Below are 61,358 nucleotides of genomic sequence, written 5' to 3'. Positions count from 1 at the left end.
AAAAAAAATGAATAAATTTGTCAGAAATGCAAAAAGAAAAAAAACTATTAAAAACTGTTGTTTTACTTATCGAATATATTTTTTACGCGGGCTTTACGTGGGCTTTGAGTGAATAATATACTACAAATAGTTAATTACTTGAATTATATAAATAAGTAAACAAGGGAATAGGTTTCTAGGATTATTCATCTCACTGGTATATAAGAACAGTACACAACTTCTCTTCTCCAGTTTCCTTGCGAATTTAAAGTGAAGTAAACAGAAAAGTTGAATTGTTTCTATTCAAAATGCAATTTACGGGCTCCTCGGCCATTGGGGCTGTGATACTGTGTAGTAAGTCATAAACTAAACGAATGATATAATATAATAAGAACTCAACACAATTATTAATTAAAGTAAAGTAAAGTATAAATATAATAAGAAATATCAGAAAAAGCCTATTGAAAATGAGTATGGGACGAAATATCAGAAGAACAGAAGCTACAACTGAAGCTATATAAATATATAAACATATAGCCTTATCAATCAGACACATATATTCTTAAACAGCATAAGGAGGTAATCCGATGTAACTATGCGTGTTTGTTTGCTAATACATATGTCCGTATATCTGTATGCCTGTATAACTGTCCCTCAGTCTCCCTCTCTGTCTGCCTGCCTATCAAAAGCAAGGGGAGAAGAAATACAGAAGATCATTTAAGTTCTTTATATGTATGCAGCAGTAGAGAGAGCAGAGAGTGCTCCCATTGGTCACTTAAGCTCGACTGCAACGAGCTCTACCTGTCGTCGGGCTCAACATTTGAGAGCGACTTCGGCTTTGAGTGAAAGTGGCCCTATATAAAGGGCAACAGCTGCAGCATTTGATCAGTCGTCCAGGCTCGGTGGGGGTCAATCGTACAGTGAAGTGAAGTGTGGGAATCGTTCAGCTAAGCATTAAAGACTTGGAAGAAAGACTTTCAGGAAATTCTTGCAGCAAAAACTCCAAAGGACTAAAAACAAATACTTTGAAGAATTACACGAAAAAATTACTGAGAGGCAATACTTAAGGGAAATGCCTAGAAACAATGCCTAGGAGTAACACTTCGAAGAGAAAATACTTAGATGAAATAGACAGACGAACAGTGCTAAATTGACTCAGCTCGTCGCCCTGATTAAGATAATACTTTAAGCGGTAACAGAACCATTACACCCTTATATCCCATTTTCAATAGGTTTAAGCTTCTGAATAGTTTTATTTCCTTTATTTTTCTTTTTAACAATAAACTAATCCATATTTTGCTTCATTTATCAATTTTAAATGAAATTTATATCTTGATAATATTTCCATTACAAATTCTAGGCGTTCTTGTATCCTCCACGATTATTGAGGAACTAGGTGAAGGCAACTGCAATTGGCACACAACAAGCTGGTGCAACAATTTGAGGTAAGAAACAAAACAATTTGAAGAACATGAATATAGAAAAGATTAGTAGAATATATTAGAATTTATTGATAGCTTCAGTAGTCGATTTTTGAAATCTATTTCCATAAGTCAGAGTAGGGCTACGATTAGCAATATGAAGGTTTATAGAAATTCGTATTCATATAAAATACAATAAAAAAGAAAAAAAAAAACATGGAGACATGCAACAGCCTGAACAGCCTATCGGAGGCTGCTTCAACATCATCGCCAACTACTTGCCGAGATCTATGGGCTGGCCAAGCAGTATCTGAGGTCCAATGAGATTTGCCGTGCTATTGACATTTGTCCGGGTACTGCACCTGAACCGGAGCCAGCGCTATCGAGCGCAGTCTGGAGCGAGCTGACTGAGCGCACAAAGTGCAAGGAAGTGATGCAACATGTGCGCGCTTCTATACTGAAAGGCTCAACAGAGGCTCAGTTCAGGGAGAAACTAAATGGCCTATGCATTGGATGGCACGTCGAGCAGGCTGAGTGCAAGCTGCTCGTTGACGAGTACTCTCACACTCTCTATAGTTTATTGAATAGTTCAATGAATGACGAAAGCATATGTCGAATGGTGGGATTGTGCAGCAAGAACAAACAGTTGACACCAGTTAAACTGGAAATTAAACTCTTAGATGACAATCACGGCGAGGAACTGCAGTCAGGTGCTGCCCAGTCTGTCGACTGTGAACTCTGTGAAATAGTGATCCTGAAGATGCGTGAACTTATGAAACACCATAGTGATATCAAAATCGCATTGGGTCATGTCTGTTATCTGCTAGAGACGAACAACCTGGGAAACCAATGTAGAAAGATGTTGAGGCAGCACTCCGATTCGATTAAGAAACTAGTTTTGTCGAATGAGGCGAATCATCAGATTTGCAGAGAACTAAACATGTGCCTATTGTACGAGGCTCAGGATGGTAAGTACCTTAACTACATCTGCACTCATTATCCTTTATCAACGACAAACTTTATATATTTCTCAGCTGTGAATGTTGATGAGACTCTTCACTCGCTGCCCGAGCAGCGTATAAAATATATAATGCTAATATATTACCTAATATTTACCGCTCATTCGCAGTCGATGTAGCTGAGCTGCAGACTGATCAGACGTCGGGCGGTTGCATGCTTTGCAAGCTGCTCCTAATAGAAATGAAGACGTTCATCAATACTAAAGTGAAACGGGATCATTTCATTTACAATATCAGACATATGTGCCACTACTTTGTGTCCCCCCAACTCCGTAATATCTGTAGGACGGTGCTCAATAGATATGGTATATTAGCTATGGATTTGATAGTAAGAGCTTCGCCAAGGAGAATTTGTCAACTGGTACAACTTTGCACCCCTAAGGAGGAATATATTGATTCCCTCGATAGCTTGCAAATGCAATTGAAATCGGAGCTCGAAAAGTTTGAGGCATTAATGTTGGCTGTACCCGAGGATGGCTCTATACGCAAAATGTACGAATTTGTACTATCGCAAATTGAGGGCTTCGTGAATACCAAAGAAAAGCGACAAATCATATTACACACCATGCGATTCACCTGTGATCTTCTACCGGACGTAATTCGTAATCCTTGTTACTTTTTCGTAAACACCTTTGGCCCCGTTTTCCTGAGTCTAATGAGCAACATTCAGCCCGACGCAGACTGTCGCTTCATTCCGATTTACCCGGGAGAAATGGGCTCAGAGACCTATGAAAATATTAGACAGTAATCTGGCTAAAATGTGTATAACAACATGGGATTTAAATTACATATATAGGAAGTCATATTTAGACACTAATACCTAATCCATATTTTGAATTATATTCTATTTTTAACGTTATTCTATTATATTTAAAGTCTCAACTAAGAAAATTAAAATTAGCTACGCAATAACAAAATGTTTCCAATTTTATTCTATATAAAATATTTCCTATTCTATGCAAGATACGGTATATCGAAGTTTTAATGCTTTGAGCATTCTCATCCGGGATCATAAGATATTCCACACAAAAACTCGCTAATGGTAAATGTTTAAATGTTTTGCTTAGACTATTTTAATAACAAAACTCAGTCAATTAAATTTTTCTTTACGCTTAACAATTTATTTTAACATAGGTTATATTATTTTATACAATTTTTTCGTATTACAAAAAATGACTTAATTTATTAATTAAACACTAATTTAGCTAGGCGATGATTTAAAGTTCGAACTTTTTAGATTTTCAACTGCCATTTTAAAATATATATATATAAATTCTATTATATAATTGGATGAAATTGTGTTTCGTACGCTGACAAATTGTATTTTCAATTGTATTTCTTAAAATCTTATACATGTATGTATAATCTGTATGTATATGTCTACATATGCATGTATGTATTTATGTATATCAGTGACTTCTACTAAGGATAATTAGGTAGTGTATAATCATAATGTTGCGTGCACGGATAGGAAACCGAACAACAAACGTATTTTACAAAACAAATGTATCGAATGAAAAAAAAAATAATAATAATAGTGATAGATATATATATATATAATCATGTTGATAAGCCGCAAGTCTCTATTGAATCTCAATTCACAAAATAAACGTTAAAATTTTAACGATTAGTATTAGGCATAAGCAGACATATGACAAAAATCATATTCAATTGAATCATCTGATATCAGAATGCAATATTAGCACGCTCTTTTTAAAAGTCCGTTGCCGCTGCTCCCACTGCTGCTTCAGTACTCAACGGCACTGCCACCGTTTTGTTGCATGCGCACCGACCGGCGTCGCGTCAGGATGCGTGCTGGTGCCGCTTCATTGGCGCCCTCCGCATTGAGCGGTACTGCGGATTCTGAGACATTGGCTGCCGTCGTTGATGCTGCGGACTCTTCGCTGGCCATGCCAGCTACTGCATTGTCCAGCACTACGGACGTCGACGTCGGCGTCGGCGTCATCATGCCCAGACTTTGCTCCTCATCCAGCTGTGAGCTCCGTCGCGTGGCTATGCCACGCAGTTTTGACTTCTTCGGTGGCAGCGTGCGTGGTGCACTAACCTCACGCATCGATGGAACCAACGGGCTGCTCTCCTGTATGCATGGCAATGTGGCGCTCTCCTCTTCATAGTTACGTTTGCGCGCCAATCGCGGCGCAGCTGCACTTTTGCTGCCATTGCTATTGGAGCCGTCGTCGGGGGGCATGATTAGCTCTGAGGCCGCAGTCTGTTGTTCGTTGTTGCCATTATAATAATCAGCAGTATGTGTCGTCGTTGTTGTTGGATTTGTGTCCAGGCAGGCATTCTCCTCAATGGTTTCCAATTTGCTGCCGTTGCCACTGCCGCTGCCGGTGGATTGTTGGAACTGGCTGCTGCTATTGCTGCTTTGGCCATTTGTCGCGGTGGCCGACGCATTGTCAATAACTTCCTTTGGACAGTTGCCGCCGCTCATTTGTCGAAGTTGCGCATTTTCCTTTTCCAGCGTCTGTATGCGATCGCGCGTTGTCTTTAATTCCTGTTGCAAAAATAATATTGTGCTCTGCATGCCCTCCACATCCTCGTCGAGTTCTTGTAGAAAATCGTCCAGCTCTATGCAGAAAACAGGAAAATTTATTATATAATAATAATATTTTTATGCGCTGCAGATCCTACCTGACTGCGATTTCTTGACCTCCTCGCTGAAGTTCTTTTGCATAGCCAACTCTGTCTCTAGCTTCGCCAGCCGCCCGTTGGATGTCATCTTGCCGAGCTCTTCGTTTTCCTGATACAACAATCGACACTTGGCCATGAGGCGTTTTCCGGTATTCGAGTCTGGCGTAAATTTCCACGCGGAAAGCTCATTCTGTGTCTCCTCAAGCTTGGCCTTGGTGGCCTTCAGCTCCTTCTTGAGACGCTCAAACAACAAATTTACAGCCGGATCAAGCAGAGCTGTGCGCAAAGCCAAAGCCGTAGGCGCCTGCTGTGCCTTGTATTCCGCAATTTGGCTCTATTATAGCGAAAATATTTACGTTAATACGCATAGTTCTCGATCTCAAGCTCTTATTGTGTATAAAATTACCACATAATCCTGAAACTCTTGCTCCTTGTTAGCCAGACGCCGCATGAGGATCTTTTCGCGTCGCTGTGCGTCGGCATATTGCAGTCCCATACGAGCCTGCTCCAGCTTGAGGGTCTCGATTTCATCTGTGGGTAGATCCGTAGATTGGGGGTGAGACAAAACAAAGACAGTATTAATAAACGCTGCAGCTAACTGCAGACGGTTCTATGGGCAACAAGAGATCGGAATAAAGTAAAAAGCAGCAAACAGCAAACGCAATGGTCAGCGGACGACAGTGTAGACAGCAGCGAGTGCTTCTCCACTGAGTCCTAATCTATAATAATATACATGTTCTTTAAGGGCAATATAAATATATATAGAGTTATTGCACAACTTTGATGACATATTGTGGATATTGGCTATAGTTGTTCATTGTAGGAGAATACATTGATTTTTTTGTTTTTTACAGAATTTACATAATTTGATATTTGTTTTTGTTGTAATTGAACTTAATACGAAATCATACCAATGCGTTGCAATCATTCGTGTAAGTTCGTGACATTGTTGTAGTTGTTACGCTCTCGTTGTTGCTGTTGTTGTTGTCGTGGTTGCTGCTGCTACTGCTACTGGTACCGCTGTTGTCGGATTTGGTTGATTTCGTTGATGCCACGAACGTTGCACTCGCCCACGTGTTATTTCTTGCACTCATTTTCGCTTCTTGAAATTGGCCTCAATATATATATGAACACACTGGCTTGCACTTTTATATTGCTTGCTTAATTTTATATCTTCGCATTTGCGTTTGCATTTGACTTTGCTTATGCATTTGCATTTGCATTTGCTTTTGCTTTTGCTTTTTTCTTGCTTTATAGAGTAGGAACACTGTGGAAACAACAAACGATTTGAAATTTGAAATTTGAAATTTCGTTGCAAAACTGTAAAATATTTAGAAAAACACTTGCAAAAAACTCGACGACGCGCGCACTTTGATTTTCAGAAAGCTCATACAAACATCAATATCAACATGATTTTCTGGTATTTTCGAACACTCTTTTTTCTCTTGTAAGCTCCAAAAAGCTTTCATAAACAAAGTTCAATGACTTTTATTTCATTAATTTACATTTTTCTTTTCTTTTTCGTGCAAACACATCAATAATCATTTATATATGCATTTTTATTTTTTTATTTCATACTAAATATATTTATTTATAGGGCAATCATTTTTGCTTTCTTTATATTTACTTCTCCAATCGAGCGCCGTTTTAACTCGCGTGTGCGTGCGTTTATTTGTGCGTTGCTTTTGTTTTTCTGTTAATTGACAAACACAAACAACAAGACTGTGGCCTATATCCTAATCAGGGCTGAAGGCTCATTTAAATGAATGTTATGTAACTTTTAACCACAATTGCAAATAACATAAGCACATATGTACATATTTTACAACTCGACAAGAAAAATATACTAGATGACCTCTAACAGTCATTGTACAATTCGTTACTTGAATTATCTAATCTTGTTTTTACTATCAATTATTTGCAAATTATTCCAAATGATTATCCAGCCCTGGTATATAGCAATTAAATTGAAATTGAGCAATCAATTAGACAGACGTAGGCGGCCGTCTGCGCCAATGATTTTTAATGCTTTCTTTGCACTGTAATAAATTCTACATGGCCACCATTTCAAATAATATAAATAAGTGTATATTTGTATTATCTTATCTTGTTGCTAAACAACAAATCAACACACAGACACTTGACACACACATGCGATTATTTTGCGCGCGTTTTGTTAAAATATTTGTATTTATTTACTATTTTTGTATTATGTATATGCATTTGTAAAGTTTATTTTGTGCCATGATTGGCATTCTATACTCAGCACTGGCAAAGTTTTTGGTTTAATAACACAAAAGAATTATAATTTAATATTTGAATAAACCAATATATATTGCATATATGCCGTATTTATTGCACTCTTTTTCATTTTATATTATTTATTTCTTGTATTTAAATACTTTATGGCTTTTGTTGCGTGGCGCTTGTGTAAACAGTGTTGGGGAGCGTAACAAAAGAGAATGCGTGGGGGATAGACAAACTAAGGCCAGAGAGAGGCAAATAGAGAGTGAGAAAGACAATTGGAGGTAGAAAGGAGCGGAGATAGTGTAAGACAAGAAGGGAGCGCGCGCGCAGGGGCAAGACGTTGACGAAAAAACGGCAACGTGAGCAGCGTTGGCAACGCAATTGGCCAAAAAACGAAAAACTGTACGTAAAACACGACGAAAACGAAGGCGAAGACGATGGCGATGGCGAAGACGCAGATGTAGATGAAGTATAGAAATTTGATCAACTTTTGGCATTTGTTTGCACTTGTTACACACATTTCGCATAAATAATGTTTATTTGCTTATACATGCCATTTAGCATATGCATGTATGTATATTTGACTAGCAGAATTAACTGTTCTTTGCACACACAACACTTTCCAGCACTTTATTTCATTGATTGCTTTGCTGCTTTATTTTTGAATATTATTTAGTTCGTTTTGCACACACTGGAGTTAAGCACTTGCTATTGATTTTTGTTTATAGTTATAAGAAAAAAATTACTTATTTACTAATATTAAGAACGCTGAATGTCTCTAAAGAGTGTTCGCTTCAATTATCAAGTTCGATTTTGTATAAACCAAAAAACAAGGCACACGACGTGGAGTTCTTTCTTTTCATTTCGATTCGGTTTTTTGTTTTTCTGTTTTTGTAGTGTTTTTCATCATATTTTAAACAAATTTTTGCACAAAATGTCAAATGCTTTACAATAATGCTTGCAATGGCAAAGGTGCGCGAAATAATTAAGTATTTTTATTAGCAAATATTTCAATTATTAAACGCACCTCGTACAGAATTTGAGTTTAAGGAAAAAAAAAAGATAAACTAAACAAATTATACAAGTTACACAAATGTACACTGTTTGTTGTTGTTTGTTTGTTTTTCTTGTTGTTTACATACGAAATATATATAAATATATATTATATGGCATATATATGTTTACAATTTGCTTTGCATAGCTATGCATAAATAATAATTTAATACCTTCGAGCAAACGTCGCTGTTCGGCTGCGGCGGCAGCTTCGGCAACAGCGGCATCATGTTGTTGTTGCTGCTGTTGCTGTTGTTGTTGCTGTTGTTCTTGTTGTTGGTGATGGTGGTGTCGATGCTGTTGTTGCTGCTCCGCTGTTTGTTGCGCTTGCGTTGATGTCGAATGATGATGATGATGATGGTGATGATGATGATGCGACTGCGACTGCTGCTGCGACTGCGACTGTGGCTGCTCTTCAAAGCCAGACGGCGTTGGCGAAGCCGGGCCAGATGGGCCACTACTGATAACAGCGCCAATAGCAGCGCCACCCCCACCCCCACCAACACCACCACCACCAGCGGCCCCGCTGCCGGCGCCGCTGTTGCTATTGCCGCTAATGCTGCTGCTGCTGCTGTTGTTGATCATGTGCAAATTTTGATCATATTTTGTAGACATTTTATCGTAACTGTTCATCAAAGGTCTCTGATCGTCCATAGTCATTGCAGCGACACTCATAACTCAATACAACGCTCTAGTTGGTCCTTTGCTTACGTCGATATTCATATGGCATGTACACACTGGAACAAACACACAAAACTCGCTCGCTGCTCACCGCTCACTGCCAGCGGAGCACCTATTTCGCTCTCACACACGCACACGTTCTATTCGTGTGTGTGCCTACTCACTAATACCAATGCTTAACTATGCTGTGGACGACGCGAGGCAAGCGAAAATTTTTTTGTAATTTTCGTTGCTACTTTTCAATTGAAATTTTTTCGTACTTTAGGCGTATATTCAACGTTGAATTATTATTTAATCGCTATATTGTTCATTTATATACACTTTAATTATATTTTTATATGGATTTAAACACTTTAATTACGTTTAATTAATAATTTTTCTGAGAGCCGTCGGTATCGGGTAGTTAGCTAAAAACGTATGGTAAGCGTTGCCATATGGTGGGCCAGCCAAATTCAATATGGTGGACAGGCGTACGCGATATAATACAAATATGACGTATGGTCACCCCAATCCAAGACTGTCTTTCGATTACCACCTATCGTAGTGCATATTGTTTACGTTTCTCCAAGAAGAAGAGTGTTTTTGTGTCAGCCCTGGTTTATTTTGCAAATTACATAAAAGTCAGCTACCAACGACAAAATGTTGCGACAAATTGCTGGACCGACGTTTGCTAAGTTGCTGCGCGCAACAAGCAGCCCCGCGAATGCATCAACCGTAAATGCCGCATTCGGCGGCTCATTTGGCACCGTCTTGGCACGCCAACAGCAGACCATGCCCGTTGTCGAGTCCGGCACTACTCTACCTAAGAAAGGCTACTCGCCTTTTGGAACCAAGCAGTCTAGCATGGCGGAATGGTCGTTGGCGCGTCTAGATGATCTACTCAATTGGGGACGCAAGGGCTCCATCTGGCCGCTCACCTTCGGCCTGGCCTGCTGCGCCGTGGAAATGATGCACATTGCAGCTCCACGGTATGAAAAGAGTCCATTGAATTCACAAATACAGCTAACAAAAACCATTACAGATATGACATGGATCGATACGGTGTTGTGTTCCGTGCATCCCCACGTCAAGCTGACGTTATCATCGTAGCTGGCACGTTGACAAACAAAATGGCACCAGCTCTGCGCAAGGTCTACGACCAAATGCCCGAGCCTCGATGGGTCATCTCAATGGGCAGCTGTGCCAACGGCGGTGGCTACTACCACTACTCGTACTCAGTTGTGCGAGGCTGCGATCGCATCATACCTGTTGATATCTATGTGCCTGGCTGCCCACCCACTGCGGAGGCGCTCATGTACGGTGTCCTCCAGCTGCAGAAGAAGGTGAAGCGCATGAAGACGCTGCAGATGTGGTACAGAAAGTAGAGAGATAGTCCACGATTAAATAAGCGAAAAGTGTTAAATGAATATTGTATGCAAATATAGTCAATAGCAACAACGATGGTATATCGATAAATGTTTAGTTTAATTCTGATTTGAAAATCAGGTCGGGTCTCATTTAAGAAAAGGGATTGATTAGAATGAATCGAATTTGTGACGTCAGAGAGTACGGATGCTACCTGTACAAGAAGTATGTAAAAAATACTGCCTATCTAGGGCTGCCAGATCGATTTATACCCAAATAAATAAATACAGCTGTGCGATGGCCGATCTGCCCGAAAATCTACAAGTTATTAAACTAGAGCCTCCTGGCACACCTGAAAAGGCCAATATTAAGGAGCGCTTGAATTTGCACGTCAAACGGCGCCTGCAGCAGGATCTACCCGTTTCCAGTCCAGAAACTCCACCTGGGGACACAGCCGCAGCTACGAGCAGCAAACGCAACAAGACAACTTCAGGACAGTCGAAAGAAGCGCAAAAACAACGCAAACCCTATCAAAAGCGAGTTGATAAGGTCAAATCCGATTCCAGTAAATGCAAAAAAGGTGAGTTAAGCACTAAATTATTTGCCCCTATGCTATAAACAGTAATTGCAGCACAAACGGCAAGCCCGGCAGCTGATTTGGAGGCATACGACGAGCACGGCGATCACGAAGCATCGCCAGAAAGATCAGACACCAAAAATATAAGCCGCGAGCGCTATAAAAATGCTGATATACTCAGCCTGGTTTTAAGTACAAAGAAGCGAGCGTTAATGCAAAATCCAGAAGTACAAACGTTTTGGTCCAATATTATGTCAGCCCTGAAAAACTGAACTACACGGATCTGGCAGCACTAAATACATTTGTGGCGCGCATTTCCAGCAAATTTAAATATTCAGAATAGTAATCGCTGTCAGGCTCTAGTCTAGCAGTACTCTATTGTAAGTTTTAAATATATACAATTAGTTAGTCATATTTGTGTAATTAACACAAGTGTATTACTGACTGCGCATGCTCTCTCACGACTTACCGGTCGCTGCTGCCGCCGACGGTTGACAGCTGCAAAATTTTGCAGAGCCGCTCAGAAGGAAATTTGTCGTTTTTGGGGTTGCAACGTTTTGCGTCGCGTAATCGCAGTGATTTAGCGTCTCTGAATCGCAAAGAAATACAACAATTTGATTACCAATTCCAAGTGTTACACCAAGCAAAGGTAGTTCAATTGTGACAGTAAAACCAATGTATACTGCGTGTCATATTAAAAATTCGCATGGCACTTCAAGAGGAAATGCAATTGGACCGTATTAGATAATCCGGAATGAGTTTCTGTGTGGCGCGTTTGCTATCGATTTAACTAGTTTTTTTTTTTCTTTGCTTTGCTTCACCCGTGTCCTTTTAGGGCGCGCAATCTCTCGCTCACACCGTCTGCCGCTTTGATTTTTTTTTTTTTTTTTTTTGCTTTGCTTTTTTGCCACCCTTACCCGATTCTCTGGCTCTCTCACTCTCTTGCCTTACGTTTTGACTTTGTGCTTCGTCCTTGCCTTGCCCACAAATTTGCGCTCAAAGCGAGCACCCAACCACCCAATCCATCCCTCCCACTGAGTCCACTGAGCCCTTTTCGGCTGCTTTTCGCTTTCGTTCGCTTTCATTTCCATTTGGCAGCAGCTTCAGTAGTCATTACCCGAGGTACGCTCGCCCATTCAACGGTTCCACAAGAAATTTGCAACGGCGCCAACTTGGCAATAGTAATCAAATAAATTTTCCAATGTGCTCTCGCTTCTTACGTAAATAAACCAAGCACAATTTCTACACAAAAGAAATCCATTCAGTTGATATAAAGCCCGAGAGAACTTGCGTTTAAATGGAATAGAACTTGCATTATATAAGTTTTGTGTCCTGTGAGAGTAAAAGTGTTGCGAAAACAAAAGTGCAAAAAGTGATTATAAAACAGTTTGCAAAATTTTCCAACCTCAAGATGAAATGTTTTTAAATCAATAAATTATAAAGAAATATGCTAAATAATCATATAATAAAATGGAAAACAATGAATTAAATAAAAAAAAACTATAATAATTTTCATTTAAAATAAAATATATATAAACTATTCTTATTTGTTTAATAATTGTATTTAATTATTTAAAAAGAATTTCCTAGTTTCCAGGAATTTCATTACTTTTATGATTTCGTAAAACTTTTTTGCATTATACAACAATCCAGCTTAACTGGACACTAGCTACCGCCCCCTCTACAACAACAACAACAACAAGTACACGAACAAGAACAACTATTGTGACTATTATCTGCCCCCTCCCACTGTTTGCATGGCTTTGGCCATGCGCCTTTTTTTATAATGGTTTAATCAATATTCAAAGAGCAAAAGAAGAAGAAGAAAATAGTAAGGTAAACTAGCACTGAAACGTTTCGCTTGTGCCCTTTTCTATTTTTTGCTTTTGCTAATTGTATGGGTAATGGTATTACATAAGCCAAGGCATAGGATGAAAAGCAGCCGAAAAGCCATTAGCTCGCCCGGAATCGACACAAGAGTCTGAGATCTGAAAGAACAGGGAGACACATGGCAGGCCAGAAGATAGGATGACTACCGAGCTGAACTAGGTCAGTTATTGAATTTTCCCAGGCGCCGCCCACCGCCCACGCACAGTGTTGCATGCAGCTGACAGACAGCTATGTGCAACGCTCCACAAATGCGCAACGTAACATAAATATATATATATATATACATATATAAAAATATATATATGTATATATGTATTTGTTCTTATGGTAAATAATCAGTGGCTGACAACGGAACATGTCAATTTCGTCTATTCTGATTGACGCGTGTCGCTGGGCCATAAAGGCGATTGAAACTGAAACAGCAACAGAAACAGCAAGTCAAACAGAAGGCAGGAAGGAATGCGGCAGTTGGCTGCTTGGGGCATGACAACGGTCCCTTTGCTTACCTTATTGATTGCCAACACCCTACAGTTGGCGAATTCGCCTCCTTCTGCTGAGCCTTCTGTGCCAGAGACCCAAATTTTAAGTGAGCCGCGCATGAGGCGTATGCGTAATATATGCCTTTTGTCATGCTCCGATGATATCTGCCTGCTAAGTGTCTCTCTTAATGTATGTGTGTGTGTGTGGCAAGTAAGTGCAGGCTGTGCACCTCCTATGGCTTCCTTTAGTGCATTGCACTTTCTTGATTACGTATACGAACCATGGTCGGGTAGGTTACATGCTGGCCCAGTCAAAGACTCTCATCTGGGGTCTGGCTGCCGCAGCTGGAAGCCACACACTTCAAGCTGTGTTGCAATCATTCTGTGGGCAATTATGTGATTACATCCGAGTCCTTTTGACATTTATTAGCCAAGCAGACTGAACCACTTTTATGAAATGGCTTAAATTCCCTTCAACTACACAATGAAATGTTGTATAATAAAGGCAGTCTTTACTGAAAACTAGTTTAGCCATTCATCTACAGCTCTATTGGCTATTAAATTTGATTAACACTTGGCTTAACTGCATAACAGTTAGCTAAACTGTCCTTTATTATACGATGTAATAAAAACCCTATCGCATGGCATTATCATAATCCACAACAAGTCATTTGGCTAACCTGAGAGACCCATCAAACTGCAAACTACGATTACCGCCCTCTGCCCGTCCGGCCCATTTGGCCCCTGCCTCACCTGGCCTAGTTGAGGGCACGTTACCTAGCTACCCTAGCTACACTGGCAACTGGCAACAGCCAGCCCATGCCGCATAGCTGTATACCCCAAAGGCCTGTTATATATATGTACATACATAGATGCGAGTGCTAGTTGGCAGCAACTGCACACGGGGAAAATCAATTTCAAGCAATTGGCTGCCTATGTTGGGTGGATGACACACAGGAAACATAAAAGCACCAACAACAGCAGAAACAACAACAACAGCAACTGCAGCAATCATTGCAATCCAATTAAATGGCCGCTTGACTGCTGTATGTCACCGACTCGAACCGAGCATTGAGTGCGAATTCTCACTCAGTTTTATGTTCCATAAACTTATATTCCAATAAGTGGATCATATGTCTTGAGCCACAGCGCGTCATCATAGCTGCAGCGTTTGGCTCTCACTCAGCTTCGTCGTGTACACGCTTGCTCTCTTTTTCCTTCCTCTCTCTCTAACACACACACACTCGCAGTACTGCACGGGATTGCGCCTCTGCGCTCAGCAATGCCCTGCAATGCAAATACTCCTGCTCCTACTCTGTCACACTCGTTTTGCCTATTTTCGAAAATAAAATGAGTGAAAAAAAACATGTGTTTCACTCTGCATTTGCTGTTTTTCTTTTCCGAAGCTCTATTTATTTTTGTCAACACAATTTTATTTGGCCGATAAGTTGGTAAACAAATTGAAGTACTACAAAAACTAAAACTTGTGAAAAATAATTATAAATAAATAAAATTAATTAACAAAACATATATATATAACTTTTTAAATAAGAAAAATAATTAATTTAATAATCTCTTTACGGGACGACACTTGCTCTAATTTAAATCAAATGAAATAAAACAAGAAAATAATCGTTGAGCTTATTTCGTCACAACTGATAACGGAACTAATTCAAATAAACCAAAATTTGTTAATCAAGTGCCCAACTACAAAAAGCAACAAGAACAGCAGCACAGCAATCATTGCAATCCAATTAAATGTTCGCCTGCTGAGCATTGAGTGCGAATTATCTGTTTTACACTCACAATTTCGTTCCACAAACTTATGTTCCACAGCGCGTCATCACAGCTGCAGCGTCTTCGCAGCTCACTTTTACTCTCCAGATGAGCAACTGCCTTGTGCGCACTCTGTCACTCTCGCTCTCTGTGCTGCGCTGCATTGCGCCGCTGCGCTCAGTATTGTCCTGCAATTCAACCTCCCCGCACCACCGCGCTCGTTATGCTATCTTAATTTTGCCTATTTTCGACAACAAAAATGCGGCCCACTTTGCGTTTGCTGTTTTTCTTTCCCTCACGCAGTTCTATTTATTTTTGTCAAACGATTTTCGTTGAGCTAAATGGTTCACAATTAAGTTCATTCGCTTTAAAGTGTTGAGCAGACTTCCAGTCTTCAATACGAATATAACAAGTAAAACAAGTGCAGAAAATGATTACAAATAAGAAATTATAATAAAACTCGCAGATTATATAAATTAACTAAATGTAAAAGTGTGAAAAAAAAAAACAACTTTACTTATTTAATCTTCTTGTATTTCAGCTAACATGATAATTTAACTCGAGTTAAATAAGAATAAAGACATTTACCGCATTTCATAGACAGCTGAATAGAAAATACAAGTTTTCTAAGCAAGTGCAAAGTACATAAAAGAACATTAACAACAAAAACAACTACAGCTGCTGAAATGTCACCATTTATGGAAAAAACGTTGCTGTTGTTAGGCGTGCTGTGCTGCATACAAGGTAAGCGCTCAGGTTTATGCAATACAAATATAATGCCAAAGTGACACCCACTCCACCCCTGAGAGCCCCATGCAGCCATATCGTTGGCTTTTCAAATGGCTCGCATTGTTAGACAACGCAGCCCTGGCATTTACGAGTGGCATTGCACACATACACACACACAGACACAGAGGCATTCACATATACATAATGCAATTTGATATGATTATGGATGGATTTGTATTAAAGTCTCTTTCTCTCTTCTTCTACACTTGCCCTTTACAGTTTCAACGGCACTTATGTGCTATGACTGCAACAGCGAGTACGATCCACGTTGCGGTGATCCCTTTCAGCCTTACTCCATCGGCGAGGTGAACTGCAGCAAACAGGAGCCTCTGGAGCACCTGAAGGACAAATACAAGCCCATACTGTGCCGCAAGACTGTTCAGAAGAGTAAGTTTGATTGCAATCGGGTGAATAATTAGAGAACTGAATTGTTGAGCAAGTATATCTGTTTGCTCTTCGAAATACTCTTATCTATTGGGCTGACATAAACTCTAATTTACAGTTTATGGCAAGACTCGCATTGTGCGCGGCTGTGGCTATATACCCGATGAGCGCACCGACAAGGAGTGCATAAGGCGTTCGGGCACCCACGATGTCTCCGCCACCTACTGCGCCTGCACCCAGGAGTTGTGCAATGGTGCCACTGCCATTGGTTCATCGCAGATGCCTTTGTTGTTCGCCCTGGCCACTGGGTTCGCGATCCTCATGACCAGTGTTAGCATAAGAGTCGAGAGATCATAAATATTCCCCGAATCTAAATTCGTCTTATTCTAGTTTGAGTTCACATGGGCATTTTTCGTTTAATAAATGGCAATCTACCTCGATGGCCAGTTAATTAAGTTGCATAGTTTAATTTAATTTAATTAATTATACATGTGTTCGTAAGCGTAAAGTGGAAAAAAACATTTACCAAAGAAAATTTAACAAACAAAAATCTCTCTGTACTTTGTTGGGCTCATTTCTAAAAACATGCATATAAAGAGTACCTCTAATGATGTAAATGTAAAATTAACACAAATAAACAAAATATGTGGGCGGTCAAAATTAATTCAATTGTTTTATTTTATAAGCTCATTTTAAATTTATGCTAATTTTTTATGAACGTATATCCAAAAAAAAAGAAATAATTAAACAAAAAACTGCCAGTAAATGTCTCCGCCTAAAAAAAAATTAAAAAAAAAAGACAAATTTCATGCCCAACTTTAAATGAAAACCGAAAAAGCTTAACTAAATAAATTGTAGTTTCTCGAGTAAATATTCAAATAATATATATATCATATATATATTACTTCAAGATTTAAAACAGTTTCGAAAATCTTCTTCAATTGTTTCTGTTCTTCAAAAATTTCAAAAGTGAATAAAAATAAAACAAAATAAAAATGAAAAGTGCAACTATAAAGACGCGATATTTACATGCAACACACAAGAGCCCTAAACGGTAAATTTTAAACCAAACCAAACTCTTCATATGATATCTAACAGAACTTAATTCAATGAGTACATTAATAGAGTATAGTATTTCAAAGTAACTAGGAATCAAGATCATCTCAAGAATAAACAAATTATGATTCATTGCAGTAAAAACAAAAGGAAACAAATAGAATAATATGAAAATTTCAACTAAAAGCAGATAATATAGCGAAAAAGAAAAACTATTTACAAAAACAAAAACAAAATATAAGAAATTATAATAAAAATCATATTTTGTCCATTTTAAGCTTCATACAAAAACAAAAGTAAATAAAAATAGACAAATAACTAAATATAAAAAATCTTCCTAAAAATACAAAATAAAAGAGCATTAACAAATTTTTTCGTGTAGTTTAATTTTTGTAAACTTATTTTTTTTTATTATTATTATTATTTATTTCCTTTATAGCCATAAAGTCTAATTATAAAATAATTTTATTTTTAATTTTTAATTTATTTATTTATTTTTTTTTAAATTGTTAGGCACAAATTTAAAAAAATATATATATTATTATTATTAAAATACTGACACGGCCAATAGGCAAAGTACAGTCAACATAAAACAGTGCAAACCCAACAAAAACAACAACAAACACTAGCCAACACACAACACAAAACCAAAATATAAATGACATTGGAAATTTTATTAAATATATTTACATACATACATTAATTTATTTCATACATAAATATACTTATATACATTAACAAATATATATATAAATCTATATATATATAGAGATATAAAATTATATTTATTAGTTAAATATTATTAAGAATTATATGAACAAAAATAACAACATTGTGAGCATATGTAGATAAACTTAACTAATTTTAATTTATGAACGAAATAATAATAAAAAAAAAAGAGTAAATGTGCATTAAATAACAGCAACAAAATTACACTAGCCGTTGTTATAAACAAATTGAAAACACACATTTTGTGCATATTTGAGAAAGCAATGAAAAAAATATTATATTTAGTTTAAAAAGAAAAACAAAACATCACATTTTAAAAATATAAAAAAAAAAAAAATTAAAAAAACAGTAACAAAAAAATTAATTTCAAAGAAACCATTTATTATTTTATAGTTCATAAAAATATACGCATACCAAACACATACTTCACACAAATACACACGCAAAAATAAAAACAAAAGCAAATGTGCAAACAAAATAAAAAATAAAATATATAGCGTGAATCATATCATTGAGCTTTGCTTTACGAGTGACGAGATTCTAAAGTAAATTAATAATAGAGAAATCATATACATGTATATATATATATGTGTATAATAACAAAATGCTAACCATAAAACAAAACTCAGAATGAAATAATATATTATATTATTTAATATTTAAAGATATATAAAATTAAAAAAAAAAAAAATGGAGGATTAACAGCAAATTTGGATTCATCATGAGGTAAACCGATCTATAATAAATACACACATATTAATGATAAAAACCAAATAAATGTTTCGAACACAGATTTGAGTAAAGATACTATAAACCTTGAAAAAGAACACACACAGTTGCATATATTATAACAATAATAATACAAAATAATAAAAAAATGTATGTGTTTTGTCTGCGCTGGCTGAGTCGTGAAATTTATGATTTTGAAATTTATATTTGGTTTATGAGTTTCTAAGCAAACCCAAAGACAAAATTATATATGCAAAAATTACAACAAAACAAAAGACAACATGAAAGAAGAAAACAAAAAAACAGAAAACAACAACAATTTACAAAAACAAATTATGTGAACTTGTTAATTTTTAGCGTTTAAGTCTGTAAAGCTCCGCTTGTAGATGAAAAATCAATAAATAAACTAAATACAAAAATTGAATAAAACAAAACAAAAAAGTTACAAACTTTCACAAAACAACAAAACAAAACAAAATTAATAATTTTATCGATCATCGAACAATATGAATGCATAACAAACTGTTATACGGTAATTAGTTAAATAATATAAGTGATGACAGCGTATAGAAAACAATGAAGTCTTATGGAAATCTAAATCGAGTTTAATTTGTTAACGTGTTAAATAGTTGTTTTATGAATACGTTAATAGGCTGCTAAGGTCAATATCATAGGCCAACAACTTGGGATTTAATTGAGAGTTCTCTAGTCGAGACTGCTCGACTACGAGGTCCCCTGTATGCTTCTAACTTTTTCTTGTAGATGGGCTAACCTAATCAAACTTTCAGAATGTGATAATGACAATTATATGTATATTATATATGTATATTCGTAAAACCTCAAGTTAGACATACGGACGGACAGACACGCCGACTGACGACTTAGCTCGACGCCCTGATCAAGAATATTCCCTTTTTTCCCAATTTTAACGGCCTCAGGGAATAAAATAACTTTTGAATAATCTCAAAAAGGGATTTTGGTATAGGAAAGTGTTAGTAGTGGGAATATTCCCAACATATGCTTGAGCTTTAACTTTATGTGTGATTCTTGGCAACGAAATCCATAAATAATTCCGTTGCTTTTAAATGTGATTACAAATATGCTAAAAAGACATTATTTTTTTCCACAGCCTATTAAATACAACTTCATTAAATTTTATAGTTGAATATGCAAGTCATTAAGAGCTCATTAAGTATTATACCTATTTTCGCTCTCTTTCTATTTCTCTGGCTGGCTGTCTCCCTTACTCTTTGCCTTTTTATCATTTTATCTACCTCTGTCTGCCTCTCTCCTTGAGTCTATTCCAACAATAAATATGAACATTGAATTTGATTATTTAAAAACAAATAAATATATTGTGACATTTGCAAGACAAAAGGGTTTGGGCTAGAAATATAAATCAAGAGTAATAAACTAATTTTAAAACAGATCAGAGCAACCGAGATTTGCGCAATCATAAAAAAATTTCAAGTAAAATTTACATAAAGAGTAAAAATATATTTATACATGTTAGAATAATTTAGTCGACAAACCAATCGAATCTACTTTATCGCTCTTGAAATATTAATTATGGCTTGGGATTGCATTTAAAGCTACCTTAAACTTCAGGCATATAAAAACTGAAGAAGTCTATACTAATGTTTTTTTTTTTTTTTTTTTTTTTTTTTAGAAATCAAGTTGGCTCAACTGCTATCAGAGAGAGCAGTAAAAGAAACTTTAGTAGATTCTGAAAACATTTGTGGATGAGTTGTTACTAAGGATAAAATAAAGTTCAGTTCAGACTGCAGCAAGTAGAGCGACTTGGATATCGATGCTGATTATTATTAAGACATAAACAACTTTTATAGCAGAAAAGCTATAGAAAAACACACAAAAGCCTGTTAACGATATTTGTATATTTAAATATATAGAGGGAAATTTGATAAGCTCATGCTAGATGAGACAGACAAATGTATATAAATTTGTTTTTTAAATACTTTCAAGTATTCCGAATATAATTATGGTGTGATTGTGGTAGATGGGGCAGCTGTTGTTGTTGTGGTTGTTGTTGAGCTAGATGAGGTAGACGGAGTGGATGAGGACGGGGGTGTAGATGAGGGAGCAGTTGTAGAGGGTGTAGTCGGTGTCGAAGGCGTAGTCGGTGTCGAAGGCGTAGTCGCAATCGCACCCAAGCTGTTGGGGAAAATGGCTCGCTTGGCAAGGGGTTGGGCAGCGCTGCGTACGATTCGGATGAAGCCATTTTCGCCCCAAGTGTTGCCGAAGGAATTGAGGCATCGCCAGTAGTCTAGATTGCTCGCCGCATCGTGTCCATAGCCAACGACCACCAGGAACTGGGAGCTGCTGGCCTGAGCCCGCATCGGAGGCACGTAGACACCGCTGCTGTAGTGCATGAATCCAAAGGTCGCCGGATTGTACTCCACAATCACGGGCACTTCGCTGGCTACGTAGCGCATGAGCAGATCATCGTCGCCGTCGGGAATGGTGCCGTAGGTCTCCAGTTTGATTGGACTCGCCGCCATCTGGGGCAGGCACATGCCCTGCTGGTTTTGCGTTTTGTTTGGGGGATATTCCGCCTCGTTTACCAAGAAGACTCCGGCCTGGCGCAGATAGTCAAAGGCGATTTGGGGCACCTGCGTGGTGCAGCCATTGCCCATGCCGGCGCAATCGATCAGCGCCTGGGCGGAGTTGTTCAGGGGCACATCCTGTCCAACCTGGATTGCATTCAGTATTTGAATGGAACGAGCCACCGCATAGGCCCAGCTGCTGCTGCACACGGTGCCTTGATCCGGGGCAAACACCTCTACGCCCCACTGCTTCAGCAGGTCAAACTCAGCTGGCGCTACATCGTTCGGGGTGACGGGCGTTGTACTGCCTGAAGTCGCGGGATAAACAGCCTGCGGCAAGCGCGCTGCAAACGTTATCAATCTAATATCCGAGAACTGATTCTCGTTCACTCGATAGCTGCTCGCTCCGCGATCTGCCAGCGCATTTTGCTGAGCTATCTGGTTCTTGTGATAGTTGTAGTAGTACTGAGCAGCATTTTGCTCCGCTGCGGTGGCATAGGTTTTACCAAATCTAGCCTGAAATGAGAAAATTGTAGGTATTATAATTTAGTATTTAGGGGAAATAAAAGTTCTTTATTGTAGAATGTCTGTTGAAATCCGCAATGATTAGCCTATATTAATTGATGTGATAAATTTAAGGGGTCATTTTTGAAGGATAATATGAAATATAATTCCAGGATTTTGCTTATTTAAAGAATATTTTTTGGTATTTTATTGTTAATTAATATTTTTAGATGTTCCTAAATTCATTAATTTATAATTTTTAAATAGAAAAAATTCTATATATAATATATTATATGTATATTATATATATATTATATATATTTTGTTATAGATGTCGCTTATCAGATTCAGCTAGATATTATATACGATTATACATATGTATACCACGCTCTAGCTCTGGATGGACAGATGGAAATGCTTTTGCATATTCACACACTTTCTTGTTAACCATTTATAATAGCAATTTTCAACACTGAGCAACAAAAGCGATATATATTTAATGGAAACACTGCTTGGCTTATTTATTTATTTATTTTTTCAATATTTTAGTCAAACTTAAAGACTCACCATATATGCAGCAAAATCGGCAGCCTGGGTACCATGATTGATGGCATAGGCGCCAGAGAGCACGACGAGACAGCAGAGCAAAGGCTTGAACATTTCGAATATATTGCAGAGACTAGTTAAGAATTGAGCATTGAACGTTGCTTTATATAGTCGCGCCCATCCATGCACTTTCTTTACGATTAGACAAGCAAATAATAGATAAACGGGGCTCCATAGCGCAAGAAATGTGCAAATAGATTTCTACATAGGCGGCATTCAAATCATGACTATCATTCTTAGCTGTCTGCAAATGCCTAATTCGCACTTGTATAATTACGGTATACATACACATCTACATATACATATGAGTACCTGGTTGACGAGGCGTGGTCTGTTTACATGTCCCACTGCCATCGTAGGTTCTCATATCTCTGTTAATTTGAAATTTCCACTGGCCTAGTTCAATCTCAATTCCAAAATTCTCTCTCTTTCTCTATCGCTCTCTCTCTCTTTCTTTCTCTCTCACTGTCAATTATTGACGGAGATCGTAAATGTTGTAAGAGCTGACAATTTCTAAGGCAGTTAAGCCCAGACATAGATCAAAGCCCGCAGTGCCTTTTTATTTTTGTCAGTAAAATGATTTAAGATTGCCAAATATTCTTAGAAATAAATCCGTATTGACGCATATTGCTACATTTGGGTATCTTGCTTCTTCCTACTCAAGCTGATAATTATAAGACCAAGACTTTTACAACCTGATGCTAATTTCCTATGTACATCCCCTTTTATTTCTTGATTATGTATTCATTATATTGATATTCTATTCGCTTTTTAAGTTAATTAATTTTGAATAAATTTAAATCAATTTTTGTTTTTTATTTCTATCAGATTTATCATTTATACTTGTAACTTGAAATTGGTAAATTCATTTATACCTGTTTGACCTGTTTATCGACATGAAATGTAAAAGTAAAGTTATATCTCACTGAAGCTACATATGGGAGAAATAGAAACATTTCTTCCATCAATATTTTTAGTATTTGATAATTAAGGTGCAACAATAAATTAAATTTATGTATCGTCTGGACTGTACGCCTACCAAACTGGTTCCATTTATTAACTCTTTTCGCTAGAAATGGAAATTGTTTGCTCTTACAGGGAGTATTGTAACTGCGTAAGCTTAAGAGTAAAAATAAATATGAAATTAATATTAATAACAATTAATAAATCATAAAAAATGAGTAACTTGATACAAATAAATATTAATGTATTATTGCAATAAATAAAAAAAAAAAAATAACTAGAACTGTAAAAATTATATAATAAATTAATTATTTATGTTTTTATAATTCCTTTGAACATTTTTTTAGCCAAAATATTAAACTTAATTTATAGTTAAGCTTCAAATCATAATCCTATTTTATCATAGTAATCATATGTATCATAAATTAAGCCAATCTCATATTTTATATATCTCTGTATCAGTGAGAGTATTAAGACCTCGTTGCTTCACCGTGAACCGCCTCATAGTTGTGTTTATTTATTTATGCTGAAGCATTTATGAAAAACACAATGTCTATGTTAATCGTAAAAATAAAATTGATTTTAAACAATTATGATGTTCATAATTTAATTAACAAGTAAACTGACATTTCCGAGCTTACATAAATTTTACGAAAATTATGTTTGATTTTTCTACACGTGCTAAAGGCAATTTAATCTGCTGCTAAAAACCAGTTACAGCTAATATGCTAGATGGGAAAAATTAAGCTGTTCAAATTAGTAATTTGAAGCGACACGGAAAATTGTACAAGAAATTTTATTATGAACCTTGGGCTTCTGCTAACAAAGTATTTTTTTTTTTTTTTTTTTTTTTTTTTTTTTTTTTTTGTTTAAGCTTTTGGATCGCTGGCCAAAACAGGGCCTATAAAACCGAAGAGCCTTTTGCCCATGCGACTTTTAATGTGCCCACGCATTTTAGGAATTTTGGTAATCCGTCTTAAAACTGAACTGATTTGCAAGAACATGCTAAGGCCGAAACATCTATAAACGAAGCATGTGTATGTTTATCGTCAAGAACTATTCAAAATAATTTATTCATTTTTCTCAGATTATACCAAAAATTCCACATCTGGCCAAGAGCTCACATAATTTAATACAAATTATGCTTGGAGTGTCTACGTCATTTATAAGTTTTTTTTTTTTGCTTAGTTACTAGAAACAGTTTACGCTTTATACGCTTAGTAGGTGACCAGTTCCAGTGAATAAATTTAGTGTGAGGTGTGTTTCTCACACAGAGTATAGGAAATTGGAAGATGATGCTTGGACTTATGCTGAGCAGGTTTTTGAATTTTGTCTTTGGATTTATGGTCAAAGCCAGGGCCTATAAAATGGAAACGCCTATCGCCACCGCGCGCTAATAGGTGTGCAGCGGTCGAGGCAGCAGCATCTCTCTATAAGATCTTCATACTAAAAGAGGTGCACAGCCAAAAGCCAACAATAGTGGATATAAAATATAATTACAACAAAAGGTGATTAGTGTGCAGCTTGTTCATATGGATAAATGGATATAAGAGTGTGTGTGTGCTTGCAATAATTAGTTATTAAGATCCCCATGTTCTCAGATGCGATGACTCAGCGCCTTTCACCCGCATCAAAATCCTATGAAATGTGATAATTTGAATTATCGAAAGTGAAATTAATATTCATGACAAACAGTTGTATTTGTTTTTGTTTTCAACGTAATTTCCCCGCCAAGGGCAGAAAAAAGAGATACGAATCGAACGCGAATCATCATTTAATTTTGTGCATATATTCAAATAAAATAAATCGAATCTCATCAATCTAAGCAAGCAGTCGAAACCTAATGAAACCCTTTAAAATTAAACTTCAACATTGCACGCGAAGATAAAAAATGAAGCAAGATCAAGTCAAACTGTGTATGGTGTAACCAAAAACTCCAGTGTATTAAATTAGAAAAAAAAAAAAAAAAAAATAACAATAATGTTCCACTCGATAAAAAAAAACTTTGGATATAAAACTTATCTCAACTAATTGTCTGCTATCAAGTGTCGAAATGTTTATTATTGCTTATCTATTCTTAGAATTCACGCGATACAAATTTGAGAATGTATTTAAAAGACTTCCCACAGTTGTTTTGACTGTAATAAACATGATGGCTTTGCATAGAGTACATCAATTTGCTAGAGTAATTTCTAGATGGATACACCTGCCCATCCATAACTGTTATCTAATCGTTTTCACTTTTACATCATCGAACTCTCGATCATCTCTCGCCATTTCGCCGTTTAGATGAGGATGTGCAAAGTGCGGATGCTGCAGCTGCTGTTGCTGTTCGCCTGCTTAAGTGCTGTCTCATTGCAAACGCTGCAATTATTTCCCAAGCTCACGAAAGTCAGCAACTTCGATGACTTTCTACGGCAAACGGGAAAGATCTACTTAGACGAAAATGAGCTCGAGTTCCGCAAGAGCATATTTATCAAAACGAAGACAGTTGTGGATCTATCCAACATTTATGTCACCAGCTATACTCTCACCATCAACGTGTTCTCCGATATGACAACGAAGGAAACAAACCCACTGCTTGGCTCTAAGCGCACAGCTATTGGCGAGTATGATATCATAGATGCCATTCATAGATACATAGATACATAGATACATAGATGCATAGATACATAGATACATAGATACATAGATACATAGATGCATAGATACATAGATACATAGATACATAGATACATAGATGCATAGATACATAGATGCATAGATACATAGATACATAGATACATAGATACATAGATACATAGATACATAGATACATAGATACATAGATACATAGATACATAGATACATAGATACATAGATACATAGATAAATAGATAAATAGATATATAGATACATAGATACATAGATACATAGATACATAGATACATAGATACATAGATACATAGATACATAGATACATAGATAAATAGATACATAGATACATAGATAAATAGATACATAGATACATAGATACATAGATACATAGATACATAGATACATAGATATATAGATATATAGATATATAGATATATAGATATATAGATATATAGATATATAGATATATATATATATAGATACATAGATACATAGATACATAGATATATAGATATATAGATATATAGATATATAGATATATAGATATATAGATACATAGATATATAGATACATAGATAAATTTGTAGATTCATTTGTAGATTCATTTGTAGATTCATTTGTAGATACATTTCTAGATACATTTCTAGATACATTTCTAGATACATTTCTAGATACATTTCTAGATACATTTCTAGATACATTTCTAGATACATTTCTAGATACATTTCTAGATACATTTCTAGATACATTTCTAGATACATTTCTAGATACATTTCTAGATACATTTGTAGATACATTTGTAGATACATTCCTAGATACATTCCTAGATACATTCCTAGATACATTCCTAGATACATTCCTAGATACATTTGTAGATACATTTGTAGATACATTTGTAGATACATTTGTAGATACATTTGTAGATACATAGATACATATGTAGATACGTAGATATATGTATATACGTGCATTCACTATTTCGCTTCTCCTCTTTATTTCAGAGAATTAATTTCGACCCACATTAGCTTCTTGCCCGCCCGAAAGCCACTGGAGTCTCTGCCGGAATCTTTTGATTGGCGTGAGAAGGGAGGCGTTACTCCGCCCGGCTCACAGGGGCCGTGCGGTTCGTGCTGGGCGTTTGCGACGATAAGTGCACTCGAGGGTCACCTGTTCCGGCGAACGGGTGTGCTCGTGCCGCTGTCGCAGCAGAATCTGGTGGATTGCGCCGACGCCTATGGTACTGAAGGCTGCGACGGCGGCTTTCAGGAGTACGGCTTCGAGTATATACGAGATCACGGAGTTACGCTGGCCAATAAGTATCCGTACGAGCAGTCCGAAAATATGGTTTGCCGGCAGAATCAGACGGCTGGTGCACCTCCACGTGACAGCATTGTCAAGGTGCGCGACTATGCAAGCATCCCGCCAGGCGATCAGGATTTAATGAAGCAAATTATTGCCACGCTGGGTCCACTGGCCTGTTCCATGAACGGATCTCCCGTATCCTTCCAGCAATACAAGTCCGGCATTTACGATGACCCGGAGTGCAACAATGAGGAGGTCAATCACTCCGTCACTGTTGTTGGCTACGGCAGCGAAAACGGACGTGACTATTGGATTGTCAAGAACTCATATTCGCAGAACTGGGGCGAGGCTGGATTCTTCCGACTAGCGCGCACTCCCAGCAATTTCTGTGGCATTGCCAGCGAGTGCAGCTACCCCATACTGTAGATACATATACATATATACATACATCCCAGCTCCCCTTCTCGCTCTCCTAGCTTCACCATTTTTTAAGTATTTGCCTTTCATTTGTCTATTGTTTATTTTTTGTTACCATAGTTTGTAGAAAAAATTATATGAATGATAATAAAAGATAATGACAAATTTGAAAACATATTTGCGTTAAGTTTACTAAACATATTTATGTAGTCATAGAAATGGAAAGGTAGTTATATAGGCCTTGATCTTGAGATAATAGTGAAATAATGAGATAATAACTTATAGAGAATGATAAACTTGAAACTTAAATTAGTAAATCCTCATAAAAACAACTGATAATTTTTCAGACTAACTTAAATTTTATGCACTGTCAACTGGGGCCTTTGGCTTAACAAAATCATAGTTCTAAGGGATCTAAATTTAAGAGTGGTTGCGGACCCAATAAATTCATAGTGCTGGATTCAGCTCGGCTCAATAGGTTCGAATGTGGGCGTAGTTTGCGATATTTCCTTCAAATTAATATTCGTCAAATGAATGCTCAATTCAATTTAAAATCGTATAATGATGCCTCTGTAAAGACGTCATCATGATGGCCAAATTTACAAACAGCAAGTTTGCTAAACTCTTTAATATTATTCCAACACGCTCCACAGAAATTAAATTATTTTTGAATAAATGGCAAATCGGATTAAACGTTCCGAATGGCATTGATGACTTATATAAAAGCTGAAATGTAGTTATCAAAAATTGAAACATCCTCTCCACCAATTTCGCGATATAAAATTAGCAGAGAAACCGTTATCGGAACAAAATAGACGTTGATTGAGTTAGGATAGTAACTCCAGCTGATAAATCATTCAGCTCCCATTATAGTGAATCCCAATTGCTTAAACTTATGTTAATTGGTTTTTAAAAATATGTGTCATAATTTATTGAATGGTTTCATTTTGCTTTCCATTGGTTTTAGTTGGGATTGGTTTTATTACATTATTGTTCGCTGATTTTCAAACAAGTACATTTATAATTTTGCCTCGTTTTGTACCGATTACACATAATATGGCATTATTTATAGTATTTTCTGTCAACCTGTGTCTGAATGCATAAATTTGTTTTAATTATTTAACGTTCACGATTTCTACATGATTAATTTATATAAATTTTTACTGCGAATTAGTGTCTTGGTTTTTTTTTTTTTCCTTTTTTGGCTGTTAATAGAGTTTTACATGAACTGCTTTTGGTTATTTTCCTTTCTTGTTTATATTTTATATTAGTTTTGCTTTAGCCTTTTGCACATACAACATACATATACATACAGCTGGCTTACACAAGTTACATATACAATACATAAATATATAATATATATATTTTGTTTTGTTTAACAAATTCTCTCATAGTGTATCATAATTAGATGCTGCTCTAAACAAACATTTATGTTTAATTATTGAAATATGTTTACATTCATTGATATTGATTAATTTCCAATTGTATAGCGTGAATATATATATGTATATATTTGTTTCCATTGCACTATACAATTCTTATGTGGGTTAACAATTCTCTGGGGTCCAAATGCGCTCTCAATTCATATTTACTTTTTCAAAAATTTGTCTAATAAATAATTACAGTTATAATAATATATGAAGTTAGTATATTTGATGCAAAACCCGAAATGAATTACATATTCTTGTTTTTGTTTTTGTTAATAATAATACTAAATTATTTGAGATTGTTTCTAATTGTGTTTATTGTTAATTTCATTTTTTGTTAAATACTGATATTTAAGAGCTTGTTGCCTACTGAATATTAGTTGGGTGAGTTATTTTTTGGGGCTCACTTCTCACACTAATACTATTTGAAAAACTCGACAAACAGATTTGTAAAATTTGTAAATATTTGCAATACCCCATGGAGCCGTTCTAGAATTTTTCATTTAACAAATTTTAGCTGAAATTCAATTTTAGAATTTTTTACATTTTGGCGTTGTGTTTTATTGTTTTCTCATATATATTAATAAATATTTTTATATTTATATTCGCTAAGGTTCAAGCAACCCTGGCCACAGGTCCTACACCTGCTCCTGCTCCTGAGCTTTCAATAGAACTAGAGCTGAAGAAAGAGTTGATTGTGTAAAAATGCGCATGCATGCTTCTCCGGGTTGGGCTTGGTTGTAAAATGGATATGTTTTGAGCAGTTCTTGTGATGTCTGCTAGTTAACTAGTGTGTGGGTTCAATTACTATATCGTTTAACTGCTGGCGTGTGTAAATTTGTCTAAAAAACATTTTCGCATACGCTTATGAAGCCAAATCCAAAGCTGACCGGGACTCAGGTGGCCAGGGTCTTGCACAAGAAATGTTAATACTAAATAACTAACAACGTTTAAAGCATAAGTATTTGTATATATGTATATATATATATAGATATACATACATACAGTATTTAGCATAATATTATATGTATATAGTCGTATATATACGTATATATATATTGCAACAAATTTTCACTACAAAAACTGCACACACACAACTTAGGGGCTAGCTTATAAATTATTATCATTAATATTATTCTGTATAAGGATAGGGCGATTAACTGAGCAGTTGGGCTAGCTGCTTACGCTTATTCCCTGCTAAAGCAATTGGTGTTGCTGCTGCTGCTGTTGTTTGTTGTTGTTGTTGTTGTTGTTGTTGTGGTTGTTGTTATTCGTATATGCTTGACATCGGTGTAATAAGTTAAGCCAACTTTGTGTACTAGATATATAGTTGCAGTTGGTGTAAAAATTGTATTTGCCATTAGCACTACCAAAAAATGTGTGTGTCGACAACGGAGACGTGGCACAACTAGCTAAGAGATACGCTTAGTAGGTGGGTTGCTGATACTCCATGCCCGACTGCTGCTCCATGCCTGCAAGAGAAGCTATGGGATTAATAATATTCAATAATAATCAATGTATAGAATATAGCTTACCCTGCTGTGGCTGTCCGAATGGTGAGGCGCTATACTGCTCATTGTCGTTGTCCATGGAGTAGCTGTAGGCCTGCTGGTGCACCACATTGGCCGGGTCTGTCTCAAAGGCCGAGGTGAACTCGTCGCCGGCGCCAATCAGAAAACGTTTGTAGGCCATAAATGCGCACAGAGCCTGCAGGAGTTGAGACATGAGACTAGTTCAAGCAACTGGTTAAGTGACCCCTCAACTCACCCAGCTAAAGATGTTGAAGAAACAAAATACAATGGCCGTCTTCATGCTGCCGGCGCCAATGCCTTGCGGAGGCATGGGTGCTGCGCTCCACTGGGACCACAAGTAGAAGAATGCAATGAAATACAAGAAGGCCCAAGCAGCTGCACAAGGAGACATATACATGTAAGCAAAGGAACTAAAAAATCTTAAAGAGATTTGTGAGTCTCACCTGAGAATGCCATGTCGCCCATGACATAACGCTTTCTGCTCTTCACCGAGGACATGCGCTCGAACATGAACTCGCCGCCAATGAAGTACATGGAGGCGAGAAATCCGAAGATGCCAATGGTATTGCCATATTTGCAGGCCATGCCATCGTTATTGTACAAGCACATGTCCTTGCCATCCTTCTCGACCCAGCCCTCGGAGGATATGCAGCCAAAGACCACAATGGAGAACAGCTGACCAGAGTTAACACAAAAAGCCACATTTTTATTATTGAATAATGATAAAGTAAATAAATTTAACAAGTATACTAAAGATTGTAATACGATCTGATACACACAGTGCGTAATGAAATATATGTATGTATAAATACATATATATGTATAGGTATTGATTTTAAAGAGCAGGTGCAATAAACCAGAAGTTCAAGTACACTCACAAACACACGTAAAGAGATAGAGAGAGAGAGAGAGGGAGAAAGACGTATTTAGGTTTGTGACCCAATTTTAAGTGAAGGCCAAGTTTAGCGAGCATAAGCAGCGCCTGGGGATAGGCAATGCTAACTGCAATAACAAAGCAGGTCCTTGGCTAAACTTGGCCAACTGACAGAAACCCCCCACCGCCCGTCACCAACTTTCTTGTATTATGTTATTCTTGTATAAATATAGCTTACAAGTGTGTGTGTGTGTGTGTTTGTGTTTGTGTGAGCCTCTCTCAGCACAAATTGCTATTAAATGTAAACGAAAGCAAACCATGCTTCTAAATGACTATTAACTGTTTTCTATCCTCAGTTGCCAATGGCCGCTATGACGCACTAGCTGGCCATTACACATGGCAATTGTTGTTGTTGGCCATTGATGGCCTTTATTTCAAATTTTCATAGTCGTGCGACTTTTAGTGCCAGCTGCACAGCTGTGTCTCTCGTCATTGTTAATTGTTTCAATTCTATTAACTTGCAAACAAAATCAAATTTTAATCAATTCACATGAGAAATAAATATCTCTTATATATGTACAATTTATGTGTGTGTATGCATATAAATTTAAATTGATCGCATTTTTAAAAAGGAACTGCAAATGAAAAATATCTTTGCATTTATTGGTAGTTAAAATTCTATGCCATTTGGGATTTCCTGCATAACTTCACAAGGCAACCTCGCTTATATCCTGTGTACACTCATGCGTGTGTGTGTGTTTATGTGTGTGTGTGTGTGTGCTTTATTTAACTTACCCAACAGAGGGCGCGTATGACTACTTGAGGCTTCATGGCAAACGTTACCGGATCGAAGGCGCCACCCGCCTTGCCACCGCCATAGGCGCCACCAGCATTAATGTTGAGTATTTGATTGAGCACATCCATTTCGAACGCCTAACACTTCCTTTTTTGTATAAATATGTATATAGATATTTCTAAGTGTAAATTTGTATATATTTATATGTAATTTTCTATTTCTTTATCGTAAGCTGCGCAAACTTTATTCAGTCGTAAGTATTTCCTTCTTCTTTTTTTGCGTTTTTCACGTCTTGTTGTGAAAAATCGAATGCTTCTTACTATGCCAGCTCAAGGGCAAAGCGGGGGCGTCTTGGTCGTGGCGTTTGCTAGTATATGTGCGACTGTCCGTATACACACTAGCTGAGTATGAGTGTGTCTGTGTGTGTGTGTGTGTAGTATATCGCAATTATAGATTACAGCACAATGGAAATAACTCAGCGCTGTGTGGCAATGGTTATGCCTGTGCTCACGTATTCCTGGCTCTTGTGACACACGCGCGCGCCAAAGCCGCAAAGAATCGCAACTGATATTTGAAATTCACACAAACGAACGACACGCAGACAAGCTAGATTTTATTTATCATGCATAATTAATAAATATTTCACACGAAATTCAAGGGCCCGATTTTCACTTTTACTTTTCTCACACAACGGCCAACGCGCAGGACTAACAGTAAACTGACTGTAACGTCCTGTATTCGCTCTCAGTGTGATTATGTGCAATGGGTCTGTGTGTGTGCGTATACGTGTTTGCGTGTGTGTGTGTGGCTGAGTTAATCTAACTGCTAAACGCTAAGTGTGGCGCCTTTATCGATAGATTCTAAACTATCGGTATTCAGCTGCTATTCGAATACTGCGAGCAAGCTAACTAACGCTTTGCAACACTGGCCAATTCAAATGCAAATTGGCGCGTTAGAAATTATTCATCAATTTGGCGCCAATAGAGTTAGTTATGAGTTTTAACTCTTTCAATTTCTATATTAATAAAATTCCAAGTGTATTAAATTTATTGTGTCAATGCATTGCCCGTTTTTATGCCGGAACTTAAAGAAAAAAGGAGCAAAGGAATCTCACCAGTCTCCTTCCAGTTCTGCGCACCATCAGCGGAATTGGTTAGGCGAATTGGTCTTCAGTTGCTTGGAAACTGTGCCATTAGATCCGAATGAAACTCCCTACTATAAGAAATATACCCGCAATTTAAACAACACTTCAAGACCTGTTCTGCCCAGCTGGCTGATAGGGCCACAACAGCGAAAATTAAAAAAAAATGGCATCAATCAGGTGTACAACTACGTGCAATCTATCAATCTTATGCCACTTGATCAACAAGGACCTCAAACCGAGGGTGAAAAGTATATGGATAAGAAAAAAGAGATACAACGAGCATACCGAATTATTCCGCCCTTCTCGAAGCAAAAGAAAGCAACAAAAATCGGCAAAGATTCAAATGTTGTTGATAGTTTCGCATATAAAAAGAAAAATATACAGCCTTTCTCGAAGCATACTTCACAAGATAAATCTGAAGACTCGAAGTCAAGCTCCAGCTCAAATTCAAAAGATGAAAAAATTAAACATGTCGTGAGAGAACTACGGCAAATAAATAAAAAACAGCCAGAACGTTTATACTATAAACCTTTTTCAACCTACAAAATTAGGCAATTGAGAGATAAAGAAGCTGAATATAAACATTATCGCCGTTACTCAAACCAGAGAAAAATTCAGGCCAATCTCCAAGAACTAAAACTTCTACAGCTATTCAATTCGCAAATTTTTACAAAGTCAAATAAAAACAAACATAAGTCGAAGGCGAAGCATATAGAAGACAATAAACGGAAGAATGGCATGAAAATGAAGGAAAATAATAATAATAATAAGGAAAAGAAAAAGGATAATTCAGCACGAATTAAGGCACCAGCCAAAATCAAGCAAAGTAGTTCTAAAACAAGTCAAAGTGCTGAAACAAAGGTAAAACTTAAATCAAAATCAAATAATAGAAATATTAAGAAAATTAAACCCAAAGCGAAGAACATTCAACCTAAGTTAGAAAACTTGTTGCAGGATAAAAACTCAGATGAGCCAACGAAATCAACTCATAATATTCCATCAGTCAATAAAAAAAAGAAGAGAAGTAAGCCAAAACTATTTCATTTAGATATAGCAGTACTTCCTATCAAAGCGTCCAAGAAGAAGCCTAGACCCAGGGAAAAATATGTAAGCCAGCCGGCTGCTCAGATCCCAAAGGATTTTCCAATAAAGCAGAACAATAAAATGAAGGAACGAAAGAGAAATCATTTAAATAGGTTAGCAGCACAGGCGGCAAGAAACTATCTTATAAAGAAGATAAATGGAAAACATAAAACAAATATAAAAAATTTAGATAATACAGCCATTAAGGTGCCAAAAAACCATCAAACAAAGGAGACCAATGAAAAGCATAAAAAGAAATTAGATGGTGCGACTGGCAAGAGACCAAAGGAGAAGACCAATGGAATGCAAAGAATTTTTGGAAATAGTTTGAACTATACGGATGAGGAGTTGCTCAGGAAGTTAAATCATTTACGAAGGTTAGCTAAATTGAACTTAGCAAATTCTGCGATGAAAGAGGCAGAACAAACAAATGAAATGAATGGCGAGGATGCGACTACTGAGATGCCACTGGGGTATCCTATAAAGGGGACAAATGGTAAGGATGAAACTCGAGTGAAGTATGTGGGTGATGCTGTTACTAAGCTGCCAACAAAAACGGACAATAAAATGGGTAAGGAGAATAGGACAGATAGAACCGATAAAGTCCAGTTCGACGAAACGAAACAGCAGAGTGCAATGCATGAGCTAAAAACTACAGATCAAACAAAGAAAATTCCACTAAAGAAGGCCATTAAACACATTAAAAAGAAGAAGAAAATTGAAACCAATAAAGCTAAAGTTGAGATAAATGAACACCGATACAGTACGACTATCAAACCAAGTTTACACAGCCTTAAGCCAGATGATCGGAAATCATCAAGGTCATCGAGATCATCGGTAATCTCAAAGGAGTTAATCAAAAGGCAAATATCCCAAGATCGTAGAATGGAACCCAGATACAAGGAGTATTTAAAGAAACTCAACGTTTACGATAACTATACGGGTGCGATGCCTTCGAATGCAATTAGCACTCTTTCGATTGCCACCAGTGGGACATCAAAGTCGATGGCCCTTTCCAATGATAGTAGAAGTACAGCTAAGCTAGTGCATGAGCCAAAATACGCTATTTCACTCTATGGACCACTTCCAAACATTGAAGCCGATGGATCAATCAAAGTTTCCTCCGTACCCGAGAAGAAAACTTTGAATGTTGCTGCGCAAGGGGCTTACGAATTTCGAAATCTCTCCCAATTTAACCCGCATTTAAGCAAAAGCAAAGATAGAAGAATGAAGCGGAGCCTCAGGAGGGAGTCTATTTATACGACAAACGAGCCTGTGAATTCGACTGAAGTGCCACGCGTCGATGTCCATCAAGCTAAACAGGAACAAGACAATGAAAAGAGTCGCTCACAGTTAGAATTGCATATAAGAGAATTGCTGAAAATAGTTGAAACTCGCGACGATTTGCCGGTGAAGAAAGCACCGCGAAACTTTGTGCTGGAGGCCCAAACGAAATCGTGGCCAACCAAACTATCAAGCGATCGAATCAAGAAACCAGTCAAGCACAAGAGATTCGAATTATGCACAAAAATGGAAAAAATATATGTTCCCGGAAGTACGAAGCCGATTTTCGTGCGACGTTACTGCAGAAAGCCGCTGCCGACGCCGCCCCCGTCAGAGTTGCCAGATGTAGAGCCCGCGAAGCGTCCACATGAGACCTGCCAGACCTTTGACCTGAGCAGGATGGAAGACGACCCGCCGCTCATCAGAGAGATGAAGGCCGCATGGAACAAAATACAGCTGAGGAACTACTATCGTTTCATCATACGACGCAACGAACGGGAAAGCAAGGGGCTAACTCAGTGCGGGAACAAATGCTCGCACAATCATTGTAGTCATATAATCTGTTCGTGAATGTATATAAATGTTATAGACACGTATATATGGACTTCAGATAGTATTGGTGGGCTGACAGTTGATCTGTGAACACATTATAAATGTGGACATAGCTCAGCTGACAATCGACCAATATGTCCTTACCAAGTATATATGTATATGTATATGTATATGTATATGTATATGTATATGTATATGTATATGTATATGTATATGTATATGTATATGTATATGTATATGTATATGTATATGTATATGTATATGTATATGTATATGTATATGTATATGTATATATATATGTATGTGTATATGTATATGTATATGTATATGTATATGTATAACTTAAGCAATATGTACATATACATATATATATTTATATATTGCTCATATTGCATATAATCTGTTTTTAAATTATTTAACGTGTATTTTATTTGCGTATAAACAACATGATCGACTTTATAAATGCATTGCTGGCTTTTAATTTGATTATCTCAATTTTCTCCATCTATTCGTTCTTGAAATTGGCAGGGCGTTTCTCGACGAAGGCTTGCATGCCCTCCTTGCGATCGGCCTATGAATGGAAAGAGGAAAAAAAATGTTTATATAAAATTTCGAGTGTTACGCAATCAATCAGTCCGCTTACCGTCGAGAATGTAGCATGGAAGGTACGACGCTCAAACTTGAGACCCTCTTGCAGAGTGGTTTCGTAGGCAGTGTTGACCGCCTCCTTGCACAGTTGCACAATCAGACTCGAGTGTGTGCCGATTTTCTCGCCCAGCTTGATGGCCTCGCTGACCAGTTGATCGGCTGGCACAACCTTGCTGACCAGACCGACCTTCTCAGCCTCCTGGGCGTTTATCATGTTGCCGGTGAGGCACATTTCCATGGCCTTTGATTTGCCAACCACGCGGGTCAAGCGCTGGGTGCCACCTGCTCCGGGAATGGTGCCCAATGCAATTTCTGGCTGACCAAACTTGGCCTTCTCGCCGGCATAGATGATGTCACACATCATGGCCAGCTCACAGCCACCGCCCAGGGCGTAACCATTGACAGCAGCAATGATTGGCTTCTGGGTGCGGGCCACCTCAGTCCAGTCGTTGAGGAAGTTGCCTTGAATGCACTGCGAGTATGTGTTGGGTGCCATTTCCTTGATGTCAGCGCCAGCGGCAAAGGCCTTCTCGCTGCCAGTCAAAACAATGGCGGCGATGTTGCTGTCCTTGCCGTATCCCTTCAGGGCTGTGGACAGCTCCTGCATGAGACCGTTGCACAAAGCATTCAATGCCTTGGGGCGGTTCAACGTGATAACAGCGACATTTTTCTTCTCTCCCGTCACTTCGGTCTTAATGAATTCCCAGTTAGCAGCTGCAGAGTGAAAGAGAAGGCAAGCAAATTGATATCAGACAAGTTACGTAATCAATGTTTTTTTTTTCTTTTGCTTGTCCACAGCTTGTGGAAAGTAGTGGGTAATAAAATAGAAGCTCCATAGTTCTAATTAACAGGTTCTGGCAACGTGGACTTTGTACTTCATCCGACTTTGTGGGTGGAATATACTCACAGGTGCTGCTGAAGCGAATCGCCACTTGTGGCTGACGGGCGGCGGCCTGGACCAAAGTTTGTGCGCGCACAGTAAACAATTTTGCAATGTTGGCCATTTTAACACCTGTTTCGTATATAACAAAGTTTATTTGCTATGATCAAGGAATATAGATCTCACTTTATGATACTTACGGTGTGAATGCTGGAGCAGGAGTGTGGCGTGTGTAGCGATCGTGCGATGCTCTGTGCCGACTGGAAAGTGGCGATGGGGCAGAAATAATCGAAATTCGTTCCAGTCTTTTCGTAAATACCGCTCTCCAAAGTGTAAATACGAATCGCGTGTTATTGTCCATCTTAAGCTTACAGTGGACATGTTAAGCTAAAGAGGACTAATAATTTTGTAACACGTAATACAATTTATAAACAAGTTAAGATGTAACTTAACAAGTTGTATTTTTAAGAAATAAAAAGAAAAACAAATACTATTCATTTTTAGCCACTATTAATTTATTAATGAATATAATATAATTATACCTCTTTTGATAATATTATTAATTATATTTATAACAATCTTTGACAACTGAAAAAAAAAAAAAATAACACCTTGTTCATTTATAGGTAGATTTTTTTATTTTTTTATTTTTTTTCAATTAACACATTTTAATTTGTGGTTATCGATATATTGTGGCGATATTTTTCAAATAAAATTGTACTCGATTCTTTGTGCTTACAACTCGACTGAGCTGTTAATTTTCAAATATTTAAATGTTAGTTGCATTTTATTTATGGTTAACCTTCATGATTTTTTATAACGAACACAATTTAATTTTAATGGTCCTCTACTTTTAGCTGCTTCAAAACAGCTCCTTCATACATGTATATTGATGCGTTCAAAGTATGAAATTAATATTAATAAAGATTGTTAATTCTCTAATAAGAATTCAATATTCGTAACACCGATTAAGCGGGTTAATAATTTGTGCAATGTTTATTTGTATTATACAATGTACTATTCAATATATTGTTAAGAGATTTTGTAGTTCAAATTATTAGATAATTAAGGAAATATAATTGCTTTTAAAGAGCAGTAATATAAAACTTTAAACACACTATTTAGTGCAAACAAATGGAAAAATTGAAATACTTGTGAATTAAGTAAACACGCCAGCGATGCATCAGATGAAATATCTAACGGACGGAGGATGCTCTGGTCCTTTTACTTCTTATGCGCAGACATTGGGGGCGTGGCGTTGCATTTTCGCTTCTTCATGGTGCCCTTCAGTGGGGTAGCTGACGAACCAGAAGATAATATCATTAATATTGATCTAATACATTTAAATGCCATTCTGTCTCATTACCATATAGCGAGAAAAGATCTCGGGTGTTGCTGGGAACGCGCTTGACGGCGCTGCTTGGCGGAACCGTTGCTGGCGACGGCTCCAAGGGAAGATATTGCTGCCAAAAGGTGCCGGGTAGTTCTAACAGCGCCTTCATTACTTGGGTTTGCGTAAAGACCTCTGTGTAGAGCGCATGCTGATCCGGATTTGGCGATGAATAGCCCATAATTGTGGGCCCGAATATCTTGGACATATTATCGATGGGCATCATCACGATCGGGCATTCGGCTATGCGCTGGAAGTGGAGCATAAGGAATGCCATAGTGTCGCGATTTGCGGGAGGTAGTTGATCCACCGCCTTACAGAGCGCCTGTTCGGCCAGCTTGTTATCTGGATTCTGTACAGCATTGGCAAAGTCCTTCCACTGGCTGGTGGGTATGAGCGGTTCGCGCAAGGTGCGCAAAAAGTCCTTCACGCAACAGCAGAGCACATAGATGTCCGTGTTGCCCAGATGCGGTGTAACCTTGCCGCGCAGGAACTGCTCCTTCAGTGCCTTATATTCGCGCTCCGAGGACGACATGCGGTAGAGGCCAACCTCACCCAGTCCACGCGCCTCAATCTCATTCACACAGTGCACGATCAGTGCGGGTATCATGGGCGGAGTCGCTGGCGCAAAATCGCTGAGGTAATGCAGCTCCGTCTTTGTGGTGGGCGTGCTCGACTGCGGCACACAGCTGACTGTGAGCAGATGGCGACAGTCGATGTGACAACGCACCGGACAGTCGCGACAGCGCAATCCAAGTGAACCGAAGCGAATGCTGCAAGACAATGAATGAATACATATTAATTTATTTAAAGATTCGTTTAATCGGAGTGGTTAACTGTACCGCTTCTGGCATTGGACACAGTTGTCGCCGCGCAAGAACGTCTTCTGGCTGAAGCTGTGCTTTCGCATCATCAGGCGATTCTGCTGAGCCGGCGACATCCCCATAGCCATAGCATTGAGCGGCGTTAGTGGCGGCGCCGTGGGCTCCTTGACGGCCGAACGACGTCGCGGCGTTGAGGTTGACTGAGCATCGGCATTGCGGTCCTGAGCCACAATCACAGGCAGCGACTCAATGGTCGATTCGGCACGTATGACTCCTTGGCCATCCTGCGGTATGGTCACCTTGGTGGTGGCGCAGAAGCGCTCTGCGCCCTGGCCGACGTCCAGTGTGTGGTGATCGACATGTCCCGAGCGACGCGTTGTTGTGGTGGTGGTCGTGGTGGCGGTGCCAATTGTCGGTGTACCCAAATTGCTGCTGTTGTGGCCAGTGCTCAGACGGGAACGCTTGTTGCCCACACATGGCACCGGATTTTTGGGCAAAGATGGACGGTGTTCGCGCCATGACTTGGAGCGACGCACATCGAGGAAGTCGTCCTCGGAATGCGTGATAGATAAATCGGAGAGCAAAGAGCCCGTGGAATTTATGTCGCCATACGACTTGTCCTCATGCAAGGTATTTAGGGATTTACGTTTGCGCGTCGACTCCGGATGCATAGTATTTAGGAACGCCAGCTTATCGCGCGTTTCATTGTTCAGGTTGCGTTCGTGGCGCAGTAAATCGGCTACGGCCATTATCTTACTTTCCATGGCATCGCGTTCATGCTCCGCTTGTCGGCGCGCTTTGATCTCCGTGTCAATAATACGGCGCGCGTGATACAGTTTGCCCTCCAGGTCACCCATTTTGGCCAGAGACTTGTCCAGTTCCGTTTGAAGGCGCGCATTCTGAATGGCGAAGCCGTTGCATTTCTCGTGGTACTGTTCAAACATGCGCAGGAAGCTGAGGAATTCTGAGCGAATATAAAGGATTCCGATTTTAGTTAGTTTCTCTTCTTTTTTTTATTTCTGTCACGTCAACTCACCCTCCTCGGCTGTGCCTTCGGTCAGCACCTGCATACAGCGTCGCAGATCGTCAAACGACGCCAGCACGGAGAGCGTCATTTTGGTTGGGTGCGCGCCAATTCGACTGCAGCAATTTAAAAGTAAATATTATATTGCTGCAGTGTTTTCAATTACTTAAATAGTCCACTTTCACTATTATTTCTCCAATTCCTTTTAATTTGATCTTATTTACAACAATAAGTACAGCAAAGAGGAAGCACGCTGCAAAGGACGCGACTCTTTTCGATGAAGTGCCGTTGTTTCAAATTTCGATGTAGGTATGTGCACTAAGCGATATTTCCACTATCGTATACGATGACTTATCGATAGTTGAATATTCGATTAACACAATAAAAACTATTTGCTTACCTTAAAAATAAATATAATTTTGTTTAACTTCTTTATTATTAACTGATTTTAAATAAAGTGACAAATTATAGACAGGTAATATTGTTATTAAAGAACTATAATTGTTATGCCCAATTCGGAAGTACCATCACTTATTATGGTATTTAATTATCGTTTTTTAGTACGATTGTTTTTAGTTCCCACTAAATACAATTATTTTGCCGCTTTCAGCAATTCAGCAATCTGTGAATATGTCGGTCGCCTCGCCATCTAATCCTGCTCTTGCATTGCAAAATAAACGCTGGAACGGTCTGCGAAATGTCTTGGAGCGTGAGGGTCTATTTTGCAAGGATGACTTTACTCCATCACCAGATAATCTGGAATTCCTACAAACAAAATGCAAAGTGCTAGTCATTGGAGCCGGCGGTTTGGGCTGCGAGCTCCTTAAAGATTTGGCATTGATGGGCTTTGGTGATTTGCATGTAATTGACATGGACACCATCGAACTGTCCAATCTGAATCGACAGTTTCTGTTCCGTCGCACAGATCTCGGTTCATCCAAGGCAGAATGCGCCGCGCGCTTTATTAACAATCGCGTGCCCACATGCAAGGTGACGCCTCACTTTGCAAAGATTCAGGACTTTGACGAGTCATTCTACCAGCAGTTTCACATTATTGTTTGCGGCTTGGACTCGATTGTGGCGCGCCGCTGGATCAATGGTATGTTGCTCTCCATGCTGAGATACGAAGAGGACAACAGCCTGGATGTCTCCTCGATTATACCAATGATTGATGGTGGCACTGAGGGATTTAAAGGCAATGCTCGTGTCATATTGCCCGGTTACACAGCCTGCATCGAATGCACCTTGGATCTCTTCCCGCCACAGGTCAACTATCCACTGTGCACGATCGCCAATACGCCTCGTCTGCCAGAGCATTGCATTGAGTATGTAAAGATCATACAATGGGACAAGGAGAATCCCTTCAACGCACCGCTGGATGGGGATGATCCACAGCACATTGGTTGGATATACGAGCGTGCCCAGGAGCGCGCCAATCAGTTCAATATAACCGGCATCACTTATCGCCTGGTCCAGGGCGTCATCAAGCACATTATCCCGGCAGTGGCCAGCACCAATGCGGTTATAGCCGCTGCCTGTGCCCTGGAGGTGTTTAAGCTGGCCACTAGCTGCTACGATAGCATGGCCAACTACTTTAACTTCAACGATTTGGATGGCATTTACTCCTACACCTATGAGGCGGAGAAGTCGGATAACTGTTTGGCCTGCAGCAATACGCCGCAATTGCTGAATATCGAGGATCCCAATACGACAACCTTGGAGGATGTCATCAAGCAGCTCTGCGAACTGCCGCGTTTCCAACTCAAGAGCCCAGCTCTTACCACCATCATGGCAGATGGCAAGCAACGCACTCTCTACATGGCCAATGTGAAGAGCATCGAAGAGGCTACGCGTAAGAATTTGACACAGTCGCTAGGCGAGCTGGGTCTGCAGGATGGTCAGCAGCTGACTATCACAGATGCCACATCGCCGACGGCGATGACGCTGCAGCTAAAATATCAAGCAAATGAGATTGAAATGTTATAAACTATATACTGAATATATAATATTTAAATCGAACTGCACGCAACAGTAATGCTGTTTGTATCGATGTTTGAAGCCATCGCGTGGAGCCACTATCAATGGAGTTCTAGCTCTAAGCAACAGGTTGCTCAAATAAAATCCATACTTTTTGAATACCAAATAGCGCAGCTATAAAACAAACAGAAATTCACTCGCCATGCAAAAAACAGTCTTCTAAACTAACAGGCCAATCGATAGCATCGATATTTTAAAAAAATAATCCTTTAAAGAAACATTCCAAATCGTATTTTAACAACATATAGGAAAGTGTAATTCCATTATAAAAGCAATCGCATAGTTGTTTGTCCACAACTAAAAATTAATTAACATTTACTCATATCTAATATGAATTTCTTGCCAGTGAAGCCCTTAAAGTTTAGCGCTGCAGCAGCTGCATCCTTAAACTTCTCCAGCGGAACCATTTCGTGCGTAGGCGCCACGAACTTGCCCTCCTCCATCAGCTTGCAAAGCTCCTGAAACATTTGCTTGCGCTCGGGTGCATTGTAGTTCTCCTTGGACCAGCGCGTCATCCAGAAGCCTCGGAATGCAATGTCTTTAAAGATAAGTGGTCCCGTGGCAACGGTCACTGGCTCCCGAGACATGCCTCCATAGGTGACCATAACGCCGCGATCGTTCAAGTGACGCGACACCTCTGTGGCACTCTTACCGCCCACACAGTTGAGAGCGAGCTGGGGACGCTTGATTTTGCCCGACTTGAATATGTCGCTGGTGCGAATCTCGTCCTCTGTCAGCACAGCGGTGGCGCCCAGACTTTGCAACAGTTTCTTCAGTTCATCAATCTCTGGGCGATTGCGCACAATGCCCACGCTATTGATGCCCCAGGCGCGACAGAGCTGATGCACAGCTTGACCTACGGCGCTGTTGGCACCATTCTGTATGACGGTATCACCAGGCGATAGTTTCACAAAGTCCTTGAGCATGCGATAGGCGGTGCAGGGATTCACAGTGATGGTCGCCGCCTCTGCCAGGCCGACTTTATTTGAAATGCCAAGCAAATGCTCTTCTTTGTAGACGGCGTGCGTTGTCCAGGTGCCCAGGCCGGAAGCCAGTGGCACCACATGCGTCCCCGGTTGTAGGCTCTTCACCTCCTCGCCCACACAGACAACCTTGCCCACAAACTCATTGCCGGCTATGGCTGGAAACTTTGGCTTCACCGGATATTTGCCTGCAGTTCAGAAATTTGTTTATATAAGAGGTATATAATATATGTATCAATGGAAATTTTAAACCATATAGACCTACCCTGTATAGTGTTGATGTCAGCGGGATTGATGGGTGCTGCCAGAATTTGGACTAAAACTTGCTTGTCTGTGGGATCAGAGAGCTTATCCTCGACCAGTTTTAGCACATCCTGCGGTTCGCCGTGCTGTGTGTACTTGAGTGATTTGGCCACTACAGACATATGCCGGCATAGTAGAGAAGGTCTTGCGAAGGAAGGTAGTGTTCGACGCAACATGTTTTTTCTTTTTTAATATTAATCACTAGTAATTTTACTAAACTCAACGAACAACAAAAACTAAGATGATTTTGTTTTGTTTGTCAGCTTCGTTGAACCGTTTTCAGTAAACTGCGTTAGAATGTTCTTGTTTTCCTGTTGTAAGCTTAATTTATCGATATTTTTTTAATATTGAAAATGAATTGAAACTAGTATATTCACGAAAAAATGAAATGTATAGATTTTCAAAACATATAACATTAGCTTTTTGATTATTTCAGTTGCCTTTATCAAGGTTTTTAAATTTATAATAATATTGTTTTAAAACATTATTTAAAAAAATACTGTCCATTAATTAGTGTGACCGCACTGCATTGCTACCGTTGACTGCTTGGCGCCCTGAAGCTTTGAAATTTCAAAGTTGAAAAGTCATCGACGTCATGTCGTATGCTAATTGCATTGTGCGGGCAACCACGCAACTTCCTGTTTCCTTTTCCGTAGTTCGTCTGTACAGTGCAGGTGTTTTATTTGCAGTCACCCCCACATATTTAATATTAAATTACCATATAAATGCAATTTATGGGCGGGGCAGTAAATGGCTGTTGTCCAATTTTTTAATAGGTGGTGGATATATTTTTAGATTAGTAACATTTGTATTGTTTGCGGTAATTGTTTGTTTTTCTCTTTTTTTGTGTAAGCAACAACAGCTTTGCAAAATAAACAGAAATCAATAACTATGGGACGTACAGACAGACGCCAAGCAAAGAAAACTTCACATCTAAAACCCTACTCCGGACCGCCTACTTCGGCCACTGCCATAATTATTATACATGCCATTGTTGCTGTACAGAGAATGGGTATATTAGCTTTGTCATTTGCTTGGTTACCTATACTAAATATAAATACAATATATCAAATCGTAACTCTTAATCTCTAGCTAGAATCTAAAATAACGTTAGAGAGAGACCTATATAAATATTTTTTAACTGAATCTTCATAGGCGTATCATAAGTATACACCTAATTAACTGGTATTTGAGCTGTCGGCTATAGGGAACATTGCATTTTTTTTATTTGTACTTACTGTGGCGCTAAAAGACGTTGCCCGGGGCTCTCATGAAGCAATCAAACATCGCCGTCGCCATCGCCGCCGTCGTCGTCGTCACAGGACCCCCTTGTCCAACAGCACGGAAACGAAAAATCCAATAAAAATATAAATGTATGTGAGAAATATTCGTGGTTGGTCGCGTGCCGCTGTGGCATGCGAGCAGCGGCACAGCGCCACAGTGCCGCAGCGAGGGAGCAGCTGTCTGGGCTTAGTTAATGTTTAGCAGTCGACGCTCGCAGTTCCGTACACTGAGCTCCTTCAGTATGTCCACACGCCAGCCACTCAATCCGCGTGCCAATGTTTTCATACTGGTCAATCTGGGCTGTGAGGCGCTCTACGTAATTGACCAGCGTCTGAAGGCTCAACAAATTGCGGCCGACAAGTCGCTTCAAGGTTACTAAGACTGTCCGCCTTTAATTGAGCTCCAATTAATTAGTTTTTATTTTCTATTTTGATTCATTGCAGTCATACACGATGTGACGTCGGTGCTATTGGAGCCCAAGTTCATTGAGTCACTCATCAATGGGTCCATGCACAGCAATGCCCAGCTGCTGACAGCGGATCACTGCAAGTTTATGCTGAACGACATTGCCACCTGTTCGCTGATGCGTCTGGACGAGACGTCCATGGAGAAGCTCTGGAATCTGATGACCATGGTGTATAAATGGCAGCTCTTTGTCTCGCGGCACCAGCATCATCTGCTGGACATAACGTTCCGGCATTTGGATGCCATTAGTCGACTATATCCGGATGCGAAGCGACATATGCTCATCGATTACACCAAGAATACGTTACTGGACTTCTGGAATGCCTGCGGCGAGGAGCACCAGCTGTCCATTTACCGCACCAACAAGGCGTGGCTGGAGTGCTTCAATACTAAGATCTCTTTGCTCATCCGGCTGGGCTTTCAGGCCATGGACGGCAGTTTTCTGACCCCTACAGATCAGAGCCACTACGAGGACTATGCCCAATGCATTGGCGACAATATCTACATGAAGAACAATGAATTGATGCAGCAGCAGCAGCAGCGCGAACCGAATCGCATAGATCAACTGGCAGCGCAGCTGAGTATTAATCAAACGCAACCCGCAACTGGCGAGGATTTGCAGCCCATGGATGCCGGCCAAGTCCAGAAGCAGTTTGAACAAACATTCTCTAACATTCTGTTCGCGGACATGGATAATAATGCGGAGGGGGCAGCAACATCGCAGACGCAGCGCAGCCCCAACGCCTCTGGCTGTGAATTTGTGCAGCTGCTGACTGCGAGCACCAAGGCGGATGAGGTGGTGCCCACGGCGACCCGCAGTACTGGAGTGCTCAATCAGCAATTGATCGATTTGTATAGCAAAATGCATTGAAGCACCTGTGTGAAAAAGAGAACATGGCGATTTGACAGAGCGCCATCTAGCGTGCAAAGAGAGTGAGCGCATATGATGCATAATTAAAAAATATTGTATTTGTTTGTAAAATAATTACAAAAAGTGTTTTTTTTTTTCTTGCTTTGTTTTTGTTTCTGCAGTTTCGAAGACATTGGTGATCCAACAACATTACAAAAATTTTGAGCTTGCGACCTGGCTTGATAGTTTTTGTTTTGAATCAGAGCTGTGCTGTCCAAAATATTTTCTGTCAATCATTTAGTGTGCGATTCTTCTTTTAGCTGTTTGCAAAACAATTACACAAACTGTTTCAATCAAGTTGTTGAAAATATAAATTCACAAGTAGATATATAAATATTTAAAAATCGTGTTGTGTGTGTTTTGCATGCCAATTAAAATCAACAATTGCCGTAGTTGCCAAAAATGTTGGAAACTTATGGCAACAAATTATAGTTAGGGATAATTACTGCTTGTTCGTCCAGATATATATCAATATATAAATAGACATATATCAATATAAATGTAGTAGTTCGTCTTGTGGAGATGGTGGGATGGCGGGTTGCGAGGCAGTCAGTGCATTGTGTCCCAGACACATTACATTTTCGCCTTTAGGGGCACCGCATCCACCATGATATGCAACGCCATTTTGAGGCACTCCTCGGCGGAGCTGATCTGGGCGCAGGGAAAAGCATCAGCGTTTTGCGTCAGAAAATCACAGTACTTCTGATAATTGTTCAATGCAAATTCGTAGTTGTATGCGCCCAACAGCTTTAAGTCCGTGTCGTTTGAGACCAGCGGCACCGATGCCTTGAACGGCAAATTTCTGTACTTTGCATAGTCCAATTCGCAAGCTTCGCACTTGCAGTTGAAGCGATACTGCATGGACAGTGTCTCCTGACGTTGTTTCTTGCCGAAGACTGCGAAATGCGCGCTGCAACAAAAAATACATATTTTGATCAAATAAAGTATAACGATCGATTATAGAGTTGTCTCTCCTACCCGTAGTTGTCGTAAAGCACACCGCCGGCTTTGATGGGCCGCAGCACAAACAAATAGGCCTTGACGCCTTCGTAGATGCGCAGCGTGTTGGGTGCACACGAGTGATTGAGCAGGGAGAGAAACGCATAGGCGCCGGATGAATGCGACTGGTCGTCCTTGGTCTCGTTCGCCTGTTCGACAAGATCAATGCCATGCATATTCGATGGTGATGTTTGTAAATGTCTAAAAAGTAGATCCGTAAAGAAGTTGCGCCCCTCCTCGCCGCCGAGATACTCCTTGAGCGGCGTGTATTCCATGATGAAGTGCTTGAGGACGGCGCACACAACCGACCGCTGAAAGAGATCCGAAACGGACCGTAAGTGCTGATTCGTTACCAGACCGTGTATGGCCCGATAATGTTCCTGCGGTGTCAGCTGCGTATAGTCCAGATCGAATACGGATTTGTGCTGATTCTGCGGCTGCTCGCAGAACGCCATCAGCTCTTCAATGCTGCCGTAGAGATCCAAGGCGCTCAGCGTAGTGCGCAATGCAATGCAATGGATTTTGTTGAACATGCGATGCAATAGGTCGATAATGGGGCACTCGTATTTATGAAAAGTGCTATTGGCGCGCTTCTTGCACTCCTCGGAGCAGAACATGACGGAACAGCAGTTATCGCAGGGTATGAGCGTCAGATAGCGCTCCTCTTTGCAGTTGGAGCATCTTATGTATCGCATGGGCGCCAGTAGCGATGAGCAGAAGGGCTCCTCAGTGGCAACGATGTCGCCGACAACCAAATCTTGTGTGGTCACTATAAACCGGCCCTCATCCGGGGTCTCGCGCATCTCCAAGCAGTTGGCTATGAATGGCACTTGCGGGTGTGCATCGAAGCTCATCTTAAAATTGTACGGCACAATGTCCGGCGGCTGTTGCTGCACCAACTGCTGGCAGTCGCGCTCTCGCTTGTCCAGCTTATGACGCAGTCGTTCCGGATAGTTTGCCTTGCGCGCCAGCTCAATGTTGGCCAAGCACTCACGATAGCGCTTCCATTCGAAAAATACTGCCGACCTATTAGCATATCCAATGGACAAATTCTCCGAGTTGGGCTCCGCATAGCAAATGCTTTTGTTATACAATTCGAGTGCCTGTGGCGAGAGGAATTTTTGATTATTTGTGTACTTATCGGCGAAGAGTATTTTTGTTGGTATAATTAAGTGCAATTCGGATAAAACTAATATTTATAATAACAATAGGTCGCAAAAATACTTGCCTGAAAGTATTTTCTATTCTTTAGGGAGAACTGCTCGTTGCCAAGCATGCGAAATTCGACACTGCGCTTGTTGCATTTACTTTCGCGCAACGTTACATTTAGGAATATTTTTTCCATGTACTTGAAGTCAATCAATGCATGCTCCACGAAGTTCACTTTCGAGTGGTTCTCTTTGAGCTCATTGAATTTGCCGGATATAATGCCAATCAGTTTCCAGTCGTTGAGCTTTTTGATCAGATCGTCGCTTACGTCGTATACATCCATTGTTGTTATTGTGTTTCAATTTATCCTCGAGCTGCACATATATGCATATACACACTCACACTCAGACTGGGCCAAGCCACTTGGTCTAGTCGTCGTCCTCCTCGCCGTGTTTTGCCTGCTTGCAAGTCGCGTGTGTTGCGTCGCCGCCGCCGCTTCGCTGCCGCTGCCGCCGCCTGTTTTTTCACCAACAAAATATGTTTGTGTTTCTGTGTGTTTGTGTCACGCAACTATATAGTTGCGTTTATGGATGGCGTTAAAATGCAATTTCACAAAAAATTTCGAGAAGTTTACTGCAAATTTATTTGCTATGCGCCAATCCTGATCAAAAATTTAGTTTCGTTGGTTCTTTTTTTTTTTTGGCGAATTCAGGTGCAGTGTGACCGTGTAGTGGGAGTCCAAAAATACATAGTTCGCATGTCAATAATACTAGCTATCACGCGGTAAGAAAAATTGCTAAAGCTGAAGCAGCGCCATCTGTCGACTGCACCTAAAGATTTCTTATTTCTAAAATGTTCCGACATGAAAATATGGAGGTTATTTTTGATTCTTACCAAAAATTCACCTACTCTTCAAGTCAATCTCAAAATTAATTTAGTCAACATGCGAAATCATTTATTTAATTTCCTTTCACAATCATATAATTAATTTATTTCTTCCTTTTACTTCTCTTCGCACCATTCGTTCTCCTTGCGTACCTGCTCCTCCTCAGCAGGAGTAAAGTCGTTGGCAATGGCAAACGTCTCACGAATGTCCTGAAGCGATTTGCCTTTGATCATATTGGCGCAAGTCTTGCAAGTAACATCCAGTAAACCTTGAATGTTTAAATAATTGGCTGCCAGAATGAGCTCGAACAAGGTGCCTTGGTCGACTTTTAGGAAGTCAGCGTCCCAAGATGAAATATCGTCGGTGCGTTTCTCCTTATTTTCATCCTCCTGTGCCTGCTGCGGATCGTCCTGGGCGTGGTAGGTCGCCCAATGGAGTACCTTGCGCAGAATTGCCGAGTTCACATTCGGCAGAGGCAGCACACTATTATCGCTTTCATCACCTAAATCTTCGAGTGCCGTTTTAATAGTTTCCGAACATTTTGCAATTTCGATGTCTGTATCAAAAATTTCCTTATCGGACGATTCCAAGCGTATGATTGGCATTCTGCAAGAGCTTTGTGTGGCAGATACCAATGCTTACTGAATATTTATAAATATATATTTTTGTGGAACTTACAAGAATATTATATGCTGCTACAAAGGTCGATAAATTTATCAAACAGAAACGGATTGACAACGGTTTCAAGGCACCATACAAAAATCTAAAAATAAATGCTTTGTTATTTGTTTTTATATTTATACAGCATTATGAAATTATGAGATTATAATACTGCTAAGCACACAACATATATCAGTTTGCATATGTGTATGAAAATAAGGTTTTAAAAATATTGTATTACTCTTTATTATGACAATCAATTATTAATTTATTTTCTCGTTCTTCTTCCAAACTGTTTGCTATCTGCTTTGCCGGGCAACTAGTGTGACCATACCTAAATATACAAAATATGATTCCCAAATTAAATACCATAGCTTAATGCAATATATGTACATATATTTAAATATACTAAATTTGGAGTCAATCGTTCTAATAAATCAGTGACAATAAGTTAACATATGTACAAGAATTTGGAATGCATGCGACTGATGTATAGTCAGTGCAAGAAACTTAACAAAAATCCCAGAGTCTTTGACAATATCAAAACTATTGTATCCGCAACTAGGGTTATGCCCTGGAACAACATATCCAACAAATCTTCCTGATCGTATGAGCGCAGCAACCGAAACAGGAACAGTGCCAACATACAGAAGACGAGGGGCCAGATGAGCGAGAGAATGCAGCGTGCCGCCCAGACCACCACATACCAAGTGACGAGGAAGAGTAATAAATAAGCGATTAGTGTTCCCATGTCCGAAGGAATGCCGGCATTCTTCACCGCATATTCGTAGAGAACGATTAGAAAAGGCGAGTCCCGCCAGTCCTCGGCGGTATCTTTCCAGTTTTCTTCCATTTTTACTATTTTTGTTTGAATAAGGCAAAAACTAATACAAGGCAAACTCTGTTAACTTTTAACTACTTTGTGTATAAAAAAACAAAATCAGTGATCACTGATCAACTAATAAACCCTTAAGAGCTGTGGCCAGATGTTTTTAAAATACCAAATCTAATTTTACCAAAGCTCAATCATATGGTCAGTGGCTCAATTAATACCAATTTCTTCATCGTTATGTTATCGGGAGCAGTTATCGGGAAAAGCTTTCGCGCAATTTTTATTTTCTTTTCAATTTAAAGTTTTCAATGAATCTTACTAATACGCTACCAGTCACTGTGTCCCTCAACGCTAATCAGCATTTAAAGGGGATTAACCTGCTGGCAAACGTTGATTTGCAAGCTCTAAACTACATGTAGTACGTGTGTGCATTGAACTTGATGTAAGCAATTCCCTGTGATACAGTCAATGTCCCGACTAAAAATAGAACGCTAACTGATGCTGAGAACGGTAAGCAATTTCCTTTTCCTTTGAACCGATGTTAGGTGGCTGGTTCAATGTACTGCACCTGTCCTACGTTTTGTTCGCTCGAAGACGAAGCGAATCGAAATCGCATTTTAATGACTGAAATCGGGCACATAACAATGCCACACAGCTCCGATGCTCCGAAAATGCAATAAATTGGCCAATTTCGTGTTGATAAAAGTCGAAAGCAAATACCAGCAGGGACACCGACGAACGATGTTTAACAAATTGGATGCTTTAACCGCAATATGTGCAAAACGTTTTTGCTTTGTTCTGCAATAATTCAGTGGCAACAAATTATGGCTGTTAATAACAATATCGATATCGAGTAGGTTATTATTTGTGAGTGGGTAAACAACATCGATCTTATTTGTATATATGTATATGTAATTCGATAAGTAGAATACTAGTTTGTTTATTTTTAAGGTTTTCAAAAAGTGGGCTTAATATAATAACATTATAAATTACTCGTTTTTGGGGGAGTTCCCGTACTAAGTATTTAAATTCTCCATGAATTCATTCCATGTGCATTAAGATGTAATAAGTTAAGTTAAGCCGAAGGCCCCTGTGCTTCATTATTCATTCAATAGTTTTAATTTGATATTAATTCTATTGTCTACTAAATAAATAATTAAATAATATAAACTCGTTCAGACTGCCGATGCCACAAGATAAGTCATAATCAACTACTCAACAATAATTCTGTCTTTTGGTTCGATTGGATAAATCGCATAAGTATCTTAAATCATATCATACAATACATCTGGCTCTTATGCAGCGCATGTACTTACGATGCAACTGTTTAATCGAAAGTTATGGCATGTGTTATGCTTCTATGTATATTCACTATGCATATTTTGAGCCGGCAACAGGTGTGCCATAACGGTTCAATCAAGTATACCTCCTGCAGATGCAGAAATATAACATAATTTTAAAGCGATTGTTATTTAAATATAGTGGAATTTGAGGTTGGCGGAAAGGCCAAAGCGAAAAATATGGAATCAGCATTGTCAAAAATATACTGTGTACAGAATATTAAATGAAAGGAAGCGGAAATGTTGAGGCAAAAAGTCGAGCATGCAACAGGAAGCTACTCAAACACATACAAACAAAAACACGAACACACAAATACACAAATAGATGGTGACACTTTTATGAACATAGCAACAAGAGTTAGATATAATAACAGGCACAACAACTGCAATAATAACAAGAAAAGCAACAAGAACAGCTTGTCGTTGTTTCTGGTCTGTTTTATAAGCAAATAAAGGCGTGACACAGTTCTTTCAATTTCATGCACACACAGAGGCACAATTGCAGTGAAACACATGGTCGTATCTTATTTATAGTCCTGTTGCTGTTGCTGTTGCTGTTGCTGTTACTGTGGCTCCTGTCAAAGTCAGTCAACCAGCCCAAACAGTCACTTGTACCGCCATTGCAACAAAGTCGCATACATGGATGGCCTTTGCCATTGCCTTTGTGTCCTGTTTGCAGTTGTGTTCTGCACACCAAACAGCATAGGTAAAAACCTGCTGTGGCATGAAAATGCCATAGTTATGTGATTGTTTTTAGGAACAATGTAAACTGAGTGCCACTTGATAAATGAATTCTTGTGGCTGCTGACAACTAAATACACAAAAACCAGCTCAACTGGCAGCTGGCAGTTGGCAGTGCAATTTACTTCGAATATCTAGTGAATTTAATAGTTTTGGGCATTTCAATTGAAATAGTATGTGCTCTTAGTTGAATGAAGTGAAGCTCTCGGCCAAATAGCTCTATACATTTTTAATGAAAATTAATGAGGGCTTTTAGAATTCATTATAATTTGTTTGGCTTTGCATTCCATTTATTGGCATTCACATAAACGACTTAAGCTTTGCTAAGGCTGCACTAATTGTGTTGAATAATAGACATAAATTTAAATTGATTGCATAAAATTTTGTGTCAGGCATTTGAAATCTTTGACTTGTATACCCTGGACACATTGCATATTTAAATTGGGTTTCTAATGTTTTTGTGATGATATGACTAATATTGTTGTAGCATAACAATGCAAATATATATTAATTGTAAACTACCAAAGCTAAGAATTTTTGGAATTTAATAAATTTAAATATACATATACAGTGAATTCCCAACTACTGCAGTTTATTTTATTTTTAGTATCATTTTACAAATATATTTTATTTTTATACATGGTAAATAAGCAGTAAATTCTGGACTGTTGTAGTTTACTTTTTTTTTTTTGTTTTATATTATTCTAATGTTGTTTATAAGTATGTGACCACAAGTACATATAGATTACCTAGAAGACCGCCAGGATAAGCTTCCCTTCCTCATCATTCAACTAATCCTCCGTCTGCTTGTCTTCTGCTGAGCTTCTTAAATACTTTTAATGAAAGCATGAAGTCCTGCGAATCTATTCGAGTTCCTGAGAAACGCATAGCATGTTAATACGGGGATTGTCTGAATAATTTCCGACCTGTCACAAAAAACAAAAAAAAATAAATGCGCAAATTTGTTTGAATAGAAATATCCCACACACTCAAAATTTGTAAATAAAATAATAAAATAAATAAATAATCGGAATTCCTGAGAATTTACATATATAAATATGTATGTACACATGCACTAAAGGCACAGCTAAGCTTAATATGACAAATATGGAAGTATAGAAAGTTCTCGTTTATTTATTGTATGTGCACCAATTTATTTTACCTTAAATTTAAATTTCATTATGTGAGTTTCACAGTTTTTTCTCCATTACGTTTCTTGTGACTAGTTTAGCTGGAATTGTCTTAACATATATTCGCTTGCTAGTTTATCTTGCTTGCTATCAGCACAGCGATAAGTGACTGCGACAACGGGCGACCTTTTAACTTCACGTTGATGCTGATGTGTCTGTCAGATTTGCAAATCTTGCACATGTTTACCGGTACTTTAAGTGCATCAGATGGCTGTGAAGCTAACCGCACAAGCTCAAGACCAGCCGCACGTCCGAGCGTTCGCTCGTCTTGTCCCCTCCACCTGATCAGTGCGCTGTCAAGCAGCATGTGCCACACGTGCCCCAACCACAGGCGGAACGCTGGGGCAGCTTCAAGTGCAGTCAGCTCCTACTCAGCGTTGACCTTTCCACGTTTGGGGTTCAGGAGCTGGGGCGGCGTGGTTGTCGCCTCGCATGCTGAAAACCATTTGATATGGTCATGTATATAGCCGCGACACTTGATAAAATTAATGAGCATCGAGCCAGCCAGAAGAATGGAAGAGCTGCTGAATAAAGCTAGCCCCTGGGAGATGAAGATATACATAAATACATATAGTATGCACATTATGTATATAAACATAAAGTGTGCCTCATCAAATTGCTTGGGGATTGTCTGATGTTTGCCTGAGAGCACTGCAACAGGTTTGTTGTGGTGTTTCCAAATTTTCTTTTTCTTTTTTTTTTACACTTAACTGAGCTAAACTTTGAAAATATATTATAAGTAACTCCTCAATTTAAGCAGCATTCAGGAAAGTCAACGCTTCGGGCCCAATTGTTGAAGCAACAAGAGGCAACAAAAGAATAACAGCAAACGCAAGAAAAGTTCTACACATTTTCAGGTCAGTTTAAAATGGCTTCGCAATACTCGCTCACTGTTGGGAAAGATGCTTAGAATTAAATATGTCATGTTCTAATAGTTAATAATAATTAAATAATATATATATCTATATAATTCAAGCTTTCTTGGTGTCGAAATATATTGATATTGAAGATCCTCAATAAGTTTTAAAAATAATATATGTTGATGTACTAAAAATTTAAAAATGGAACACAAAATGTGAATGATAATGAATAAAAAATACGTTAGAAGGTAACTTATTTTAATATATTTTTATTTATTCTTGATAGGTTTGCATTTCATCTGAAGTCTTTACATAAATTGTGGTACTCAAGCTATATATATACTCGAAGTACAAATGACGGTCCAAATCAGAATCATCTGTATTGGATAATTTATTTTAATATTTTCAATTTATTTTATATTTTTATTGATTTATTTATTGATTTTTTTTAACTCCATCTACAGAAGATATGCTCGTAGTTCAATTGGCTGTCATAATCAGATTGCAGATAAATTGCAATCGAATATACTCGTTTCAACATGCGAACCAGCATAAAAGGCCAAGCTGAAAAGCGAAAGGAACACAAACAAGAGCTGAGCAAAAAACTGTTGCCTGCTTTCAGGCGGAACGAGAAAAACGGGCTGCCTTTTTAAATGTCAGCGCGTAATAAAATTTGGACGCCTTTTACGCATTTTTAAGTTTGCGCCGCTTGCTCATAAATGAAATTATTAGCAAATAAATGAAAAATGCGCAGTAAAATTCAATTATTATATATTTATATATACATATATAGATTTATATATATAAGATAATATGCATACACATATGTGTTATACACGTTACTTGTATTCTTTTATATATTTTTAATATTTTCATTCAATTTTGCAGGTTTGCTGCCGCACCGAGCGTAAATATCAAAGGTGAGAATGGGCAGGTGGGCGTGCTTCAAGAAGCCAAAGAGACAGTGCCTGCACTGGTGTGCGTGTGTGTACTGCTGAGTAGTTATATTTTTTTTTTTCTTTTTATAATATTCCTCCTTTTTTTCTGTTGTTGCCTGAATTGGATTGGGAGTACGGCTGTCGTGTCAATTCAATCAACTTGCTTTCTTGCCGATTCTCCCCATGAGCCTCTTACGGCTCGGCTGCTCCTGTTGCTACTTCTGCTACTCCTGCCGCTGCTGCTGCTGCTGCTGCTGTTTGGTTACACAAATGAAAATTTATTGTATGTGCTTTATGCATGCGTTGATACAATGTCTACAGGACATACGCAGGACAGCGTGCGCTCATAATAAATTTTCAATTTTCTGCACAGGACACTCACAGGCGAGAGTGCGTCGCTTAAAATGAAATTGGCCCAGACTGAAGCATTAATCAAAAAAAGATGGAAGAAAGTAGAATATATTTGAATGTGCCTCAACTCAACTGCAGAAATACAATGCCTGTCTATTGTAATATGCAAATTGGAAAAGTTTTCACTTTTTTTAGCTTTCCTTTGTAATTTATACGGATTTTTTTGCCCTTCTGCAACTGCAACGTTTGCCCACACAGCGGCATCACTCATACGCCGCGTGGGCTTTGCATCTTAATTAACGTTTTCGGACGCACCTTGCGCTGGCTGTCTAAAGTGATGTTACTTTCTTTCTTTCTTATGCTCAAGCTGGCAGGTATAGGCAAATATAAATAGTAAAGTTTCGCGGCCGTCGTACCTGGAAAGTTCTCTGACGCATTCTCTGAGCATAAAAGGTAACTTTTAACCTTTGTGTATGTGAGTGAGCGTGTATGGGGGCATGAATAAAAGCCTGGCGCAGCTAGCTAATAGCTTGGGGTATTTACCTGGATGTCGCGGCTGCTCTGTGCCGTAAACTCATAGCTACAACAGCTGCTGTTGCTACTGTTTCGTTCTCTATCTCGGTTTTGCTCGCTCTCCCTCTCTTACTCGCTCGGCCCACTTACAAGTCATTTGCATATGCGACGTTGGTTTGGCTCGCAGTGGTAAAACAGCGGCAACAACAGCAGCAGCAACAGCAACAGCAACAGCAGCAGCAGCATCAGCAGCAACAGGGAAACAGGGCAACAGTCAACAAGCATTTCAACATGCTTGCGGTTGCTGTTGCTGTTGCATTAAAATTTATGCTTACAAAGCCGCTTATACAACAACTTCTACAAAAAGTTGCAGCTGTGTGAGTGAAGTTTTACCCACGCATCGTTGTGGTTGTTGTTGCCGTTGTCCATTATGAAAACTTTTCATTTGAACTGAAACATTTTTTTGCTTTGTATAAAGCACAGTGTAAATGCTTATCTCGAGTCTATTGAAATGCCTGACCTTGGAATCTAAATGAGTTGTGTGTGTGTGTGTGTGTGTGGGTTTCCACAAAGAATTACTTTAAAAGTTTTAATTGTATTCAAGAGACGTCTAGATTCTTGGCTGTGCATCATATTAGCCACTTTTATTAAAAAAAAAAAGATGAAATTATTTCTTAATATTATGTGGCATACTTAGCTTTTAGCCACTTTTATTAAAAAAGAAACGAGGAATTGTCTGTTCATATTATATACTTATGCTTATTGCAGTAATTGAAGTGAAGCATTAAATTGATAACTGGAAAGATATACATATATACATAATGGATTAGGTTAAATAAAAAAATCCAAAAATTTACACGCACTTTTATTATACTTCTCAAATTTTTCTTAATATAAATTAAGTGATTATGATCTGACTATTTTCTTATTTTTTAACAAAACTTGCTAAAAATGTTTGATGGAGATTTTTCGGTAAGGAATATCCTCTATATTCTCCGTTAATTCTTATATTTATATATATTTTTTCATTTTATGATGTAAACAATTTCTATTGGACTCTGATTTATTTCTTTTTATTTAATATAATATATATTTTTTGTAATTTGTTTTATTTATAATTTTTTATTATTATTTTTATTTATTATTTTTATTATATGAATTAAACCACTTATACGTTTTTTTTCTAGTCCATTATGATTTTCTCAATTTTAATAAATAATAAAAATGAACTCTGAAGTTTTTCAGCTCTATTAAAATAAAAAAATAAATAAATCAAACAAAAAATTAAAAATAAAATATATAAGTAAATTATAAAAATATTGTTTGCAAAAAATATAGAAAAATAGTTTCTAAAAATTGGCTAACAATTAAATTTTAATTCAATTGTAAATATCTCAATAAAATTTCTTCATTAAAGCTATTAATACTTTTGTGTATGCCTCAAAATTGATAATATTTAAATTTTCCTAGAAAAATAAAAATATTTAGTGAAATCCTTGTAGGGTTAATTAAAAGTTAAGGCTTTATTTTACCTGCACATTCAGGTGGTGAGTTCCATTCAGCTGTAATCTGCCAACTAGAGTCGCTGCTGATGTCTGCAGTGCCTCAGTCATCCTCAGCACCCGCTGCGAAGCCAAATGCAGCCTGGCTCTTGAAACAGACTTATTTCTCGCTTGATGCACACATTGGACTTTGATGTATTTTGCCAATGCGGCTCGAGTGTTATGGGTGTCGCGCCGTTAAACCTCAGCGCATGCATGATATCGTGTTATGTGATCTTATGGCCACATGCGCGTGTATATTTATGCCGATAGATATATCTGTAGGCAATATTTATGTACATGTGTGTGTGCACAAGTGTCTATATGTATGAACATATCCGATAGGTACAATCAGCGGCCTGCGATTACGTCATGGCTCTGTGTTTGAGTGGGCGGGTCACGTAGAAGTAGCTCGTTAAAAATTGATGATGTGCATCAATGCGCGATGATATAGCACTCGGGCTGAGAGCTGGGCCTCTATATGGCCCCTCGGCCACGCCCACATGCTATTGGAGATGCTTGGGGATTTGGGCAGTGGGCGCTGCTAACCCATTGGCATTGGCACTCTTTGTTTTTACCTTAGCCAGCATTGTGTGCTTTGAGGATTTATCAACGTATTTGTTTTTAACATTTATGACATTTTAAAGCCGCATCAAAACTCATAAAAAAGTCGCAATAATAAAGCAAAAATGCGATATACAAGTTTGCTAAATGTTCGCATATATCTGTGGGGCACCTTTCTTACATGCGCGTGTATTTGAACATGACGGTGTGTGTGTGTGTGTGTGTGCAGTCGACTTGCTAACCGGAGCACTGATATATAAATATATAATGCATGTCAGTTTGGTTTCGTGCTTTGATTTAACAGCGGCTGGCGGCAGCATCGCTGATTTATGGCCATGCGCTGCCACTCTAAAAGTATGCCACACGCACACTTACACGCCGACGCACCCACACACACACACACCACTGTCAAGCTTCAAGGCATGCGAGGTACGGCTAAGAAATTAATCGAGCCTGTTGCCATCATTAGTCTTAATACCAAGCCGATAATTTCAATGGCTTTTCTGATTGCTAAGTAATTAAATATTCTATATATACTTTTTGATATAAATATAATGTTAAAAATTGATCTTCTAAACGAGCTGAAATTGAAATGGAAGATAATACATTTTTTAAACCTTTAATCTCTATACAACTTTGTATGTATTAAAATGTAAAAGTAAAAGAGCTGAAGTAATAATCATGGTCAAAAAAAAAGCAAGGCAATTTTTTATTGATTTATTTTTAACAACATTTATTATTAGTAGAATATGTAAATCAATTTTAATATAAATTAAATTAAAAAAAAAAAAAAATTTAAATTCTAATTCTAATTCCAAGTAATTTCGTACAAAATTTATAATATATATATTTTTTATAATTTATATTTAATATTATATTTAAAAAATATAAAATATAACCTGTATGAAATGGCGATTAACTCTTATATTTAAGCTGTATCTATTTATTATTTAAACGTTATCCATTTATATATAGTATATATTTTGTTCATAACTCCTCAATCGCACTTCGCATATGCCTGCATTAATAACATAAAAAAGGCTCATAGCCTCGCCTGCTTTTAGACGTACGCAAATTTAATTAGTGCACAGACGCGTTTAGCGCCCCGAAAATGAGTGAAGTGTAAGAATTATGCGAAATATACGAAATGTGTGTGCTGAGTCTAACATAAATGCATCCATATAACGAGCAAAAGAGCGACGACAGGCGACAGTCGACATACGACAGACGACGACGAGCGTTGCGCTCATAAAATCAGCCTTAAATCGAGCCCTATAAAAAAGGTTATGTGCATTTAAGGCCAATGTGTTTCACGAATCTTTAACATATGCAAATTGTGAAGACCTAAAGAGTTCAGAGCAACAATGAAGGCAACGCACATATTTACTTGTTTACATAATTATTTCTTTACATATTTATTTCTGTACATATTTATTTATTTACAAAATTTTTTTATTTACATATTTATTTATTTTAACATATTTTTTAAAACAAATTCTAGTTATTTGGTTTCATTGTATATTTATTTTTTTCTACACATATTTAATTGCATA

The 61,358-nt window shown here is 38.4% G+C and overlaps 14 protein-coding genes across 21 annotated transcripts; 6 read left to right on the top strand and 8 right to left on the bottom strand.

The window, feature by feature from the left end:
* The first annotated feature begins 1,470 nt into the window (after positions 1-1,470).
* On the top strand, positions 1,471-2,538 carry LOC6580476. The gene is made up of 2 exons (XM_032730181.2): positions 1,471-2,368; positions 2,435-2,538. The coding sequence occupies exons 1-2, from the start codon at positions 1,834-1,836 to the stop codon at positions 2,536-2,538; spliced, it is 639 nt and encodes a 212-aa protein (XP_032586072.1). The 5' UTR covers positions 1,471-1,833.
* A 1,187-nt stretch (positions 2,539-3,725) lies between these two features.
* LOC6580475 (pre-mRNA-splicing regulator female-lethal(2)D) lies at positions 3,726-9,493 on the bottom strand. 2 transcript variants are annotated; one of them, XM_002006277.4, is made up of 4 exons: positions 8,548-9,493; positions 5,481-5,605; positions 5,075-5,408; positions 3,726-5,011 (listed from the first exon to the last, which is right to left on the bottom strand). In XM_002006277.4, exons 1-4 carry the CDS (start codon positions 9,047-9,049, stop codon positions 4,167-4,169), a joined length of 1,806 nt encoding a protein of 601 aa, XP_002006313.1. In that variant the 5' UTR covers positions 9,050-9,493; the 3' UTR covers positions 3,726-4,166. The 2 variants fall into 2 exon arrangements, with proteins under 2 accessions (XP_002006313.1, XP_015019704.1); XM_015164218.3 differs by lacking the exon at positions 8,548-9,493 and adding an exon at positions 5,986-6,222.
* A 123-nt stretch (positions 9,494-9,616) lies between these two features.
* LOC6580474 (NADH-quinone oxidoreductase subunit B 2) lies at positions 9,617-10,510 on the top strand. The gene is made up of 2 exons (XM_002006276.4): positions 9,617-10,023; positions 10,077-10,510. Exons 1-2 carry the CDS (start codon positions 9,695-9,697, stop codon positions 10,417-10,419), a joined length of 672 nt encoding a protein of 223 aa, XP_002006312.1. The 5' UTR covers positions 9,617-9,694; the 3' UTR covers positions 10,420-10,510.
* A 138-nt stretch (positions 10,511-10,648) lies between these two features.
* LOC6580472 lies at positions 10,649-16,958 on the top strand. Of its 6 annotated transcripts, none has more exons than XM_015164217.3 (4): positions 11,490-11,625; positions 15,663-15,865; positions 16,130-16,297; positions 16,413-16,958. In XM_015164217.3, the coding sequence occupies exons 2-4, from the start codon at positions 15,808-15,810 to the stop codon at positions 16,649-16,651; spliced, it is 465 nt and encodes a 154-aa protein (XP_015019703.1). In that variant the 5' UTR covers positions 11,490-11,625; positions 15,663-15,807; the 3' UTR covers positions 16,652-16,958. The 6 variants fall into 6 exon arrangements, 5 of the variants coding, with proteins under 5 accessions (XP_032586035.1, XP_015019703.1, XP_015019702.1 ...); XM_015164216.3 differs by lacking the exon at positions 11,490-11,625 and adding an exon at positions 12,008-12,098; XM_002006274.4 differs by lacking the exon at positions 11,490-11,625 and adding an exon at positions 12,136-12,157.
* A 3,725-nt stretch (positions 16,959-20,683) lies between these two features.
* Positions 20,684-22,565, bottom strand: LOC6580471 (zingipain-1). The gene is made up of 2 exons (XM_002006273.4): positions 22,444-22,565; positions 20,684-21,888 (listed from the first exon to the last, which is right to left on the bottom strand). Exons 1-2 carry the CDS (start codon positions 22,534-22,536, stop codon positions 20,806-20,808), a joined length of 1,176 nt encoding a protein of 391 aa, XP_002006309.2. The 5' UTR covers positions 22,537-22,565; the 3' UTR covers positions 20,684-20,805.
* Positions 22,566-24,502: 1,937 nt separating this feature from the next.
* LOC6580470 (procathepsin L) lies at positions 24,503-27,904 on the top strand. The gene is made up of 3 exons (XM_044011213.1): positions 24,503-24,953; positions 25,735-26,054; positions 27,084-27,904. Exons 2-3 carry the CDS (start codon positions 25,735-25,737, stop codon positions 27,808-27,810), a joined length of 1,047 nt encoding a protein of 348 aa, XP_043867148.1. The 5' UTR covers positions 24,503-24,953; the 3' UTR covers positions 27,811-27,904.
* Positions 27,905-30,483: 2,579 nt separating this feature from the next.
* On the bottom strand, positions 30,484-33,181 carry LOC6580469 (synaptogyrin). Its single transcript, XM_002006271.4, has 5 exons — positions 32,430-33,181; positions 31,204-31,435; positions 30,996-31,135; positions 30,764-30,935; positions 30,484-30,700 (listed from the first exon to the last, which is right to left on the bottom strand). Exons 1-5 carry the CDS (start codon positions 32,556-32,558, stop codon positions 30,654-30,656), a joined length of 720 nt encoding a protein of 239 aa, XP_002006307.1. The 5' UTR covers positions 32,559-33,181; the 3' UTR covers positions 30,484-30,653.
* Positions 33,182-36,896: 3,715 nt separating this feature from the next.
* LOC6580467 (probable enoyl-CoA hydratase, mitochondrial) lies at positions 36,897-38,329 on the bottom strand. Its single transcript, XM_002006269.4, has 4 exons — positions 38,222-38,329; positions 38,049-38,153; positions 37,137-37,855; positions 36,897-37,064 (listed from the first exon to the last, which is right to left on the bottom strand). Exons 2-4 carry the CDS (start codon positions 38,143-38,145, stop codon positions 36,999-37,001), a joined length of 882 nt encoding a protein of 293 aa, XP_002006305.3. The 5' UTR covers positions 38,146-38,153; positions 38,222-38,329; the 3' UTR covers positions 36,897-36,998.
* Positions 38,330-38,989: 660 nt separating this feature from the next.
* LOC6580466 (rac GTPase-activating protein 1) lies at positions 38,990-41,563 on the bottom strand. Its single transcript, XM_002006268.4, has 4 exons — positions 41,272-41,563; positions 40,254-41,199; positions 39,388-40,184; positions 38,990-39,319 (listed from the first exon to the last, which is right to left on the bottom strand). The coding sequence occupies exons 1-4, from the start codon at positions 41,348-41,350 to the stop codon at positions 39,246-39,248; spliced, it is 1,896 nt and encodes a 631-aa protein (XP_002006304.1). The 5' UTR covers positions 41,351-41,563; the 3' UTR covers positions 38,990-39,245.
* Positions 41,564-41,830: 267 nt separating this feature from the next.
* LOC6580465 (nedd8-activating enzyme E1 catalytic subunit) lies at positions 41,831-43,402 on the top strand. Its single transcript, XM_002006267.4, has one exon. It carries the CDS (start codon positions 41,890-41,892, stop codon positions 43,243-43,245), a length of 1,356 nt encoding a protein of 451 aa, XP_002006303.1. The 5' UTR covers positions 41,831-41,889; the 3' UTR covers positions 43,246-43,402.
* A 121-nt stretch (positions 43,403-43,523) lies between these two features.
* On the bottom strand, positions 43,524-44,887 carry LOC6580464 (enoyl-[acyl-carrier-protein] reductase, mitochondrial). Its single transcript, XM_002006266.4, has 2 exons — positions 44,545-44,887; positions 43,524-44,467 (listed from the first exon to the last, which is right to left on the bottom strand). The coding sequence occupies exons 1-2, from the start codon at positions 44,756-44,758 to the stop codon at positions 43,605-43,607; spliced, it is 1,077 nt and encodes a 358-aa protein (XP_002006302.2). The 5' UTR covers positions 44,759-44,887; the 3' UTR covers positions 43,524-43,604.
* Positions 44,888-45,005: 118 nt separating this feature from the next.
* On the top strand, positions 45,006-47,203 carry LOC6580463 (protein OSCP1). The gene is made up of 2 exons (XM_002006265.4): positions 45,006-46,237; positions 46,310-47,203. Exons 1-2 carry the CDS (start codon positions 46,060-46,062, stop codon positions 47,200-47,202), a joined length of 1,071 nt encoding a protein of 356 aa, XP_002006301.2. The 5' UTR covers positions 45,006-46,059; the 3' UTR covers position 47,203.
* A 348-nt stretch (positions 47,204-47,551) lies between these two features.
* On the bottom strand, positions 47,552-50,120 carry LOC6580462 (SET and MYND domain-containing protein 4). Its single transcript, XM_002006264.4, has 3 exons — positions 49,469-50,120; positions 48,220-49,343; positions 47,552-48,151 (listed from the first exon to the last, which is right to left on the bottom strand). Exons 1-3 carry the CDS (start codon positions 49,730-49,732, stop codon positions 47,815-47,817), a joined length of 1,725 nt encoding a protein of 574 aa, XP_002006300.1. The 5' UTR covers positions 49,733-50,120; the 3' UTR covers positions 47,552-47,814.
* A 202-nt stretch (positions 50,121-50,322) lies between these two features.
* On the bottom strand, positions 50,323-51,277 carry LOC6580461 (S-phase kinase-associated protein 1). 2 transcript variants are annotated; one of them, XM_002006263.4, is made up of 3 exons: positions 51,177-51,277; positions 50,954-51,038; positions 50,323-50,890 (listed from the first exon to the last, which is right to left on the bottom strand). In XM_002006263.4, the coding sequence occupies exon 3, from the start codon at positions 50,878-50,880 to the stop codon at positions 50,392-50,394; it is 489 nt and encodes a 162-aa protein (XP_002006299.1). In that variant the 5' UTR covers positions 50,881-50,890; positions 50,954-51,038; positions 51,177-51,277; the 3' UTR covers positions 50,323-50,391. The 2 variants fall into 2 exon arrangements, with proteins under 2 accessions (XP_002006299.1, XP_043867261.1); XM_044011326.1 differs by lacking the exon at positions 51,177-51,277 and having other exon boundaries at positions 50,954-51,051.
* Positions 51,278-61,358: the final 10,081 nt, after the last annotated feature.

The sequence above is a fragment of the Drosophila mojavensis genome, unplaced genomic scaffold (assembly GCF_018153725.1).
Source record: "Drosophila mojavensis isolate 15081-1352.22 unplaced genomic scaffold, ASM1815372v1 contig_81, whole genome shotgun sequence".
Lineage (NCBI taxonomy): Eukaryota > Metazoa > Arthropoda > Insecta > Diptera > Drosophilidae > Drosophila > Drosophila mojavensis.
Note: the sequence above shows the minus strand (reverse complement) of the source record. Positions and strands in the feature narration are given on the sequence as shown.

Bases quoted from the DNA above. Each gene is read 5' to 3' on its own strand.
- LOC6580463 (XM_002006265.4), top strand. From the start codon at position 46,060: ATGTTTAGCAGTCGACGCTCGCAGTTCCGTACACTGAGCTCCTTCAGT. The intron at 46,238-46,309 runs GTTACTAAGACT...GATTCATTGCAG, and splicing joins GGCCGACAAGTCGCTTCAAG to TCATACACGATGTGACGTCG.
- LOC6580472 (XM_015164217.3), top strand. From the start codon at position 15,808: ATGTCACCATTTATGGAAAAAACGTTGCTGTTGTTAGGCGTGCTGTGC. The intron at 15,866-16,129 runs GTAAGCGCTCAG...TGCCCTTTACAG, and splicing joins CGTGCTGTGCTGCATACAAG to TTTCAACGGCACTTATGTGC. The intron at 16,298-16,412 runs GTAAGTTTGATT...TCTAATTTACAG, and splicing joins CCGCAAGACTGTTCAGAAGA to TTTATGGCAAGACTCGCATT.
- LOC6580474 (XM_002006276.4), top strand. From the start codon at position 9,695: ATGTTGCGACAAATTGCTGGACCGACGTTTGCTAAGTTGCTGCGCGCA. The intron at 10,024-10,076 runs GTATGAAAAGAG...AAACCATTACAG, and splicing joins ATGCACATTGCAGCTCCACG to ATATGACATGGATCGATACG.
- LOC6580465 (XM_002006267.4), top strand. From the start codon at position 41,890: ATGTCGGTCGCCTCGCCATCTAATCCTGCTCTTGCATTGCAAAATAAA.
- LOC6580461 (XM_002006263.4), bottom strand. From the start codon at position 50,880: ATGCCAATCATACGCTTGGAATCGTCCGATAAGGAAATTTTTGATACA.
- LOC6580464 (XM_002006266.4), bottom strand. From the start codon at position 44,758: ATGTTGCGTCGAACACTACCTTCCTTCGCAAGACCTTCTCTACTATGC. The intron at 44,468-44,544 runs GTAGGTCTATAT...TCTGAACTGCAG, and splicing joins TGACATCAACACTATACAGG to GCAAATATCCGGTGAAGCCA.
- LOC6580471 (XM_002006273.4), bottom strand. From the start codon at position 22,536: ATGTTCAAGCCTTTGCTCTGCTGTCTCGTCGTGCTCTCTGGCGCCTAT. The intron at 21,889-22,443 runs GTGAGTCTTTAA...TTCTCATTTCAG, and splicing joins CCGATTTTGCTGCATATATG to GCTAGATTTGGTAAAACCTA.
- LOC6580467 (XM_002006269.4), bottom strand. From the start codon at position 38,145: ATGGCCAACATTGCAAAATTGTTTACTGTGCGCGCACAAACTTTGGTC. The intron at 37,856-38,048 runs GTGAGTATATTC...TTCACTCTGCAG, and splicing joins GATTCGCTTCAGCAGCACCT to CTGCTAACTGGGAATTCATT. The intron at 37,065-37,136 runs GTAAGCGGACTG...TTCCATTCATAG, and splicing joins TCCATGCTACATTCTCGACG to GCCGATCGCAAGGAGGGCAT.
- LOC6580470 (XM_044011213.1), top strand. From the start codon at position 25,735: ATGAGGATGTGCAAAGTGCGGATGCTGCAGCTGCTGTTGCTGTTCGCC. The intron at 26,055-27,083 runs GTATGATATCAT...TCTTTATTTCAG, and splicing joins AAGCGCACAGCTATTGGCGA to AGAATTAATTTCGACCCACA.
- LOC6580475 (XM_002006277.4), bottom strand. From the start codon at position 9,049: ATGAGTGTCGCTGCAATGACTATGGACGATCAGAGACCTTTGATGAAC. The intron at 5,409-5,480 runs GTAATTTTATAC...TCGCTATAATAG, and splicing joins AAGAGTTTCAGGATTATGTG to AGCCAAATTGCGGAATACAA. The intron at 5,012-5,074 runs GTAGGATCTGCA...TTTTCTGCATAG, and splicing joins GGTCAAGAAATCGCAGTCAG to AGCTGGACGATTTTCTACAA.
- LOC6580476 (XM_032730181.2), top strand. From the start codon at position 1,834: ATGCAACATGTGCGCGCTTCTATACTGAAAGGCTCAACAGAGGCTCAG. The intron at 2,369-2,434 runs GTAAGTACCTTA...TATATTTCTCAG, and splicing joins ATTGTACGAGGCTCAGGATG to CTGTGAATGTTGATGAGACT.
- LOC6580466 (XM_002006268.4), bottom strand. From the start codon at position 41,350: ATGACGCTCTCCGTGCTGGCGTCGTTTGACGATCTGCGACGCTGTATG. The intron at 41,200-41,271 runs GTGAGTTGACGT...ATATTCGCTCAG, and splicing joins CGAAGGCACAGCCGAGGAGG to AATTCCTCAGCTTCCTGCGC. The intron at 40,185-40,253 runs GTACAGTTAACC...ATTGTCTTGCAG, and splicing joins TGTGTCCAATGCCAGAAGCG to CATTCGCTTCGGTTCACTTG.
- LOC6580469 (XM_002006271.4), bottom strand. From the start codon at position 32,558: ATGGATGTGCTCAATCAAATACTCAACATTAATGCTGGTGGCGCCTAT. The intron at 31,436-32,429 runs GTAAGTTAAATA...AACTCTGGTCAG, and splicing joins TCATACGCGCCCTCTGTTGG to CTGTTCTCCATTGTGGTCTT. The intron at 30,701-30,763 runs GTAAGCTATATT...CTTCTCTTGCAG, and splicing joins ATTCGGACAGCCACAGCAGG to GCATGGAGCAGCAGTCGGGC.
- LOC6580462 (XM_002006264.4), bottom strand. From the start codon at position 49,732: ATGGATGTATACGACGTAAGCGACGATCTGATCAAAAAGCTCAACGAC. The intron at 49,344-49,468 runs GCAAGTATTTTT...CTCTCGCCACAG, and splicing joins AGAATAGAAAATACTTTCAG to GCACTCGAATTGTATAACAA. The intron at 48,152-48,219 runs GTAGGAGAGACA...TTTTTGTTGCAG, and splicing joins GTGCTTTACGACAACTACGG to CGCGCATTTCGCAGTCTTCG.